The following is a 68,234-nucleotide window of genomic DNA, read 5'->3' as shown; positions in this document are numbered from 1 at the left end:
CTCTCAAGATCTCCCCAACACTCATCTCCAGCTTCCGGTCTCATTGTCCTCACCCACGTCTCTTTTGGCCTTTCCTCTACCTCTCCCCTACCAGGTGCCACCCACTCCTGGTGTACCTCGTACTATTCCCTCGTCTCCTATACACATGTCCTAGCCACTTCATCCATCGTGAGAATCTAACATATTCATCTACGATCTGGCTGCACTCCCTGTTATTTCTCTAATTCTACTATTTTGGTATCCCTTTCCCACCACTTAACTCCTAATATTCTTCTAAGTGCTTTATTTTCAAACACCAAGAATTTATTTTCCATAGTCACTGTGCTGTACCAAGACTCGTGTCCATAAATTAAGATAACTCCTAACCATTACCTTATAAAGTTTGATTTTTGTATGCACAGAAAAATTGTTATTATTCCAAATATTTTTAAGCATTCCCATTGCCTGATTAGCCTTCTTTAACCTTTCTTCGAATTCAAAAGTTCAAAGAACCATCCTCATGGCTAAATAAGTACCTAAATATTTAAACCTATCAACTTGCTTTACAACCATACCTCCAATTACACATTCCTGCGCATTTTCTTCCATATTCATATTGATTATTTCAGTTTTTCCACAATTAATAACCAAACCCACCTTGCGTACCTTCACCTCACCAAACAGTCCAACACTCTCTGCATCTCTTCTGGCCCATCACAAATCAAAACTATATCATCTGCATAATCTAAATCCAAAAGTTTCCTGTTCTCTCCCCAAAAGTATACCTGCACCGGTTTCTGTTCCAACACGTTTCATAAGTTATAATCAATGACCAATATAAATAGTAAAGGCGATAGGAAACACCACCTTGAATTACTCCGGACTTGACTTCAAACGAATCACTCAGACAACCATCAACCATCACTTTACAAAATGTGTCCTCATGCATGTTCATAATGACCCTCACAAACTCCTCTGGTATTCCATAATGTCTCATGATCTTCCCCATAGACTCTCTCAAGAAACACTATCAAAGCCTTTTCAAAATCAACAAAACAAAGACTTAACGGTACCTCTCATTTCATTAACTTGCTGCATCAAATGCCTAACTATAAAGATCTGATCATTGCAACCACGTCCCTTTCTAAAACCAGCCTGTTCCATCCCTCAGAATACCCTCAACCACCGGCTCCAACCCTATTTAACAACACTCTACTGAAAACTTTCAAAGCTATCGGTGACAAAGAGATTCCCCTCCAATTACCATATTCACTCAGGTCTCCCTTCTTCGGAACTTTAACAATCATACACCATTCTTCCAAACTGATGGTAGTAACCCCGTCACCCATATCTTATTGAATAGCTTGGTCAAGATCATTATTAATCTATCCCCCTCCACTTTAAACATTTCCGGAAATAAACCATCCTCCCCTGGTGCCTTATTATTCTTTAACTGTTTTACTGCTTTCTCCACTTCTGCAAGCCTCAACTCTCCTGTTTCTATATTTAAATCTTCCTGAGCAGACGGTATATCCTCTTCTGGTGGTATTGGTCTATTAAGAACTGTCTCAAAATGCTCTTTCCATCTATTTTTAATATCTCCATCTTTGGTCAATAAATTTCCTTCCCTGTCTCTAATTGGTATTTCCTTGCGTTTACCTGCATTACCACTCAGTTCTCTAATCGATTCATATGCTATTTTTTGACTCTGTCCATCATTTTTGTTTATTAGGATTTCAGTCTCTGCAACCTTTTCATCCACACATCTTCTTTTATCTCTCCTAGCTAACCTTCTTACTTCTGAATTCAAACTCCAGTACGCAGCTCTTGCTAATTCAATCTCTCGTTCATCAACGCATTGCATCTCACTCCTCATTTTAGCCTCACCTCTCTTTTTTATCATATCCCACGTTTCCTCTGATATCCATTTCTTTCTCCTGAATCTATGTCTCCTTCCAATCGTACATTCAGCAGTCTCATGCAAAACTTTGTTCACATCCTCCCACATCTCATCTACACTTCTCTCCCCCTCTTCCAACGTTTCCAACACCAAAAACCTATTTCTGCATTCTAATCTGAATTCCTCCTTTTCTTCTCCTTCTCTTCTAAGCTTAACAGTATCGTATCTACCAACACCAGATTTTTCCTTCTTCTGATTTTTAAGTTTAAACCTTATTTTTGCAATGCTGAGTTGATGGTCACTACCAATATCCGCTCCCCGTTTAACATGAACATCTAGCAGAGAACTTCTATGCCTCCTACTGATAGCGATGTGATCAATCTGATTTTTATATTTTCCACACGGCGACACCCAAGTTGTCTTGTGTATATTGCAATGCTGAAAGAGTGTGCCCCCGATGACTAAGTCATTTGCTAGACAGAAGCTTCCAAACCTCACTCCGTTTTCACTCATCCTACTACCAACTCCCATCTTACCCATACATGCCTCAAATCCCTCATTTGAACAGCCCATTACTGCATTAAAGTCTCCAACGCAGATCAAAACATCATGTCTAGGTACCCTTCCTACTCCTTCTTGCAACTTTTCATAAAATGTGTCTTTCCTTTCATCGATTGCATCATTAGTAGGTGCATAACACACAAACAGACTGATGTTGCCATGATTTGATTTAAACCGTGCGTATAGCAATCGCTCATCTATAGGATCCCACTCACATAAAGCCTTATTTGCTTTACAACCCAGCAACAATCCTACTCCCTGATAATGCATTCCGTCCTGTCGGCCAGATATCAATAAACGTATACCATCCTCCAAATCCAACTTATCGACTCCAGTTAATCTAGTTTCTGTCAGAGCACAAATATCAAGTCCGTAATTTTGAAAAACCTTCACTAACTCATCGATTTTACCGTCATGATTTAGCGTTCTCACATTCCAGTTACCAATTTTAATTGTATTTTTTGCATTGACAAAGGAATTAGATTGTAACTGAGGCAACCGTGAGATTCTTAGCACCCCTGCCCATTTAAGGGCTGCACGGGACTGGGGGCCATTATTGTTCTTTCAGAGTCCATCAAGGTTTCTTTGGCTAACTTCCTGAACACCTCGCCATTGTGTTGCAGTCGCAGTAGGCAGCTAACTTGCCTGATTGCCCACACCCGAAAGACCCAGCTATGCTGTAGCCAGTCACGTGCCGGCATGCTTCCCAGCCATTTCACTCTCAAGGAGTTCCTCTGCCTGAGAAAGCAACCACCCCCCTGCTCCCGAGGGCTTTTGATCTGTGTAGGTAGAGGGCGATCACTCCCTCACTAGCCATATACAGTGTATATACAGTGTATAGGCTACACTCACATATATATATATATATATATATATATATATATATATATATATATGTGTGTGTGTGTGTGTGTGTGTGTGTGTGTGTGTGTGTGTGTGAGTGTTTGTGTAATTATTATCATAACAAATGGCATGCTCTGAATTGGAAAGTAAAGATGAGGAGAATTAGCGAAAATTGTGGCAGAAGGGAATAGGCAAGTATGATGGTGAACGTTAATTGGCCCGCAGGGAAATAATGACAGTTCCACATGCTGACGTCTCGAGAGGATTTCCTGCAGTTGTTTCCACTAAATATGTTCCAGTGTTTTAATTTGTAATGCTTATATCACAGTAAAGGCATACTTTGCACTGACATTATTATTCACTCCTACAGATTATTGAGAGAGAGAGAGAGAGAGGGACAAGTGGTCACTCCTCACTTCTCTCTCTCTCTATCTATCTCTATCTCTCTCGTATGCAGATCCAAAATCAGGAGGAGATGCCTCTCATGGGCCAACCAGCCTACTGCAGTTGTTTTCTTTAAATATATTCCTAAGTTTTATTTTATAATACTTATATCACAATAATAAAGGCATACTTTGCACTGACATTACTATTCACTCCTACAGAATCTTGAAAAAGAGAGAGAGAGAGAGAGAGAGAGAGAGAGAGAGAGAGAGAGAGCAGCTGCGTATACGAAGAATTAAGATTAGCTTCTCGTGTGTGTGTGTGTGTGTGTGTGTGTGTGTTTGTGTTAGCAGAGTAGCCGTAGGGAAGAGGGAGGGATGGGTTGTGATCGGAAAAATGTAGGGAGTTGCTTATGTCAAGGATGCACACACACACATACACACACACACACACACACACACACACACACACACACACACACACACACACACACACACACACACACACATAAACACACACACACACACACACACACACACATACACACACACACACACACACACACACACACACACACACACACACACACACACACACACACACACACACACACACACACACACACACACACACACGGTTCAAGGTAGGCGGATTAGCGAACTGGCGTGTATGGGGGCAGGGAAGGGGGGATGGGGAGGGCAGCCTGGCAGGTGCTAATGAAGAGAGGGTAAACGGGATGGGGGGTGGGGGGATGGGGGAAAGGAGTCGTGAACGAGGAGTGACGGACAAGCCGGGGGAAAAGAGAAAATATGACATTTGCCTCGCCTCACCTGTCCAGGTTTCTCTGTCCATGATTGTACATGAAGGATGCTGTTTGGTAGAAAGTTTTGGCTGGCTGGGGTGTCTGTGTTTATGTATGTGTTTGGTATAGAAAGTTTTGGCTGGCCGGGGTGTCTGTGTGTTTATGTATGTGTTTAGTATAGAAAGTTTTGGCTGGCTGGGGTGTGTGTGTTTATGTATGTGTTTGGTATAGAAAGTTTTGGCTGGCTGGGGTGTCTGTGTGTTTATGTATGTGTTTGGTATAGAAAGTTTTGGCTGGCTGGGGTGTCTGTGTGTTTATGTATTTGTTTGGCAGAAAGTTTTGGCTGGCTGGGGTGTTTGTGAGTTTGTGAATGTGTCTGGGAAGTGTAGAGTCGGGTGGAGGAGGGGATATGTTGCAAAGATACTCTGTGTAGTGTTGGGCGGTTGTTCGATTTTGTTTCTTTGTGGAGATGATGATGCAACATAAGGTTACAAAGGTGGGACGGATCTTGAGCTGAAGTGATGAACTGTGTGCCTCTCATATTCACTTGGTCTCTGACTGAAATTAGTTATGTTTCTTGGTGTAGGCTGTCAGTACTTGTGGTCTTAGTGTCTTCTGCTATCAAGGTATTATTTTCTGTTCTTTAAAGCTCCTTCGTGTTTGTGTTGGGTAAGATTACGGCTCAGCTTGTGCGACAGTAAATCACGGTTGTTTTTATGTATTACTTATAAGTGGAGGATGGAGTTGGGATGTATATGAGAGAGGGTGTGAATTAAAGGGAGTGATGCATAATGACGGGGGACAGGGTGGCATAGAGGAGACTTGTTTGTGGCCACCTCTTACGGGATTAAGTCGTCTGGCTATAGATAGATGGATAGACAGATAGCTTATAGTTTCTATACGGTTTGTCGAGTAGTAGCGATAGTTATCACTAGAATTTGATGGTAGTCACGAATGAGTGCCGTGGAAAGGATGTTGGGCTGTAGTATTGGCTGTTTCTGCTACTGATCTGCGTGACATTCTCATATACTTTAAATGAAACTCTGTGTCAAGTTAAAGTGAAAGGCGTGTATGTTTGTGTAGGAGGAACGAGAGAGAAGGAGGTATTCTGTGGCCTGTTTTCTTTGTGCTTCCTACAAGACACAGTAATAGTTATGACAGGGCATTGATGGCAAGTTTGTGGGTCAGCACACACTTACGGCCTCTCATTATACAAGGTGATCCATATATTACGCCACCCAGTTCTTGTGTGTTGCGGGCACGGCTTAGTGAACATTACCAGTGTCTACCCTGCATCATTATCTACTTCCCACAACCCTCTTCAGGCTTAGCTTTATAATATAGGCTTTAATTTAGGTCCATTGATTTGCATGGTGGAGGAATTCCCATAACCTTTTTTATGCTTAGCTGTATATCATTGTATTGTATAATCTTTTATGTCCACTGATCACACGGCTGAGCAGTAATTTGGTGAAGCGATCAGAATGTCTTAGCTCATCACAAAAGCCGTCCCCACAACACACAAGACTGCAGAGCGCAATATACTTATCACCTATATTAAGTCAAAGCCACAGTTAAAAAGGTAATGAAACAAGACAGAAAATTTAAGTTTTCATTATTAATACTTCAGTACAAAATACATTAACAGAGACAGCAATATAAAATATGCATTCAAAAGTACCGTAGCTTTTGTCCACAGAACATCCTGGACTTGCAAGGCAGATCACACCATCACCACCAGGCTTCTCTCGGCAAGTCAGGGCATATCACCAGCAGTAGCAGCAAGTAATCTCACGGCTGGGGAAGACACGACACCCTGCCGCCGCCGCCGCCGCCACCATCACCACCACCACCACACCACCACCACCACACCACCACCACCACACCACCAGGCATCTCAGAGTAGGGGAAGACACCACACCACCGTCAGGCTTCTCACGGCAGGGCAGACCAAACTTCAGCAGGGTATGACCAGTATGGCAAGGAAGCAGCAACAAGGCAGCAGACTCCAGCACGACCTATGGACCAGATGTGTATTAGTTCAAATCAGTGTTAGCTTTAGTTATTTTCTTCTATCTATCTCTATCTATTTTCAGACGCCTCAATCCCGTTTGGGGTGGCCACAAACAAATCGCCTCCAAGTCGCCCTGTCCCCCGCCACTTCACTGCCCTGCTCCCAACTCACACCCCCCTCACTCAGATACCTCTCCACCCCATCCCTCCATCTCATCCTCGGCCTTCCCCTCCCTCTTCCCCCCTCCACCTCACTCACATACATTCTCTTCGTCAGTCTTTCACCCTCCATTCTCTCCACATGGCCAAACCACCTCAGTTTGTTCTCCTAACGCTTCCTATCACATCCACATCCACACCACAACGCTCCTTTATATCCTCATTCGTCAGCCTGTCTCTCCATGTGACTCCACAGGCTCCTTTTAAATAACTCATTTCCACTGCTCTCACTCTTGACTTGTGTCCTTCCAACAACGTCCAAGCTTCACTTGCATACGTTAGAGCTGGTATCACAATACTGTCATGTAGTAACTTTTTCACTTCCATGCTCACTTCCCTGTTTCTTATCACTGCTTTCAAAGAACCAGCAACCTTTCTTCCTTGCCGTACCCTTTCAAGCACTTCACCCTCCAAACCTCCATCCTTACTCATCACACTACCCAAGTACTTAAACGTACTCACATTTTCCAATTCCTCACCATCCAACCTCGCTGTCCATTCACTGACTTCACCTCTGAGTCTCAAAGACCGTCACTTTACTCTTCCCTACATTCACCTTTAGATTCCGTTTCTTACACACTCTCCCAAACTCATCCACCAAGCCTTGCAGCTCTCCTTCGTCTTCACTCAACAACACAGTGTCATTTGCAAACAACAGTACAGGGAGTTTCCAAACACTACCCTCTCTCACCACGGCCACTCCAACATCCACTACCCTACCTTGTACCTCTTTTATTAACCCATCCATATACAGATTGAACAACCATGGAGACATGACACATCCCTGTTTCAACCCAACCTTCAAAGCGTGGACTCATTAGACTGCTCAGATTCTGTTGGGAATGGCACACAGTTAGGGAATTATATCACTAATATTTTATCCAAGTTTCCCATACAGGGTGTTGCATGAAATGTTTGACAAACTTCAGAAAGTTGTTCTTGGGGCAATTTTGAGTTAAGAATTGCTGCATCAACCTGGGCTAATTTCTCGTCTCATTATGCTCCAGGTTCTGTAGGGAATGGCAGCAGATTAGAGACTGGTGTCGCAAAAATTTTATCCCCTGCCACCACCACCAGGCCGTTTATTTTTAAATCCCCTTGTAAAACTGTAGAGATATATCGGCAGGACAGTAAATAGTGATCCTACTCTGGTACTCTGTATGGAATTTCAGAGAGAGAGATGATGATGCCACTGATTCATGGGGTTATCTTTAATTTAACAAGAAACACTTTACTTACCTCTCTATTCAGTTTGCACGAAAATTAATATGTAAAAGACTGATAATATATTCACGAAATTTTCTTCTTAAAATTTAATAAGTCTATCTATTTATCTATTGCCAGACGCCTCAATCCCGTTTGGGGTGGCCACAAACAAATCGCCTCCAAGTCGCCCTGTCCCCCGCCATTTCACTGCCCTGCTCCCAACTCACACCCCCCTCTCTCATATACCTCTCCACCCCATCCCTCCATCTCATCCTCGGCCTCCCCCTCCCTCTTCCCCCCTCCACCTCACTCACATACACTCTCTTCGTCAGTCTTTCACCCTCCATTCTCTCCACATGGCCAAACCACCTCAGTGTGTTCCTCATAACGCTTCCTATCACATCCACATCCACACCACAACGCTCCTTTATATCCTCATTCGTCAGCCTGTCTCTCCATGTGACTCCACAGGCTCCTCTTAAATAACTCATTTTCACTGCTCTCACTCTTGACTTATGTCCTTCCAACAACGTCCAAGCTTCACTTCCGTACGTTAGAGTTGGTATCACAATACTGTCATGTAGTAACTTTTTCACTTCCATGCTCACTTCCCTGTTTCTTATCACTGCTTTCATGGAACCAACAACCTTTCTTCCCTGCTGTACCCTTTCAAGCACTTCACCCTCCAAACCTCCATCCTTACTCATCACACTACCCAAGTACTTAAACGTACTCACATTTTCCAATTCCTCACCATCCAACCTCGCTGTCCATTTACTGACTTCACCTCTCTCAAAGACCATCACTTTACTCTTCGCTACATTCACTTTTAGATTCCGTTTCTTACACACTCTCCCAAACTCATCCACCAAGCCTTGCAGCTCCCCTTCGTCTTCACTCAACAACACAGTATCATCTGCAAACAACAGTACAGGGAGTTTCCAAACACTATCCTCTCTCACCAGGGCCACTCCAACATCCACTACCCTACCTTGTACCTCTTTTATTACCCCATCCATGTACAGATTGAACAACCATGGAGACATGACACATCCCTGTTTCAACCCAACCTTCAAAGAGAAAAATTCACTTAGTTCACCATCCACACGCACTACAGCCTTTGCACCATCGTACATACTCTTCACAGCATTCAACAACCTCCCATCTACTCCATATATTCTTAACACTTTCCACAATCCTTGTCTATCCACCCTGTCATATGCTTTCTCCAAATCCATGAAAACCGCATACAACTTCTTTCCCTTCTCTAGAAACTTTTCCACTAAAGATCTAAGAATGAATATCTGATCTACACAACCTCTTCCCTTCCTAAAGCCTCCCTGTTCTTCTCCAACTAATTTCTCTGTTCTTTCTCTAACTCTGTCAATAAGTATCCTACCATACACTTTTCCTATTATACTAAGAAGACAGATGCCCCTATGATTACCACACTCTTCTTTTTCCCCTTTTCCTTTGTACAAGGGAATAATTATACCTGACTTCCAATCTTCTGGGACTCTACCTTCTTCCAAGGCCAATCTGCACATCTTCCACATCCATTCTACTACTATCTCTCCCCCCCATGCTTCAGCATTTCACCACACACTCCATCAATTCCTGGGGCTTTCCCCGATTTAACTTTCTTCATTGCTTCCACAACTTCTATCCTACTGATTTCTTCCTGTCTTCTCACCTCTCTCCTTCTCCCAGCCATTCCCCAGCCACTTATACTCGCATTACTTCCATCCTCTATGTTCTCTATGTTAATAAGTAAATGTTTAATTTGAAGTGTGACGTCACTGTTGCATTATGGGAGCAACGTTGAGAGATGCTGGAGATGAGTGAAGATTTTTATTCTTTACGGTGTTAGTCTACTTCTTATTATGGTAATTCTTATGCCCATGTGTTTATCAGTGTTTGCTGTCATTATCGAGAGGTGTAGTCGGCTGATGTAAGTTGTAATTATTAGCTATAAGGATGATATACGGCGGTGTGTATCTCCAGGTGACTAAGATGTCCCTTTAAACTCGAGTAAGCAGTGCTACTTAAATCCCCCGATATTCACACCATCTGTTTAGGTTTTAAGGTCGAATGTGATCCTGTACATGGGCAGGCAGAGTAGGTTAATTGGCTGGAAAAAATGAGGGGATGTGTGTAAAAACTAATGGGTAGTTTGTTTACATCGGGGATATAAACTCCGCGAGTCCCTTTAACTCTTGCAATCCCTGTGATGCCCTTTTCAGTTTATTCATAGTGCCAGAAGACAATTTTATTCAACTTATGCAAAGTCTCTACTATTGCAGGAGTTCAGTGAGGCTGTGCCTAACCCCTACACTTCCAGAAGTCTATACAAAGCTAAATATAATCATGAGATGGCATGGAAAAAAAAAAAATCCCTGCTCTGTGAGTTAAACTAGTGAAGATTGAAGGTATTAACATGTGTAGGAGAGACACTGGATAAAGCCTGATTGGAGATATAGTATATTGAACTGGAAGGACTGCATACCTTACATCCTTCATTAGCCATTGCTGCTACCTTTAAATAAGAATTATCATACTGAAGGTAATTACTAGCAGCCTTCATTAACATATTACTGTACTGTAATTAGGAGAGAGGTTTCATAAGTTGATTGGAAGTCAGGAGACAGCAGGAATATACCATTACTGTTGAGGGGATGAATCTGTGTGTAGGCTATGATATAGGAAGCATATATCAGAATATGGATGTACAAGGTTAATCATATCTTGTATAGTACTTACACTTTCAGATTTGATAGCTTTTCCTTTTGTAATCTTTACTGAATGATGCAATCAGTTCATGATTACACATTATATAATCTCAGACTTCATCTGTGTCATTGTAGTTGGCTCACCTTGACAAATTTTAGTCCTTCTGCTGCTTAGTTCCTATATCTAAGTGGCAGAATAAGACAGTATTATGGTTTTGCATCCTCCCCATAGATCTTCATTGTGATTTGCATGATAATCTAGTCTTTATCTCTAGAAACAGCTCAGCATTCAAGGTGGAGAGATGCCAGGTTTTTGTCAGTTTAGGGTGGACATGTAGTCTATATGGTTTGTCTTTATTGTTTTATGTATTCATTATTATTATTATTATTATTATTATTATTGTTATTATTTTTTACTGTGGATCAAATTTAGCGATTCATCTCTTCCGTTTATAAATCGGTACAACAGATAGGCTTTAATTCTCAGAGTATGACCACTGAGTACTGTACTGTCATCCTGTGCAGTGTATATTTTGTCATTTGTACTCTCATTATAAGTTTCATTAAAGAATTTGTATCATATGTTTAGTTTCTGTGTCACTCAGTGTGTTAAGTTTATGTAATATATGGTTAATCGTTTAAGTCCTGCCGTTGGATAGCAGTCTAAGTTGCAATTTTTACTTTCTCCCTTTATATAAGTAGCAACTGCTCTATATTCTTTCCATAGCACTTGTTCATGATTAGCATTAAACTGCAGGCTTAGGTATTCCAAGTAGCTCAGGAAATTTCGAGATATCTCCTCCTAAAGCGACATTAATAGGTACATGACAATTTAGTTTAGTCTGTGCATGTTGTTCAATTTCCCATTTTTTGTAACGTAAAGAAATAAAATACAGTAGAAGTTTTAGCCGGTGTACTCTCGGGGCCGCAGTGGCATGGTCAGCATGGTGCTGGCCTGCTAATCAGGAAGACCCGGGTTCAAATCCCGGTGTAATAGAGGTTTCTTTAAAATGTGGCTGAGGGAAGTTTGCGTAGCAGGCTTTCCTTAAAACCACAAGGCCCCATACTTACAGTACACTTCTTCAGCTCACACACACCAAGACACTTACACACACTACTACATACACACACACACTAATACACACATCAAGACGCACACACACACTACTACATACATACATACACACATCAAGACGCACACACGCACCACTACATACATACCCACATCAAGACGCACACACACGACACGTACATAGCCACAGCCACGTTCACACAGTAGACACACCACACACACAGAGAGGGTGGGACAGACACACCACAGGCAGACAGAGAGGGACATATACAAAACACAGGGAGTGAGAGAGGAGGGGGTTTTATTAAAAAGTCCAATTTTGGTATACCTCCTGTGGCAAAATTGATATAGCCCCCCCCTTTAATATTTTTGGAATATTTTCATATAGTGCCCCCCAGGCCCCAGACCCACTCGGCTGAACCAAATTGTCTGGCGTCAGCTGGAACATGATATACCAGAGTTATGCCGGTCATGCGGGGGTTAATGGTGACAGTGTAGTAACTGTCAGGCTCCTATGACTCACTCAGACGATTTTATTCGACTGAGTGAGCCATAGGAGCCTGACAGTGTCAATACCGTCACCATTAACCCCCTCACGACCGACATAACTCTAGCATCATGTTCCAGCTGACGCCAGACAATTTAACTCAACAAATTGTCTGGCGTCAGCTGGAACATGATATACCAGAGTTATGCCGGTCATGCGGGGGTTATTGGTGAGTGTAGTAACTGTCAGGCTCCTATGACTCACTCAGCCGAACAAAATCGTCTGTCAGCTGGAATGGAATACTAGAGTTGTGCTCGGGACAACTCTAGTACCCCATTTCAGCTGACTCAGACGATTTTATTCGACTGAGTGAGTCATAGGAGCCTGACAGTGTCAATACCGTCACCATTAACCCCCTCACGACCGACATAACCCCTAGCATCATGTTCCAGCTGACGCCAGACAATTTGGTTCAGCCGAGAGAGGATCCTAGGATCCTGAGAGACACTATAACATCATAAACAAAATACAAAATGCCTTCCCTCCATCTTGAACGTACTATAATTCATTTACATTAAGTAAGCTCGTATTTTCGTATTTTTGCAGCTTATTTCATGTATCTTAGTTAAAAGAAAAAAATACTACGAGCCGGTGAATAAAACCAGCACTTGTAGCAGGAAAGGATGTCCCTTCCTGCTACGACACAGGTAAGGTCAGATAGGAATTACACCTGACCTGTCCGGTAATGTCCCCCCCAAAATCCCCCTTGGGTTAACCCCCGCTTACAATCTACCCCACCCCACCTCACCTTTACCCCACCCTTTCACACACACACGCATAAAAAGGAACCCTTGTATAGGCAGTATGTCACTCCCTCTCACTATCTTGACCACTGAAGATGGTGGCAGTGTCCACCGAAACTGTTTGGTAATTATATTCTTCGTCTACAAGTGTGGGTTTTATTCACCGTCTTTGATTATCACGCAAGAGTGATTCATCCAGCCAATACTACGAGCTCTGTATCTTTTCATAGCCCTTCTTCGTGACTAGCATCGTATTCTAGTTATCTATAGTTACAACTGAGCATTCAAGTTGGAGGGATCACAACTTTAAGCAATTACAGTAAACAAACAAACAAAAAGCAAGTGTCGTCCTCTTGACCTCTCGTCTTCGCAGGAATGCAGCGGTGGCGCCATCTTGTGCGTGGAATGCGTGAAGTGCAGGCTCTTGAGTGGAAGGAGCACGGAGCCACGGGAGACTTAATAATATTCGCTAGTCAGCCAGTCTAGAAGCCTGGAACATTTGCCTGAAATAATAATAATAATAATAGAAATAACATCAAAACCAGTCATATACATAATTCAATATCTTAGTCACTCGATCTGTCCATTCCGCCCCTTCAGTACGAGGACGCATTTCTGTAAGCTTTTTTTTTCTAACATGGGAGGTTCGATACGTTTGATTGAGCATATCCATAAGACTCCTAAAGCTGAGTAAATGCCTCTGAAAGTTGCAAAATATAAAATATAAAACGTCTATATGATATAAAAACCTTTGTTCACCTTCGGGACTCGATCTGTGGCTCCTAGAACAAGTGCTGACGTCATGTTTACACTTTGCTACCTTTAGACGATTTCCTGGAGCTTAAAGAAACCCTCTCGGGATGATGGGACAGTCACAATAACCCCTTCAGACAGAGAATGGCTTAGTTACTTTGTTCTAGGTAACCGGACGATTTTATTCAGCTTAGGAGATCCCCTCGTAGTGAAGGGGTTGATGGTGACTGTATCTAACCCCTCCAGTACGAAATTTCTCTCCAGAGTTGAAGAAAATCGTCTGAAGGAAGAAAGATGAATATGGAAAATAGTGTTAAGTTAGATAAGACTGGTTTGGTTAAGGTAGGGTAGGGATGGGACGGTTGTGGCAGGGTGGGGTAGCATTGGGTCGGTTATGGCCGGGTGGGGTAAGGTTGGGTTAGTTTTGGCAGGGCGGCGTAGGATTGGGCCGGTTTTGGCAGGGTGTGGTAGGACTGGGTCGGTTATGGCAGTGTGTGGTAGGAATGGTTCGGTTTTGGCAGGGTGGGGTAGCGTTGGGTCGGTTTTGGTCGGGTGGGGTAGGATTGAGTGTTTTGGGGCAGGGTGGGGTAAGGTTGGGTCGGTTTTGGCATGGTGGGGTAGGGTTGGATCGGTTTTGGCATGGTGGGGTAGGGTTGGGTCGGTTTTGGTCGGGTGGAGTAGGATTGAGTTTTTTTGGGCAGGGTGGGGTAAGGTTGGGTCGGTTTTGGCAGGGTGGGGTAGGGTTGGATCGGTTTTGGCAGGGTGGGGTAGGATTGGGTCGGTTTTGGCAGGGTGGGGTAGGACTGGGTCAGTTTTGTCAGGGTGAGGTAGGATTGTGTCGGTTATGACAGAATATAGAATAGGTTTGGTTGGTTTTGGCAGCGTGGGTTAGGAATTGGTCGGTTTTGGCAGAGTGGGTTTTGATTGGGTCGGTTTTGGCAGGGTGGGGTAGGATTGGGTCGGTTTTTGCAGGGTGAGGTAGGATTGGGTCGGTTTGGACAGGGTGTTAGGCCTCCATATTATAAGTACAAATCATAATAGTTCCGTCATATCCAAAGCCTATTTCACTCAGTTATACTACAGTGTCTCATCAAATTTGGGGCGATCTTCTATACGATTTTTGTTCTTCCCCGCTTAGTTCAATCCTTTAGTTCATTCATGACCCTTGGCTTTCCTTTTTATTTTTATTTTTTTTTATGTGGTAGGGCGCAGGTGCACGAGGCTTGACCACCATTAGTCCAGAATATTTAAGGGTAGGCCACCAAGCTACGCCCTGGTAACGTCTACACGTCAAAACATCTGTCCACCTCTGGGACTTGAACTGCGGAGCGCTGGACGCAGAGCTCCCGGTCTGCGGATGTCACTTTTACACTTTGCTAGCTTCTGACGATATCCTACAGCTTCAGAAAACCCTCTTAGGATGACGGGACAGAATCATGTAACCCTTCAGACCAAGAACGATTTATTTACTTTGTCCTAGCTGACCGCACGATTTTATTCAACTTAGGAGATCCCCTGACAGAGAAGGGGTTGATGCTGGCTGTATCTAACCCCTCAAATTCAAAATTCCTCTCCAGAGCTGAAGAAAATCGTCTGGAGAAAGAATGAAGAAAACTGAAGAAAGTGTTAGAGTGAAAAATGAGTTAGATAAGATTGGTTTGGTTTGGGCTGGGTTGGGTTGGGTGGGTTATGCCTGGGTGGGGTTGGGTTGGGTCGGTTTTGGCAGGGTGAGGTAGGACTGGGATAGTTTTGGCAGGGTGGGGTAGGACTTGGATGGTTTTTGCAGGGTGGGGTAGGATTGGGTCGGTTATGGCAGGGTGGGGTAGGGATGGGTCGGTCTTGGCAGGGTGAGGAAGGGACGGGTCGGTCTTGGCAGAGTGGGGTAGGGACGGGTCGGTCTTGGCAGGTGGGATAGGAATGGGTCGGTCTTGGTAGGGTGGGGTAAGATCGGGTCGGTTTTGGCAGGATGGGGTAGGATTGGGTCGGATATGGCAGGGTGGGGTAAGATCGGGTCGGTTTTGACAGAGTGAGGTTAGAGTGGGCTGATTATGCCGAGGTAGGGTAGGGATGGGTCGGCTATGGCAGGGTTGAATACAGGTGGGTCGATTAGGGCAGGCGAGGGTAAGCATGGGTAGGTTATGGTTGCGTTGGGGAGGGTAGGATAAGTTATGGCAGGGTAGGATAGGGCTGGGTGGTGGTGGGCTGGGTAGGGTAGGGCTGGGTAGGGTAGGGTAGGCTGAATCAGGGTAGTGTAGGGTACAGAAGAGAGGTGGGTATAACTGCCGTTTAGTTCCGTCATATCCAACGCCTATTTCACTCAGTTATACTACACCGTCTCATCAAATTTGGGGCGGTCTTCTCTACGATTTTTGTTCTTCCCCGCTTAGTTCAGTCCTTTAGTTCATTCATGACCCTTAGCTTTCCTTTTTATTTCTATTTTTTTTTAATGTGGTGGAGCGCAGGTGCACGAGGCTTGACCACCATTAGTCCAGAATATTAAAGTGTAGGCCACCAAGCTACGCCCTGGTAACGTCTACACATCAAAACATCTGTCCACCTCTGGGACTTGAACTGCGGAGCGCTGGACGCAGAGCTCCCGGTCGCGGATGTCACTTTTACACTTTGCTAGCTTCTGACGATATCCTACAGCTTCAGAAAACCCTCTTAGGATGACGGGACAGAATCATTTAATCTTTCAAGCCGAGAACAACTTATTTACATTGTCCTAGCTGACCGCATGATTTTATTCAGCTTAGGATATCCCCTGATAGAGATGGGGTTGATGATGGCAGTATTTAACCCTTCCAGTTCGAAATTTCTCTCTACTGTAGAGGTGAAGAAAATCATCCGAAGGTAGAGAGAAGAAAACAGGAAAAGTAATGTAGTGGTGAAAGAGCTGTACAGGGGAGGGTAGGTTAAAGTAGGGTAGAGTTGGGTCGGCAATGGCAGGGTAGGGTAGGGTAGGCTGAGGTAGGCTAGTGTAGGGTTGAGAAGAGTAGGGTAGGGTAAATTGAACTGAATAAGTATATACAATAAAATCTGTCGATACAACAACCAGGGTCATATGCCGCCGGACGACAACGAGAATAAAAGCACTCGAAAAGATGAAATACACACACACACACACACACACACACACACACACACACACACACACACACACACACAAAATACAATTGATAATTAAAACAAGAAAAACACTAAAACACTAAGAACACTAAAACCACTGTATACTAAATTTTACACGGTAGTGCAGCTGCCTACACCAAGCAAAGGTTTCCCCCTCCACCACAACAAGCATCCTCTCCGAGTACCAACAGAAGACTACAATCCCTCTCCTGCCCGGTGCTCAGAAAGGTAACGATGGCGCAATTCCCCAACAGTGGACACCATCAGCAAAAGCCGAAGAGTCAGGGGGACGAAGCATTCCACACAGAAAGTAGGGGGAGAGTCCTCCATTAAAAATCAATGAGAGAACCAGGAATGGCCCATTCGGAGCCAGCATAAAGCCGTCTCCCACCTGCATTCAGACCTCGGCAAATGAAGGGGCCCGTTTACCCACAAATATCACACATTTTGTTGGCCCCCACCGCATCCCACCTACTCTGCCAGTGGGAGCAAACAGTGAGTGGTTAGATGAATATCACTGAGCGAGGCAGGGGAGAGGTGAGGATGGGCGAGAGGCAGCAGCCTTTGCCAGAGAGTCAGCATGCTCATTGCCCACAATGGTACAAAACCACAAAGCAGTCCCTAGCAAGCACAGCCATTCCAAAACACTGTAGACAACAAAAGAGGATTGGACGGGAAAACACAAAATGGAGATCGGCAGAGTCGCTAAAAACTGTATAACAAACAGGAGGGAAGCTAAATATCAATTTGACTGCGAGTAAAATAGCAGTAAGTTCTGCGATAAAAGTAGATACGATGGGGGGAAGACTCCTACCACGAATGAAATCGGGAAATATAACACCCAAGCCTGTCCCCTCACGGGATTTCAATCCATCAGTACATACGAGAATCGAGACACTGTGAGAGGAAGCATGTTCTAAAAAAATAGCAAAGAGCCGCCTGTGAGGAAAGAAAGGCCCCTCTCTCAGGAAAGTAAACACACGGTTGCACCCCTGAGAGGAGCCAGGAGCCATCCTTGGTACACGCACAGGACAAACAAGAAAGGTTGGAACATCCACATCCCCCATGGCAGCCTTCACCCTGTACCCAAACGGATGTCGATAGCGAGGATATCCTCCCTCCGGAACAGAGCCAACAAAATCTTCCTGAACTTTAGCAAAGACGGTGACACTAAGGACACTAGTTTGAGGCACTCCCTCCTCTTGAGGATATGAGGGAAACAAGGTGGCACCAATACGGAAAAATTCCATAATCAGTAAAGGCAACCTACCACGCAAACCAAGATGGTGACCTGCAATACCTGGCTTGTGAAACGGTAGGACAACAGCCCCCCGCCAAGAAGCAGGAGTGGACGAATCTCTCCAAATTCTATTTATGACTCAGGAGGAAGGACACTGCAGAAATCCAAACACACACGGGCAAAATCATCATTGCCACAGCATACCTCCCTCCTAGCCGACCATACCTCCCAACCCCGGATTTCATAAACCTATTCAGAAGGAACACTCCTGTATATCTTATAGGAGATCTCAACGCCAGACACCATCTCCTGGGTAATAGGAACTCGAACATCGTCGGGAGACAACTAGCCAGACTAATCTCTGACACCACAATAAGATTTATAGGACCCCATTTCCCCACATACTATTCCCACAACTCCACCACCACCCCACACATAGCATTAAGTAACATGAATGCACATCACAACATCTACTTCTCCCCTGGGCCTCTCACTACCAGCGACCACACCCCTATCATTGCTACAATCTCCTCTGCCCCAATACTTGTCCCCACTCCACCCAGACCCAATTTCTCCTTGGCCAACTGGGAAGATTTCAAACAAGAATTATGTACAGCTTTTACAAACTTCCCTAACCCTGAAGAAGGCACACTCGAAGACATAGATCAGTCCCTCGAGAGTTGGTACTCCTCAATCAAATCTGCAATCAATAACAACATCCCCACAACTTCTTACAGAACAATAACACATCCAAAACACAGCAGAGACACACAGATTCTCATCCAACAATACAATGTACTTAGATCACACTCCCAAACACACGGCTGGACAAGAGCACACTTCACACAATACAAAGCGCTCCAAGCTCAGCTGCACACATCCTTAATGACAGAACATAACACACACTGGGCCAGCATCATTACCAACACCGCCAACTCATACAACGACCCCACCATCTTCTGGCGAAAAATAAAAACTCTCTCAGGCTACTCTAACCCCGACCCACACTACATACTTGACCCCCACAGAGAAAGAAAACACTCCCCCTCAGAAAAAGAAAACACCCACAGATCACACTGGGAATCCATTTTTCAAGAACAGGACGAAGAACAAAACGACCAAACACACGAAAACAACGTAAGAGAATATCTAATCAACAACCACGACAGACTCACTCCATATCATTCAGCAGACCCAGCCAGACTAGATTCTGACACAATTTTTACCTCCCCCATCGCGGAAGGAGAAATTACTGCCATCATAAAAAACATGAGAAAAACCTGCCCAGGAGAAACCGGAGTCAACAAAACTATTCTATCCAACCTCCCCAGCAAAGCCAAAGAAACTCTAAGACACATATTTAATGCAACCATCTCAGCTGGATATTTCCCAGACAAGTTTAAAGAAGCAACAATAAAGTTAATCCCTAAAAAGAATAAAAATCCTCATCTAGTAGAAAACCACAGACCAATATCTCTATTAGAAGTCCCTGGAAAAATCCTAGAACGAATAATTAACAATAGACTAAGAATACACCTAGAAAGCAATGACTTATACAATACAAACCAATACGGGTTCCGATTCCACAGAGGGACCACACATGCAATCGCCGTCGCAACAGAGCATATTGCAATAAATAAAGCCAACAAGGGTCAGTGTCACGTGGTCCTCAGGGACATCACGAAAGCCTTCGACAAGGTGTGGCACCTCGGTCTTAAACACAAACTCCTCCACCTTAACCTCCCTACAATAACTGAGAAAATCCTATGGGATTTTTTAAGATGATAGGAAAGCCAATATTAAGATAAATAATTACACTGGTGCCAGCTTTGCCCTGGGTTGTGGTGTCCCCCAGGGAAGTGTCTTGTCCCCAACTCTTTTCACCATCTTCACAAGTAACACCCCTCAAGCTAACTTTTACACGGCATAAATATCAGTTATGCCGACGACATTACCCAGATCGTAAACTACCCAGGCCCAGCAAGGAACATTATGAATTCCAGAACCAAACAAGAAGCTGAGAAAATAAACGATTATGAAAATCAGTGGAAAATACGAACAAACATTAATAAATTTTCAGTAATTCAATTAGCAAACAAAAGAAAAGAGCCACTAATAATTAATGACGAATTAATTGAATTTAAAGAGGAAGGGAAAATACTAGGATTCAAGATCAACTCAACAGCCTACCTCGCTAGCACAAATGACAGGAGACAAAAAGCCACTGGAGCACTCAGTCGATTATACAGATTCAAAGACATGCCAATAAAAATTAAAACCCACCTAGTTAAAGCACTTGTTCTTCCCATCCTCGAATATCCACCCATCCCTACACACACCTTCAGCCACACTCAACTATGGAAACTGCAAACAATCCAAAATAAGGCTCTCCGATTTGCAACCAACCAACACTACCCCTACACCTTAACTACAAAACAAATACATACAATCACCAAAACCAAACCCTTGAATATTAAAGTACACAACCAAGCCAAAAAAATATGGGGAAAAATCGAAGAATTTGATAACGAAACGTACAACACCTTAAAAAACATCACTGAGGAAAGGAACCTCATCTTACACAAATGGTTCCCAAGCAGCCTAAAAACCATAGCAGAAAACCCAGACCCTGTCCCCATCTACTAAAACTCTCACCAGAACTACAGTCCCAGCCCGACCTAACTCCCGCTAGCGAGTCCCGCATCTCACAACGACCCACATCCCATACACTCCCTATGAAACTCTACGGGAACGAAATGAACTCAAACAAGTTACCCAAACAGTACCCGCATCTACCAACAAACACTGACAAGTGTCCACAAAAGACTGCAATACTGTTGCTAGTCGCCAACAAACCACCCGACATCAACCACAAAAAACAACGAAACATTTAGCTAGCTAGCTAGTTATACAAACAAATAAATAAAACAAAATTATAAATACAACAAATAAAAATACAAATAAAATTATTAAACAAATAAACAATTAAATAAATAAATAAATAAACAAACAAACCATTAAACAAACAAACCATAAAAAAAAAAAGCAAGGTGGCCAGCCCACCATCTTTCCACTCCTCCTTCCTTCCTCCTTTCCCACTTTCCCTTCCCCTCCACACAACCTTCCTTCCCCCCCCCTTCCTATTAAAAAAAAAAAAAAAAAAAAAAAACTGCTTCATCATCCAGGTACCTCAGCACTGCATGGGGAATATTATCGACTCCGGAGAAGTGTCATGACAGGGAAAGGGTAGACCAAAGTTTACAACAAGACAAAGGGATGTTGTAAGTCTCTCCGCCCCCAGAACGGATGTCCAACACCTTAATCTCCTCCACCTCCCTAAGCCTGGCAAAAACCGAAGAACGAGTATCCCTACAGGAGACCTCAGCGGTAGGATAGGGTAGGGAACGCTAGGGCAGGGTAGGCTGGGGTAGGGTAGTGCAGGGCAGAGAAAAGTAGGTTAGGATGGGTTGGTTTAGGCTAAAGTAGGACAGAATAGGAGAGGGGTAAAATGTGCCTAGTCCAGGAACGAAAAATATATCAGTTATCCATGTAACTAGCGTTTTCTATTTCGGTAGATTATTTTCTTGTCTGCCTAAAGTATCGTGATGTACGAACAATGAGATTAGATATCGAAACTGTAAGATGCGAATTAGTTACAAAGACGATATTTTGTTTTGGCTAACGTTACATCGATACGTTCAGCTAAGAGCAACTCGGCAGAACTGAACAGTATACGACGTGCTAGATGAACGCTGTGACCAGAAAATAAATATATATGTATATATACTTCAGCATACAGTAAGCGATTTTATGTTAACTGAAGAGAAGCCACCACAGCTAATGGGTTAAGTTTACACACACACACACACACACACACACACACACACACACACACACACACACACACACACACACATACACACACACGTTGCGAAAAGTTTCGCTGACGAAGTGGGTGGTTACTGTCCCCCTTGAGCAAGGGAATTGGTGTGTGCGTGTGTGGTCACAGCCTTGCCCTTAGATCGGACTAGATGAGCTCTCAGCTCCCTTCCGGGAGGGTAAAAGCTGACGATCACGACCATCAAGTGATCCTGACCGACCCGGTGAATTATACACACACACACACACACACACACACACACACACACACACACACACACACACACACACACCATTACATGCAACTGGCTGGCCTATCATACAGCCATATCCTATATTCATGAAGTACAACACATCTTACATTTATGTAGTATGTAAAAAAAAAAAAAAAAAAAAAAAAAAAAGATGGTTATATAATACAGAACTGGGAAATATGATGATGATGATGAGAGGGGAGTAAACAGGGTGAGATGAGGAGAATGAGAGAGATGGATGGACATAACAGTGAATGTATTATGTATATTAACCTGACAAATGCCGAAGCTGGTAAGGGTGAAGTAATATGGAGCCTGACCCTACCGTGACATCATATAATTATTGCTTTATCCACCGATAGATCTATCTATATATATATATAGCCCGACGCCCTAATCCCGCAAAGAGTGGCCGCAGACAAAACGCCTCCAAGTCGCTGTCACCCATCATTTGACTACCCTCCCTCCAACTCACCACCCCCCTCCCTCATATACCTCTCAACTCCATCCCTCCACCTCATCCTCGGTCTACCCCTCCCTCTCCCTCCCTCCACTTCACCTACATACACCCTCCTAGTCAGTCTATCATTCTCCAATACTCTCCACATGTCCAAACCACCTCAGTGTATTTCTCCTAATCTTCTCAACCACATCCACATCCACCCCACAACGTTCCTCCACTTCTCCATTCGTCAACCTGTCCCTCCATGTCACTCCACATGTTCCTCTCAAGTAACTCATTTCCACTGCTCTCACTCTTGACTTGTTCCCCTCTTGCAAGGTCCACGCCTCGCTTCCATACGTCAGGATAGGGATCACAATACTATCATGCAGTGACTTCTTACCTTCCATACTCACCTCCCTATTTCTCATCACTGCTTTCAGTGAACTAACAACCTTCCTTCCCTGCTGTACCCTTTCACGCACTTCATCCCCCAAAGTTCCATCCTTACTCATCACACTACCCAAGTACTTGAATGCACTCACACTCTCCATATCCTCACCATCCAACCTCACTGTACATTCTGTGACTTCATTCCTCTCAAACACCATAACTTTACTTTTGTTTACATTAACTTTCAGCTTCCTCCTCCTACACACTGTCCCGAATTCATTCACCAAACCTTGCAACTCCCATTCATCTTCACTCAACAATACTGTATCATCAGCAAACAGTAACACCGAAATCTTCCAAATCTCACCCTCATTCATTAGAGCCACCCCCACATCCACTGCCCTACCCTGCACCTCCTTTACAACCCCATCCATGTATATATTAAACAGCCATGGAGACATCACACAACCCTGTTTCAGTCCCACACTGAGATAAAAAAAATCACTCAGCTCACCATCCATTCGCACCGTAGCCCTAGCTCCTTCGTACATACTCTTCACAGCATTCAACAATTTCCTCTCCACCCCATATATTCTTAATACCTTCCACATACCTTGCCTATCTATTCTGTCATAAGCTATCTCCAAGTCCATGAAGGCAGCATACACTTTCTTTCCCTTCTCTAGATATTCTCCGCTAAACATCTTAGAACAATTATCTGACCTACACACCCTTTTCCCTTCCTAAATCCCCCTTGTTCTTCTCCAACTAGCTCCTCTGTCATATGCCTAACCCTATCAATGAGTATTCTACCATATATTTGACCAGTCACACTAAGAAGGCAAATACCCCTATGGTTACCACATACTTCTCTCTCCCCTTTTCCTTTGTATAAAGGAACAATTATACCTGATTTCCAGTCCTCTGGAACCCTTCCCTCTTCCCAAGCCAATCTACACAACTTGCATATCCATTCCACAACAATCTCACCCCCATACCTCAGCATTTCACCACACACTTCATCAATCCCTGGGGCCTTTCCCATCTTGATCTTCTTCAGTGCTTCCACTACTTCCGCCCTACTGATCTCTTCCTCCCTCCTCTCATCTCTCCTTCTCCCAGCCATTCCCCAACCACTTATACTCGCACTGTTGTCACCCTCTACATTCAACAAATCCTCAAAGTGCTCTTTCCATCTCCTCACTGTAGTGGAAGGGTTAATGTAATGTGTGTGTGTGTGTGTGTGTGTGTGTATATGTGTGGGGGAGAGAGAGAGAGAGAGAGAGAGAGAGAGAGATGTGGGGGAGTTGATGAAATGATGTGGAAAAATACTACGTGTCTTGTAATCACTCACCTGCATTGCCAAAATTCTATCTCTTGAGCATTCTTACTTGGTGTGCATCTCCCCCTGCCTTCGACCTCCATTTTTCTAACGCTGTGTCTCCAGGTACAGCATGGTCTTGACGTTGGCTTGCTTGTTTGACTATCTTGCGTTGGTGTTCAGCCTTTGGTTCCTTCTCTCTGAAAAATGAAATAGTATTAGTATATTGTATTGTTGGCACTTACTGTTAGGATTTTGGCGGAGAGGAACACGCAGAGAACATCAGGAAAAATGTAATGAAAATAAAAGAAAATAAGAAAACTGTATAAATAAATGAGGGAAACCTGTCATAGAGGTATCCAGGAAAAATGGCCTTGGGTTCATTCTTCCTTGCATAAAAAAAAAAATACACAGAAATAATACAGACTCCTTCAATACGTCGTCTTAATTTAGTCCTTAATCTTAAAACTATGAGACCAAAGGAGAATTAAAGACCTCAGTTTTTGACGGTCACTAATGTAAGACTAGCAGGGATCAGATTTATTAGCCTGCATGCCACATTTTGAGTTCCTAATTAAGATATCATACAGGTAAAATCAACACATCAGAACAGGTGCATAATATCAGTGATGGTTTTATGTGAAAATTCTTTACTTATTCAACATCATGACACCTTCTTCTTCTTCTTCTTCTTCTTCTTCTTATTATTATTATTATTATTATTATTATTATTTAACTGGTACAACCTGATGATTATAATTGGTTCAGGTGTGAACTATGCAGGTAACTGGGTTATCAACAGTCTCCTCTACTCCCGCCAGCGTCTAGAGATTTCTCCTAAGATGGATGAAGCTCTACTGAAGGGAAGAGGCTGTGTGTGTGTGTGTGTGTGTGTGTGTGTGTGTGTGTGTGTGTGTGTGTGTGTGTGTGTGTGTGTGTGTGTGTGTGTGTGTGTGTGTGTGTGTGTGTGTGTGTGTGTGTGTGTGTGTGTGTGTGTGTGTGTGTGTGTGTGTGTGTGTGTGTGTGTGTGTGTGTGTGTGTGTGTGTGTGTGTGTGTGTGTGTGTGTGTGTGTGTGTGTGTGTGTGTGTGTGTGTGTGTGTGTGTGTGTGTGTGTGTGTGTGTGTGTGTGTGTGTGTGTGTGTGTGTGTGTGTGTGAATGAAGGTGTGCCTGTGTATGGAGGTGTGGCTGTGTCTCTCTGTAGGATAATATTACACAAACCATCTCCATAACGTGGTGTCTAAATATGTATATCAACATTTCGTAAAGCCTCTTATTTCCTAAGTACAGAATCACCCACTGTCTATCAATAAAGATAATATATACTTACATATATTCACACCATATTACTTCTACCAATGACATACACACACTCTGACGCATAAACATAACCAATGCTTTACAATATTTCCACTTTCACAAACATCACACTCCCTACACACCCATCCCATTCCCAGATGTACTTTGCCAGCATGTGGTAGTTAATTCTGCCTTTCACTCTCCCTCATATTTCTCCACTTTCATATGCACCATCCCTCCTACGGACACCCATCTCCCACTGGCACCTCGTCAGCATGGGAGTTAATTCTGGCTATCACTCTCCCTCCGACTGTAAGGTCCGACCCTACACTGAACGTAACATAGATTAATAAAGATATATATTCAAGCAAAAACTTCAGGATTATGTTAAGCTGAGAGAAGACCTTACAGAGCAACAGAAAAGAAAAATCAATTGACTCACTACTATGGATGTATTTATATCTCGGTGCTCTTTCTTATATCTAAAACTAATCTCTGGAGGGGTGACCACAAACAAACCGCCTCCATGTTACCCTGTCATGCATCATCGGGCTGCCTCTCCTTCAACTCACACCAGCATCGTTCATATACCTCTCCACCGCATCCCTCCACCTCATTATTTTCGGTCTCCCACTACTCGTCTCTCCACCTAACTCACATACACTCTCTTATACTCCTTTCACTCTAACTTGTCCTAATATTACTGTCTGTCTTCAGTTCTGAGCTGTAGCAATACGAATACCAGAATATGACGCGTAAAATAAATAAATAAATAACAAGCATCATGGTAAGAACGTACGTAGAACCGTAGTGCTGTATTATATTTTCCTGCCACTGAGCTACATGAAATAAGCTACAAAGGGACGAAAACCTAGGCCAAGTTAAGGTGGAAGAACTATAGGTAATCTCTCAGTCTTCATTCCACATGGCCAAACCATCTCAAGGTACCTCTCCCAACACCCTCCAGCGCATCCACATCAACACCACAGCGCATCTTTACTTTTTCAGATTAATACAGACGATTTGGCGCAGCGGAGAGAACTCGTAGCTATCAAAGAACGAATGAACAGTATCCTCGCTTACCCTTCTGTACCTCAAGAAGACGGGGAAGCTGTTTAAACACTATAATCCTATCACCGAGTTAATATACACACAGCACCTGCGTCCTCCCCCTTTCTCGGTTAGAGGTTGACTGATGGGATTCGGAGCTTCAAGGGTTCACAGAGTTCCAGTTCGAGACAGAAGACTCATTTCAATCATGCTCGGTAACATTTGCTTTACTGTATATTTCATTTTAACTATACTCTTTTCACTTATGTGTTATATACTTAAACATTATCATTATCTTTACATTAACCACTTCACTTTGAGAACGTCTCTTTGCCTCTGTTCATATTACTGTCAGACGATTTTAATTATCTAGAGTAAAACCTGTCGAAAATTATCGCTTATAGCATCATCATCTATTAACCTCTACGTAAGATGCGCCTTTTTAATTATATCTGCCACCGAGTTTCAAGATATTAATATATATAAAATGCCCGCCGCCGGACCATCCACCCCGCCACCCCCCACCCCACCACCAGGCCACCACCACCCCACAACCCCAGGAAGGGACAACGGGGGTGCTAATGACCCAGGGCAAGAGGGTCACCCAACCACCACTGACCTGTGCCCATTCTCCCCGCAACTGCCCCGACACCAGGTGAGCCTGGATCGGAGACAACCTCACCGGCGGGCTAACCATCGACAGTTGCGCTGTCGGCGATTTATTCGTGAACGTGCTTCACTTATAAATTACTGCGGCGCAGCAGACGTCCCCTTCACCCTTTCCACCATCCTGGGTGATGGGGACATTGTTATGACTGATAAATTGATGGCTTTCTTGAGAGAGACCGGACTGATCAGAGTGATGTGACTTTTTTACTGTGTGGTTATGGTTTTTATCAACGGTAAATATGTATATGTTGTAATATTAATTAGGGTTGACAGTTGACATATTTTAAATAGTTCCTCCTCCCACCGATCTATTTCTAATATAGATGTCCCCTACATTAAGCCAAGTTCCTCGCCTGACAGTCACCAGCTGATGAGTGCAAGTGTGCAATATAGGAAGGTATTGGGCACTTGCAGTCGATGGTGGTCTGCTGGGCGAGGTTCTTCACTTTTTGTACAAATTATGTAAATACATTATACTATCTTGCTTAAGTTATTCCATTTACGGACGACAGCTGACGTATATGGAAATGTTCCTGATTCGTCTGGTTCCCTTTCATATATTACAGGTATTAGGGAGTTGGCATGTGTGGTAAGCAGATTTCTAGAGTCATTGAAGGTAGGAATGACGGAAAATAAGAGAGAGGGAGAGAGAGAGAGAGAGAGAGAGAGAGAGAGAGAGAGAGAGAGAGAGAGAGAGAGAGGAGTTTGGGGTGTGTTTGGGGGGTTGTGTGGGTTCTGTTTAGGGTGCGTTTCAGGGGTTGTGTGGGTTCAGTTTGGGGTGTGTTTGGGGGTTGTTTGGGTTCTGTTTTGGTTGTGTTTGTGGTGTGTTGAGGGGTTTGTGTGGGTTCAGTTTGGGGTGTGTTTGGGAGGTTATATGGGTTCTGTTTGGGGTGTGTTTGGGGGGGTTATATGGGTTCTGTTTGGGGTGTGTTTTTGATGTGTTTGGGGGGTTGTGTGGGTTCGTTTTGGGGTGTGTTTGGGGGGTTGTGTAGGTTCTATTTAGAGTGTGTTTGGCATGTGTTTGGGGGGTTGTGCGGGGTCTATTTAAGGTGTGTTTGTGGGGGTTGTGCAGCTTTTTTTGGGGGTGCGTTTGGAGGGGTTGTGTGGGTTCTGTTTGGGGTTTATTTTAGGGGGTCGTGTGGGTTCTATTTGAGGTTTATTTTCGGGGGTCGTGTGGGTTCGGTTTGGGGTGTGTTTCGGTGTGTTTGAGGGGGATTGTGTGGGTTCGGTTTGGGGTGTGTTTGGAGGGTTTTGTGGGTTCTGTTTGGGGTGTTTTTGCGTTGTTGTGTCAGTTGTTCTTGGGGGTGTGTTTGTTGTGTGTTTTGGGGGGTTCTGTGGTTTCTTTTTCGAGTGTGTTTGGGGGGTGGTTGTGTGGTTTCTGTATAGGGTGTGTTTGGGGGGTTGTGTGGGTTCTGTTTGGGGTGTCTTTTGACCGGCTTTGTGGGTTCTGTTTGGGGTGTGTTTGGGTTCTGTTTGGGGTGTGTTTGGGGTGTGTTTGGGTTCTGTTTGGGGTGTGTTTGGGGGTGTTATATGGTTTCTGTTTGGGGTGTGTTTGGGGGGGTTGTGTGGGTTCTGTGTGGGGTGTGTATGGGTTTTGTAAGGAGTGTGTTTGTGGTATATTTTGAGTGTTTCGGGGGTGTATTTTGGATGTGTTTGAGGTGTGTTTGGTATGTGTTTAGGGTGTGTGTGCTTTTTTATTTTGGGGGGATGGGGGATGTACTTTGGGTGTATACTATACATCCCAGATACACTCCATACACACCCCAAACACACACCCCAAACACATCCCAGATACACTTCATACACACCCCAAGCACACACCCCAAACACAACCCAGACACACTCCATACACACCCCAAACACACACCCCAAACACAACCCAGATACACTCCATACACACCCCAAGCACACACCCCAAACACAACCCAGATACACTTTATACACCCCCCAAAACAACCCAGATACACTCCATACACACCCCAAACAACCCAGATACACTCCATACACACCCCAAACACAACCCAGATCCACTCCATACACACCCCAAACACAATCCAGATACACTCCATACACACCCCAAACACAATCCAGATACACTCCATACACACCCCAAACATCCCAGATACACTCCATACACACCCCAAAAACACACCCCAAACACAACCCAGATACACTTCATACACACCCCAAAAACACACCCCAAACACAACCCAGATACACTCCATACATACACCTAATACACCCAAAAAAAAACATCCCCATACACTGTCCCCCCTCGACCCCGACAAACCCCAGACTAAAATTTCGGTAGTTAAACGTGGGTCGCTTTATCCGTAGACTTTTCCCTCGAACCGTGGCTGTAATGTCTGTTGACTTTTATCACAAACACTATAGACGCCTTCACGTGGTGGCACTGACGAGACAGACGGACAGACAGACTGAGAGACAGGAAGACAGACAGAATGAAACAGAGAGACAGAAAGACAGACAAACAGACAGACAGACAGACAGAAAAAGACAGACAGACAGAAAGACAGACAGAAAGAAAGAGACAGACTGAGAGACAGGCAGACAGACAGATAGACAGAAACAGACAGACAGACAGACAGACGGACAGAAAGAGACAGCGACAGACAGACAGACAAACAGAGTGGCTGGGGACGAGAGGCCAGAAGAGACGGGCTGGGGACGCGCCTGACGTCTCGTATTCTCTCGTGTGGCGCGTCCCCAGCCCATCTCCTTGACTCTCGTCCCCAGCCACTCCCTCCACTCCCTTCTCTCTCTCTCTCTCTCTCTCTCTCTCTGGATGGGTGACTTGAAACACACACACACACACACACACACACACACACACACACACACACACACAACTATTCTAAAGTAGGACTTGATGGTGGGGAGGGGAGTGTGTGTGTGTGTGTGTGTGTGTGTGTGTGTGTAACACACTTTAGCCAAGCCACACTCTAACCAAGGTAAGCTTATGAATATTGTCCACTATACTCTTTTTACTCTAACTTGGCCTAAAACTCCCCTATTTCCGTCCTGAATGCTGAGTTGTAGCAATAGATGAACACTGGAAAATGATGCTGGTCACGAAGATGTGCTGAGACAAGGTTGTAGAGCCATAGCATTGTACTTTCTGCCACTGAACTACGTGAAATCAGATGCAAAAGAACGAAAATTTGGGCCAAGTGAAAGTGAAAAGAATATATCTCCCGCAGTTTATATATAATGTTTTTGTACGAACATTTATATCAACAGTTACCTTTTTTTCCTTCATAATATTTATGAGAACCAAGTTTTTGAAATGATCAAGGAATGTAAGAGTTCTCTGTGGTAAGAAATTAAGGAGAAAAGTGTTGTGGGTGTTGGCGGAGCATTGCGGTGAGATGTGCAGGCACACGCATGACTGTACACACACACACACACACACACACACACACACACACACAATACTCTCTAATGGAACTTGCTGGTGGGAAAATGTGTGTATGTAACTGGTGGTGTGAGAGGTTGCCATGGTAACACACAGGCACCTCCCGCCAGACAACCAATTACTTCCTTAGCGATATATTTTTGGACAATTTTTTTTTCTGGCCTATCGACCATTGGGGCCGAAGCCCCTGGTTATTAAGGCCGGATATATATATATATATATATATATATATATATATATATATATATATATATATATATATATATATATATATATATATATATACACAAACACACACACACTTCCATGCATACATACAGACACACTTTCATGCAAACGTACATATATATATATATATATATATATATATATATATATATATATATATATATATATAATAATTTTAATTTTATTTATTTTTTGTTTTTTATTTTTTTAAATTTTTTCTTGGTTTTATATTTTTTATACCTTATATTATAAAGACAAACTAATCTAAAGACCCTAAAACTAATCACCTAACAGACAAATCGCTAACCTATACTAAATCCTACAGAGACAAATAGCTAGACCTACACTAATGGTAAAAATACCTCGACTAACAGAACACCATCGACTGCAGATATGTAATGCCTTTTTACATTACATACCTGCACTCATCACCTGGTAACTGTCAGTCGAGGCACAACCCTGTAAAACAATTAACTCTAAGCCCTTGACCACCCCGTTTGGGATACATGGCGTCTGGCAATGGATGGATGGACAATACAGTATCTAGGAGCAATAAACACAAAATATCGCTACGGAAGGAAGGAAGGAATAATCAAGAGTAAGCACCGAACCATAATATGGCTATATGGCAATGCAGAAGTAGAGGGAAAATATAGGCCGGGAGAAACAAGGAAATATCAAGAACAGAGGTAGGAAGAAGGAGAGGAAGAGTACAGTAAGGAGAGAAAAATGAGAGACAAAAAGGCCCCTTCTAGTCTCCTCTTACGACAAGCAGGGGTACTGGGATATTGCTATGAAGAAAGCTTAAGGAAAGCATACGGTACTTAAGCTGATGAGACCACAGGACTAAGAATTACCTCTAGATTCATTTTGCAGCAGCAAGCAACTCTTAGGGTGCGGCCAAACTTGCGCGAAACATGTGACCGAGAAGACGACACAAAGCACCGGGTTAGAACCGCTGCAATATCCGAGTCTGATAGTTGGAAGGGCCCCTGAGCTTCATTTCCTCTTGTCGGTCACATGTTTGGCTCAAGTGTGGCCCCACCGTATCCCAAAGCTTTCCATCTCAGGTGCTACCGATTGTCCTGTCCTTCCCTATTGGCCGAGCAGCGTGGACAGTCTCCTACAAACAAACATTGGCCCAGACATATGCGTCCTCTGCTATGCCGACGATCTTGCTCTAATAGTAAACCGAGGTCCCCTCTATGACAAAGCTCAATGAACCCTTTCCCAACTCCAACAAGGATGTATAGATCTCGGTATATCTATAAACACCCAAAACACCCAAGCACTTGCACTAGGCATGCAACCCCCCTCCTCACGTCCTCTACATCTCGGCTACAGCCCGATCGAATATGTAAACTCTCATCTTTATCTCGGAGTGTGGATCGACTCCAATCTATCCTTCAGAACCGAAATCAGTTTCCTAAAAGAGAGAACAAACCTTAGACTCAGCGCCCTCAGATCCCTTACAGACAAGAGCAAAAGGGCCTCATATAAAGTCCTCAGACTATTTGACATCCAATCTATTAGCTCCGTCATCGATGATTGTGCCCCTATACCCGTCTGCGCAAACCCCACCCTAATCCAAAAACTCGAAACCACCCAAAACGAGGCACTCCTTATCATGACCAACTCACCCAGATGGACACGCCTCTGCAATCTCCGCGTGGAGTGCAAGATCGAAGCCATTCAACACCGAATAAAAGCTAGAGCTGCAGCAATCATAGCGAAAATAATCCACAGTGCGACACCTCTCCCACCCCTAACACGAGTCCAAGCCAGCATCAACCTTCACCCTGATCTGCTGAAACAAAATTGGACCCATTGCATTGTGAAAGCCATCCGACTTTTCAACCTCGACACCGTCATACAACAAGAACCAGTTGCTCCCGACCCAGAATACCGGCAGCCACCCCCCTGGGCTCCACCCCCTTTCAGACTAATAACTCCACACTCCTCCGCCAAAGCCAACACCTCCACAGAAGAAATACGCCAACTCAGCCTAGAACTCATCGCTCACCTCACTCCCCCCAACTTCATCACATACTACACCGACGGATCTGTTAATCCACCCAAAGCTGGAGCCGCCTTCATCTGCGGGAACAAGACAACAGCCTGGCGAATCAGATGGAGCATCAACCCTCCTCATTGAACTAATAGCTATCACTTTAAGTATATCGTTTACTACACTTTCTGATGACAACTTAACTCTCATTGGTCTTACTTTCCCTTTCTTATACGGCCCAATCCTCCTTACTTCCTCAATTTCTTTTTCCCACTTGTTTCTTTCGGGAGCGATCTTGCCCAATATTTTTCTCACTTGATTCGTGTCTCTCGATTCTCACAGATCTAACCTTTTCTTCCTCCTCCCTATTTCCAAATATTACCACACATCTGCTCCTTTCTACAGTTTCTCTCACTACTTTCTCTTCCTCAATATTTTCACTACATTTTCTTCCATTTTTTTGTTGTTCATTTCCCTTTCTTCCTGAATGATTTCCCTTAAGCTAACCACTTTTTTCTGTTTCTCTTCCACATGTGCCCAGTTTGCCTTTTGCTCTTCTAACACACTACTCACCTTCTCCGTTTTGTTACTGCTCTCTTCTAGTTTTCTCTTTAATTCGATATTTTCTCGTTTCAAATTCTCGATCTCCTGGTTCGCCGTCTCATTGGCCAGTATCAGGCTCTGTGTAGTGTTTTCCGTATTTTCAGGCATGTTTCTTGATACCAGATCCTCCACTTTCTTTTCTAATTCACTAACCCTCATGATCAATGTTATAACCAAATCCATTACCCTTGTTTCCTTGTCAAAACCTGGAAATTCAGTTCTCTCGATGTTTACAGTGTCGGTCATGTTTAAGGTTGGTTACCGTACTTAACAGATGTTACCGAAATTTCTGTAAACATTCTTGTGTACTCACCGACAATAGCTCTTTACAGTTTTGGTGATCCATATTAATTTACAATATTTTACACTAGATAAGACTAAAGGAGACAGGACAAACATAATTCTTGAAAACTACTTACGGTTTGCAGCAGTGGTTGAGAGGCAGCTGAGACACGTACGATGTGTGTGTTTGTGTGTGTGTGTGAACAGTATAATTTAAGCACTTGATCTGATGTAGACCAAACATGATAGAAGGCTGTGACTCAGCAAAGTATGAAGTGATTTGATTGTGAGGACAATGAATCAAAGCTCAATCGCATAGGGAAAGATCAACTCAGTTTTTATCTAATTTGGACCAAATTTGGTGGAAGAGTTGAGGAGGGCCAGGCAAGGATGAAGCAGTTTGATTTTGAAAGCAATTGGTCAGAGGTCAAGATCACATGGCAAGGTCAAAGGCTTAGCCCGTAGACCGAGTATAGGGCATGGGTATTGCACCGAGTGCTCCTTGTTGGTCTTGATGCCCAGGCTCATTTGAACATGAGCCTGGTGGACCCTTTAGTTACCCTTTTCCTGCACTCCACCTTCTTTCTTTCAAGGGACAAGGAAGTAGTTAGATAATGACTGGCTACGTGACAGCCAAGAGTTAGATATGTCATCAGTTTTAACTCTTTCAGGGAATTTAGAATGTCGCAGCAGATAGTTTTATGGTCTAATTTTCAATTATTCAAATATTAAATCACAGTGATACATATTGTCCTAAAAGAATAAGTTTAAGTAATTCATATTTTATACTGGAACATAAGCAACACAAAGTAAAACAATTGGAAACTCAGATCACAACAGAAGCAAGAAGAGACAAGAGGGACGACAGGCTGCTGACCCAGTTTGTCATGCCTTGCCAGATTTGTAAATTTTCACATTATCTTGAAAACTGCTTGTTATATCAGAACTCTAAAACTGCCGTTGGAAAGCTCGTGAAATTCTGCTCCTAAATAGTAGAGACAGAAAGCAGAGTTTCAGCCTACCTGACAGAATATCCGATTTTTTTTTTTTTTTTTTTTAATAAAAAGTAGTCATAGTCTCATCTTCCAATAAGTTTTTCAGCTAAAAAAAAAAAAAAAAAAAAAAAAGAGTAGACATTAAGGAAACAAAGTGATGTATGATTTGCTTCATAGTTTTAGAGTAGAAAAACAACAGACATCAAGGAAGCCTGTGATGTATGATGTATGCCAATAAGAACTGATCTGAGGGGGTAAAATTGACTGTGCATGAGGATATTTACCAGGTGGTGTAAATGTGTGTGAATTCCCTTAGTATGAGAGGAAGTGAAAATGAATGGTTAAAAGTCACATGTCATTGGGTCAGAACCAACATAACTGTGCCTGAGAGTTTCAAGAAAGACCTGAAGAACCACAGAATTAAGACAGAGTAGACAGCCAGAACCAAGCCCGGGAAAACTCCCAACAAAAGGAACTCACATGTTTTATGAAGAGAGAGTACCTTGCTCTAAAGAAGACTCAATTCATAGTCAGTAAAGATAGTTCCCTAAACTTCTTCATTTCTCATTCTGGCAGCAGAACTGCCCTCTGCTCCACCTGCACTCAGCATGTCCCCCAAGTGACAAAATTCCTCCATACATCCAATTGGATGTGAACCTAATTAACACTTAACATTCTATTATCCACTGCCAGGATGATTTACCACATCGTCCAGACTACCCTTAACACATCTTGGTCTCGTATGGACCCATTTTTTACAAGCTGTAGCTACACAGGACAGAATTCCTGTCTACTTCCTTCTTACCAACAGCACAGGACCACTGCTTACTGATATTGCCTTCCTCATACATACTAACCAGGACCTGTTTTACCAGAATTAATTTTCAGTACCTTTGCTTCCATCCCAACTCTAGACTTCTCAATGGACTCCTCCATACTTTCAACGATTAAATTTAAATCATCAGGGCATAACAGCCTTGGTCTCGAGATCTGTTGAAATTGATCGACCTTGGCCTCAACCTCAATATATATATATATTTTTTGGTACGTGGTGACGACCATCAAACACTCATTTGATGTAGTGCTGCCTACTTCTTCCTTCACCTTGATCATTTTTTTCTGTTTGCCCTCCTCTCTTCCTATTTCTCAACATCATCCACTTTTTTGATGTAGTGCAGCCTACGTCTTCCTTCACCTTTATCATTCTTTTTCTGTGTCTGCCCTTCTTTCTTCCTATTTCCCTCATCTTTCCTGTCACTTTATTTTCTTTGTTATTATTATTATTATTTTTCTAATGTGTCCAACTCTGGGCATAGGCTTCGCTGCCTGCTCCTGAGACCTAGTAGTCCTCCTATATACTATTCACCTTTACATGTCTCCACTTTGGCGCTAACAGCCACCGTCCACATTGAGTACATGCTAGGATTGTCTCGTACAGAACTGGTGTATTGGTATTAGCGGGGGTATTTTAACGACAAGTCGGCAGGTCTTCTGGTAGATCAGTACAGTCTGTTTTTATGATATTCAAATCCTTAAACTGTTCCCTGCCCCAGCGGGGATCTAAACCTGGGTCCGGTAGGACTGCAGGCCACCTCTCTACCGACTGAGCTACCGCCTCCCCTCTTCTCAGGTGGCTTTGCATTAAGTAAGAAGCCTAATGGTTACCTGTAGGCCAGGAATCCATTTACAACACTGGATGGTAACCATATGACCTACCCATACGTGTTCCCTACATGTCAGCAAGTGAGTTGACAGAGAGTTAGTGCCCCTCCCTGTAAAACAACTAACTCAAAGACAAACGCCACCCCTTACAGGATTGTGGCGTCAGGCTATAGATTTTTTTTTTTTTTTTTTTTTTTTTTTTTTTTAAGCCTCAGCTTCGACCTTCAGGCCTGAGGCATGGTCTCAGCCCCATGCCTGGTACATTAAATGATTAATACATACACTAATCTTAAGACAATATCCTGCATGAGGAATTGCACATTGAAGCTATTACAGCTACAACACTGATGCTATTACAGCTACACATAATATTTTCAAGGAATAATGTACATTAATACACAAAACTGAGCAGGTTAAAACAATGTTACATATTTTATTTATATTTTTATTAATATGTTTTGTCTTAAAATGAGTCTTATGGCATGATGCATTAGAGATGATAAAGGCATATTTTACAGATTTGTTACATAACCCATACAAAAAAATAAAAAAGACCAGTCTGCATGACCATGTTGGCAAATACTTGTACAGTATTGAGTTGTACTGCCAATCCAGCATCATTACTACATGTGATCCAAATCTGCATACAGTATTAACAATTATAGAGAAAGTGCAACATATAAAATTTCAAGTAAAAATGCTTGAAGCTGAGCATGGAATGCATCTTCCTCTGGTCCATCACAGTAATCCTCAGCAGTGGTGTTGCCTCCCTCCCTCCCTCCCGTCCTCGCTTCAGATGAACTACACAATGTTGCCATCAACACTCAAACTGATAAAAAAACAGAACACCAGTAAACTCACCAACAGCAAAAATGTGTGATACATACCTGTCATTACCCTCTACTTTAATGTACAAATGCTACTTTATTCTGGCATGGTGCCCCAGTGAATGTGTAGCAGAGGAAGGCTAGAAAATACCTAAACCTTTCATACTATACAGCCATGTTGCTTAACAACGTTAACCATATACAGTCACTAATCGTTTTACGTTTTCGGTTTACGATAATTCGCTACAACGATAACAGAAACGTTCCACCCCAAAATCCGATTTTCGATGAATTTCCTGCTATAACGATATTGCCCTCGGAAAATTTCGTACGAAGCGCCATGCACACACAAGGCGACAGTCGCTTGTCTCAGGCAAGATGGCGGCCCCAGCATGCAGAGCATTGTTTTAGTTCAGTAGAGGTCCCGTCATCCCCTCAAAGCCCTATCTTTTCCACTCATTCATGTGTGCCCCCCCCCTGCTATCGTCACCTCTCAGCCAAGCATTGTACTACAGTAGTCCTATACATTGTGTAGCACCAGGCCAACATTATGCATGTGTGACTGTTGTGTTGTTGCAACAATTTACTGTACGTGAGTAATGCCTACTTCTTCCTTAGCCTTTATCATTCTTTTTCTGTGCCTGTTCTCCTCTCTTCCTATTTCTCCCATCTTTCTTGTCACTTCTTATTGCTTTTCTTTCCTTTACAGATGGCTTTACATTGAGTGAGAAGCCTAATGGTTTCCTGTAAGCCAAGAAACCATTTACAACACTGGTTGGTAACCATATAACCAAACCATAGGTGCTCCCTACGTGTCAACAAGTGGGTTGGTGGAGGGTTAGTGCCCCTCCCTGTAAAACAACTAACTCAAAGTCAAATGGCAACCCCTTACGGGATTATGGCGTCTGGCAGTAGATAGATAGATAGGTAGAGTAACACCACCTGTATTGGCGTGATATTATTTGTTTTGGTCTTGCAGATGACTTGGACCGACACAGGAAATGATTAAGGTGGGTTGTCATTTTTATTTCAGTCTTGGGTAGGTGACTTTGGGAAGCTGAGATGACATAACCCCCCCTTTTATAATGTGTTTCAATCTCCTAATTTACGATAAAATCAGTATATGATAAGGTATGACCTGATGTAACCCCATCATAAAACAAGTAGTGACTGTATATTCTAAAAATCATAACATGATCAGCATGTAGACTGACATTAAAGAAAAAAAAAAGTACAGGCACATACTAAATATTAAGTAACCAAAATCAATTATTTGTATATCTAACTCCAATCTTACATCAAGAGATTTGAAAATATTATCTCAACCTAAATTCATAAAACAATAACAGTTGGCCCATCAACAATGCAGTGTGGAGCAATATGAGTCTGAAGAGGACACTAGGATCCTTTTACACCATCTTTCTAGCACCACATCTCGGTTGGTTGTTGTTGTTGGTGTTGCTCAGCCCTAATTTGGTTGGCCAGGTAGACCCATTAACCATAAGAAAGTAACCACCCCTGTGGGGCTGTCCTATGCAGTGAACCAATGTTTCCTTGTGGTTGAGAGCATTTCGCCATAGCGAGGCACCGGAGAACAAGACACACATAATACTCTTAAGATTTTTTACTCACAACTTACAAAGAGGATTTTAATTAACTGTACTGTTCCTTTATTATCTGTTTTGCATTCAAGCTCATGTTAAATTAAGATGAATGTTCACAATGAGTGAGAAAAATACAAATAGTGTGTCCAGCCAACAAATATCTGTCAGGAAGTCGTGTGGAGTGGCAATGATGAGAAAAGTCATACACCTTTCATGTTAAGATGAGTGATCAGGAATGTGGTACATATAATGAACTCTGATGGTTGAAAGTAGATGCAGGTAATGTAATCCATCTATCCATCACCCAATCCTATGTTGCCCCATGAGAAGCATAGGAGGCTGGGGCTAGGAAAGTTGGTCCTGACATTTAAGATGAGAGTGACCAACCTCACTCATCCCTGAGTGGCATTACATGAGCAATAAACCCTAACTATCCCTTGGATATAAACCTACATAGGCTTAATCCAACTGGAGCACGTTAATTACCCACTAAACCACCAGGTACCATAATTTGATTATATGGTTACCAGCCAGCATAGTAAATGGTTTCCTGGTGTACCAGAAACCATTTGGCTTGTCACTCAGTGTACAGTCACCCATAGGCAGAAGGGAGAGGAAAGAATGAAGGAATGAAAGACAGAAGAGGGAGCGTAAAGTCACCCGTAGGCAGAAGGAAGAGAAAGAATGAAGGAAAAAAAGACAGAAGAAGATGGAAGGAAACAAGGATGGAGGAGAGGACGGGGCAGACACCCGAGAGCAGCACTACATTGAATGAGTAATATATATATATATATATATATATATTTTCATCAGCCAACAGTTTTACCTTTACATTATGTAAATAATGGCATACATCCATAATTTGTTTATGTAAGTAAATAACGGATACCTGAGAAAGAAATAATCATTTCTGAATGACTGTGGTATGCAAGAACAAGCTGAGAGAAGTGAGGTGGACCATGAGAGGTGCACTCAGGGAGAGGGACTGAAAGTTGTGAAGCTGAGGATTAAAGAAATGGCAGACGAATACAGGGCAAAAGTGGAGGAGGAGTTGGAATCAGTGAATTGGAATGAAATGGATCTGGACAACTTGTGGAATGCTTAATTAGGGATTGCACAGTTAGGAATGCTAAAGCGGTGCGTGGTGTGGTAAGAGTAACAGCCAAGAAAAAGGGTACAGAATGGTGGGATGAAGAGGTTAAGAGGGCAGTGGAGGAAAAGAGGAAGAAGTGGCTAGAGTGGATGCAGGACAGGGGTTTAATTGAAATAAGAACTGAAAGCATGGAGAGCATGAAGCATGTAAAGAGACTAGTAAAGAAGAAAAAGGAGGTAAATGATGATCTAGGAAGAAAAATGAATGAAAACTACTCTGAAAATATGAAGTTATTCTGGAAAGAGGTGCAGAAATGTAGAAGTGAAAGAAGAAAGAAATGTGAAGGTGTGATGGATGTAAGTGGTAGATTATTAACCCATGATATGAAGTAAGGACCAGATGGAAAGAATATTTTGAAAACCTGATGAATGGAAATAGAGAGATCAGAGCCACTGTGAACATGATTGGTTTTGGGGGTGTGCAGAGAAGGAATGCAGTGCCAGGAAATGTGACACACAGGTGAAGAGCGCTGTGAAGTGGCTGAAGAATAGGAAAGCAGCTGGGGTTAATGAGGTGTATGCAGAGATGATTTAGTGAAGTGGAGAGAGCAGAATGAAGTGCGTGTTGGAGATATATAAGAAGGCATGGATGAGTGAAACTGTGCCAGCAGAGTGGAAAAAGGCTGAGATTGTACCCCTGTACAAAAATAAAGGTGGGTAAAGTGAGTGCAAGAATTATTGTGGCATAAGTTTAATGAGTGTGGTAGGGAAGGTATATGGAAGAATTATTTTAGAGAAAGAGGAAGAAGAACAATAGAAATCTAGTGCCAAAATCCAGCATAAAGCCGGATCGTCAGCTACAAGTTGTGTACACTGGGAGGGCAGGGAGTACAGACATGGCATTGTGAAAGAAATGGGTCAATGGAAGAAGTGTATCATACCACAGATGGGGCTACTGAGATAAGGAACAGAATTAGATGTTGGAAAAAAGACCAAGAGAGGTAAGGAAGGACATGATATTATGGAAGGAAAAATACAATGATTCTCGGAGAAAGTCTGCAAGAAGGGGGGGACATTGGAGGCGAGACAAAAAAAGAAACGCAGCACGTTGCTGCATAGTGTAGAGGACAATTGAGGAAAATATGCCGTACGGAGAGAATGGTATTGCAACCAGTACAAAGGGGAGGGCTACCACCAGACATCAAATAAGAGTGGCTAAGTCTAGTATGACCGATTCTAAGACGAGCTAAAGCAGTCTCCCACCTCCTATTACGGTGGCAGGGGGTTAACCAAGGAGAAATAAACGGTTTAACAACACATTGTTTATTATTAGTGACAGAGTCCCAACAAGACTGCCACCTGTGTTGAAGGAAGGAGGATAGGGCAGGAAGAAAGTCAGAGACTGGAATGAGGAAGGAAGAAGAGACATCCCTGGTAACAGCCATGCAAGCCAACTGATCAGCACATTCACTGCTTGTGATGCCCACATGTCCTGGGACTCAAAAGAACTGGACTGTTTTACGACAAGAGGAGATATGGAACAACCATTCCAAGATACGAAGGACTAAAGGGTAAGAATTAGAAGGTGACTGAAGAAGGGACAGAGCACTATATGAATCAGAGAATATCACAAATGAAGGAGAGGAGGCACGACAAATATATCACAAAGCAAATGAGAGGGCATATAACTCCGCTGTTAGAACACTTGCATAAGTAGGAAGGCTAAAATTATAAAAGATGTTATGAAAGAGCATCGCGAATCCAATACCTGTAGGGGTTTTTGAACCATCAGTGTATATAGGTACTGCAGAGGAATGGTGGGAGAGATGGTCAGAAAACTAGGAACAGAGAACAAAGGAAGAAGAATTGGACTTGGATTAAGAGAAAATGGAAGGGCAAACATGGGGTTGCGGAAGTAGCCACGGAGGAAAAAGACATGTGCAGAAAGAAAAAACATTACTAACAGTAAGGGAGGAGTGCAAGAGGAGAGTACGAGCTCGAACTCCAAAAGGTGGCTTAGTCCTAGGAGTGGACAACATGTCTAAGTCATGACTGGGAAGGAGTAGAGAAGGGGTATGAGGAAAACAGTGCAACTTAGCATCGGGACGATAAGAAAGAAGAGCACAATGAATGATGGAACTCTTGAATCGGCATACAGACTCTCAACTGGGGAGGACTTAAAGGCGCCAAGAGCCAAACGTAAGCCGTGATGATGCACAGAATCAAGTTGTCGAAGGATGGAGTCTGAAGCGGAAGAATAAACTTGGCAAGCATAGTCAAGTTTAGAGTGAAAGAGAACAACGTGGAGACAAAGGAGAGTAGTCCGATCAGCACCCCACGACACATGAGACAAAGTCTGTAAGAGACGGAGGCATTGCAAGGCTGAGTTTTTCAAGGAGGCAATATGATCCTTCCAAGTAAGACGGGAATCGAAAAGAAGGCCAACAAAGGAAACTGAGGTTTTGTATGGGAGAGGAGAGCCATAGAGAAAAAGAGGTGGTTGAGAAACAAGATGAGAATGAGTAAAAGTAATAGCATGAGACTTAAGAGGAGAGAACCAAAAGCCATGAGAAGTAGCCCATTCTGTGGCAGCAGAAACCGAACGTTGAATAAGATCACCAAGGGCAGAGATGTCAGAATTTGAAGCATATATTGCAAAATCATCCACATACAGTATAAAGAAGAGCAAACACCAAGTGGGGGATAAAAAACAATCCCATTAATTACCAACAAAAAAAGAGTAGTGCTAAGAATGCTGCCTTGAGGAACACCTTCGTATTGAGGGAATGGATCTGAATAAGTATGCTGAACACAGGCTCTAAAGAAATGAGCTGACAAAAAATTCTTTACGAAAACACCAAGGTCACCATCAATACCGCAAGAAAGAACTGTGCGTAAAATATGGTAGTGCCAGGTTGTGTCATAAGCCTTCTCAAGGTCAAAGAACACTGAGACAACAGACTGTAGAGTGGTGAAGGCTGAACAGATATGAGTCTCTACATTTACGATGGGAGTTAAGGCGCTGTGAGCTTTTCGAAAACCAAACTGTGAAGAGACAAAAACTGCTTGGATTCTAGGAGCCCCATAAGACGATGATTTGTCATATGCTCAAACAAGTTGCAAAGGCAGCTAGTAAGAGCAATGAGGCGATAATCTTGAGGGGCATGGCCTTGCTTTTCCCGTTTAAGAAATGGGAGAATGACAGCATTACGAAAAGAGGGAGGAAAAACACCCTCTGTCCAGATACAATTATAAACAGCTAATAATTAGGCCAGGGCCCGGGGGAAAAGGTGACAGAGCATATTATAATGTATGCCATCAGGATCCTCACAAGTGTTCTTACAAAGCAGAAGGGCAGAGGAAAATTCATGGAGCATGAATGGTGCATTATATGACTGACTAGACAACAGCTTGAAGACAACAGGCATACATTCAGTAGTAGCTTTAAGGGTATGGAATTCAGTTCAGCAATGAGAGCCACTACTAACATTACTAAAATAAAGATCTAAGCCATATTTTAGAGAAAGTAAGAGAGATATCAGAAGGCCTAGTGAGTGAAGAACAGGGTGACTTTAGGAGTGGCTGAGGATGTATGGATCAAGTATTTGCAGTGAGACTGATAGTGGAGAAGGCTTGTGTGAAGGACTATAAGGTGTTCATGGTATTCATGGATCTGGAAAAAGCATATGACAAAGTAGACAGAGAAGGATTGTGGGGGTTTTTGCACCTGTACGGTGTAGATGGTAAACTGCTAGGTGCCGTCAACAGGTTTTATGATGGTAGTGAAGCATGTGTAAGAGTTAATGGGCATCTAGGTGAATGGTTCACGATCGGTGTGGAAATGTGACAAGGTTGTGTGATGTCCCCATGGTTGTTCAACATATATACTGTCTATGGATGGGGTGATGAGAGAAGTAAAAACATGAGGAATGGAGAGGGGGATGGCAATGGTAATGAATGGTGATAGATGAAATATCTCAAATCTGTTATATGCTGATGATGCAGTACCACAGTACTGTACTTGTAAATACCGGACAAGAATTTTTTTTTTTTTTTTTTTTTTTTTTTTTTTAACGCAAGAAAGAAGGAATCAAAAGCCAGGAGCCCGCAAACCGTTCCTTCCAAGAAAAAAGAAAAACAATGCAAAAGAGAGCCAAATTCAAGATCCGTTCATTTCGAGATGCTTGGAAACACCATGTTTGAAAGACTGGAGATCATAGGAAGTAGGAAATACAGACAGAGGAAGGCAGTTCCAGAGAAGACCTGTTGCATAAATAAAAAAACTGGGAGTAACGGTTAACTTATGCATTAGAGAGCTTTCATTTGATGTAACTCTGTTGCATACTAAGTTGTGACTGTATTAAACACCTCATATACAGTACCAGTTAGTGTTACAACCATGATTAAACGGAGCAATTACAAACAATGAAGTTTAACAACAACCAATTACCTGTACTGCTGGTGGGCCTACTGTACTTACTTTTCATGAACAAGATTAAAACAGTTATTACAATACAGAAATGCTTCCTAGTATTGCATGATAATTACAAAAACTGGAGAAGGAAGTATTTATAAAAATTAAATCTTAAACAGTCGTCAGATATGGGTTTTGATTTCTACATATACTTCTCAAAATGGGTAGGGAGCAGAAAATTAAATGTGTACATACTTAAGCATTGTGATACAGAGGACCTAGTTCGCTAACAGTCTGAGGACAAGCTTGATTATACTACATTCATGTAAAAATATTATCTCCTTTTATAGGCTACATATTTAACAGAGTCAACACACTCCATGGGAAATATAAAAGCATGCTGGAAAATCTGCTGTATAAGACTGAAGAAAAAAAGCCACACAAAAAAATAAAATAAAAAAAATAAAAAACTTGCAATTTCCTAGTTTTAATGCTAGTTATCAAGTGTGCTACTATGTTAGCAATTCTTAACTAATATTAAAGTTAAATGAGCTTTCTGTGATAAATAAAATGGGTAAGTAAGGACATACTGAGTAGGTGGGTCCAAAATTAATACAATCAGTATTTATAACTAAAATGATAAAACAAAGTACAATGAAAACACCAGGTCTTGTCAGTTACCAGCATGTTGAGTTTGAAGTTAACAGTACACTGTGGTTTCAGTTTGTTTCCTCAAAACAGTTCAGTACAGCACATGGTGTGTTCTACCCCGTGATACAGCACAGATGTTAGGAACGCTGGTATCAATAAACTTTACCAGTGCTAAATTATGCCAAAATGTGAAAATTTACATATTACACACCCAGATTCTTCATTATACTGTACTAAATTCAGCAGGTGGTTTATTTGATGCTCTGGCATACAACTTTAACAAATATTGTATTGTCACCACTTAGCTAATGATGTGTGGATTGCTATACATTTTACTTTGGTAAGGTTACCCTATTGGTGAATTTATGAGATCACTTTTAACACTTACATTAAGCTATATTAAACTCACTCTATTGAGAATAAAACTAGTGAAACTTCAATTAATAAACATACATGTAGTTCAGTATATTACTATGCAGTGGTATAATAATTTAACAGTTCTTCACATCTGACAGAATACTTTGAAAAAATCAGTTTTTTTATTTTAACTAACCTTGATTCTAATCACTTTTTTTTTTTTTTTTTTTTGGGGTGGGGTGGGGGGGTTGATTTACAGGCATGACGATGATATACAGTCAACCCTCAATATAATGAACTAATTGGAGAAATACTGGTTCATTAAATCCGAAAGTCTGTTAAATCTGATGGTAAAAGACATCTTGACTTACAAACACAGGCTTGTTATGTACCAACCCTAGTCTGTTAGATACATTGCAATATCCTACACATTCACACACTGTAATGTAATGTGTTTTAATTTTCTGTGGACTTGATACAGTACTGCACAACTCAGGCCAAGCCATCATGTAGTCTGTAAGGTGGCCATGTCCACTACATACCTAAACTTTTTCCAGTATACAATATCATATAGAGTTGGCTAGAGTTAATCAGACCTAAGATTCTGTAAATCAAGGTTCATTATAAAGAGGGCTTACCCCTATGATGAAAAACATAATAAACTTTTATAATAATGCCCAAAATTTTGGCTCTATAACGTTCATTACAATATAGTATACTGTGTTCCTCTAGCTATTACTGTATCTGACTTTATTTTAGAGTCTTTTAATCTAATCAAATCAGGATGAAGATTTGAAAGCTCTTAACAAAAATGAAATTATGATCAATCAATTCCCCTCATATCCACATATAATACATTACTGCATATAAGCCTTTTCCAAAATTACATAAATCCAAGATTGCCACCACCAGAATACTGTACAAAAATAACTGTGATAGTAAACTACTACCCCTAGTTATTAATACACAGTGGTACATTTACTGTTCCAAATAAATGTTACTACACCAGTATGTCAGCATAAACACTTACAGGGAAAACATTTACATCCTTCCAACTGTTACTGATAATGAAGATGTTGAAAATACATGGGGTGAATGGGAAACTGCTGCATGAGGGAACAAAGGCAGCATGAACTACATGAGCTCTTTGATCTGAATGTTGGAGTGAAGCTGGGATGTGTCTTGCCTCCATGATTGTTATTGCTCATAATCATAATGCTTCTTAATGTAAGTGGTCCATAATCCTGGTTTCTGTATATCCTATATGTGTGTGTGTGTGTGTGTGTGTGTGTGTGTGTGTGTGTGTGTGTGTGTGTGTGTGTGTGTGTGTGTGTGTGTGTGTGTGTGTGTGTGTGTGTGTGTGTGTGTGTGTGTGTGTGTGTGTGTGTGTGTGTGTGTGTGTGTGTGTGTGTGTGTGTGTGTGTGTGTGTGTGTGTGTGTGTGTGTGTGTGTGTGTGTGTGTGTGTGTGTGTGTGTGTGTGTGTGTGTGTGTGTGTGCGCTCTATGCTTTTCTACATTTGTGGCCCAGCTCAGGCTCACATAACTCACTGCTGTCTGTATGAACTTTAATGGCTGGTTTCAGTGACTCCTTCTGTTGCCCAAACATTGTGCCAGTGAGAGTTTTCAAGGCATCAAGTTTATGAGATGCCTTTGCAGTGAGGTTGATCCCATGCTCTAAAATGGTAATGTATGCATCCAGTGTAAATCCAGGAATTTTGGGTTCTCCCTCCAATGAGACAGGCTAAAGAAGGAGACTTGAAGGTGTTTGAAAACGTCTGTCTGCAGTGATAGTTGATTTGGCTGGTGAAACAGCCATTCTGTTTCGTCTAAGCAAGTGTTCTAGTGAGCATAGGTACTGAAAGAGCTAGTTTGTTGCTTGCTGAGTTTCTGAGTGTTGTGATGCTATTGCAAGGACATCAACATGGGGCACTATCAATAACAAAGGAAGGGGATTGGTAGGTCATGGAGGAAAAGGTTAAAAAGGTGCTAGTTTTAGTTGTATTCTCCCATCAACCCATCTGATTCCCCATGTGGCAATCAGTTTTGGAAAGTGCTCACCTGCAATAGCGTCTTCTGATATTAATGGACCTTGCGAATTATTTCCAGTCTCTCTAAGTCTGTGTGTTACACTATGTGGAAATCAGTTGCAAATAATTTATTCATGATAAAATTCAATGTCATAAAATAAATAAATACACACACACACACACACACACAAATATATTGAAAACTTTTGTGTGTAGGGAAACTCTGACAGTTCAGTGGGAAAGGAAATGCTGTACTGTGCTGCCAGTTTTTGTTAATGGTAATGGCAGCATGAAAGATCTACAGTCTTCTGTTTTGGCCCCAATGCTCTATTTCTGACTTGGGAGGGGAAAAAAAATAAAAAAGTTATGGAAAAAAAAAAAAAAAAAAAAAAAAAAAAAGTCACGCTTAATGGTGAGAAATCTATGAACTGTGAATGACTGCAACCCATGAAACAGAAGCATCACTCAACAAACCTGTTAAAATGTATATCTGGACTGACTACTTGTAACTGCTTACAATCTGTATTACACTAGGATCTAAGCATTCTTTTCCATATATAAGTGAGTTCTAATTCATAACAAGTGTTCTGCGGACAGGTAAAAAAAGAAGAAAAAAAAAAGTGCTTATAATTAAAATTTGCTTATTTTTAGAGCTACCTTACCACACAAACTAGGCTATCCTTGACATGTGTTCCGGCAAATAATGACCCACTGAATAACTTCTATGGAATTCAGATGTATAGCAATGAAGAGATAACAAGATTTACTGATCAATGTTTCTTTTTAAACTATTAACACTATTTACAGAAGCTACAATATCCACACTGTTTTCTTTCATAACGCACTGCACATTGAACATACAACAAACAATCTTAGTATTCTTTTCTTTCATGAGTTCCAACCAGTATGAATAATGGCTATGATGATGAGGCTGGCAGTACATTTCTTAGCAAAATGAGTGAATACACTTCTTGTCAATTGACACAAAATTACTCCCTAGCTGAACTGCAAGTAATTTCCTGTAATGTGGATTACTCGCTAAATTACCGTATTCTGCTTTTAGAGTACTAAGCTGCATTCCCATTCATCATTATTATCAAGGAATGTATTGGAGGTTAATTTATAATTCTGAAATTATTATGCTAGAAAAATATTCATGCATCAAGTAAAAAGAAGCAGCTTCCTCAATGCGTGTTGTGAAGGGAATCTATAATGTTAAGTATATATCACAAGTTCAGCCAAATGCAACAGCACTTTCTCCACCTGCATCATTCTATCATTTTAAATTACAAATGAAACACAGCTCTGGATTGTACCAATATAGTGTCTTCATTTCTGTTGTAAAAGATTTACATTATTAAACAAGATAGTGCTTAAATCACAAATAAAAAATTAAAAAATAAATAATATATGTACTGTAGAGCCAAACACCCCAGCACAAGGACATCAGATACAGTACTTCAAATTGGTGGGACTGGAATAAAATCCTCCTGTTGAGATAAACTTCTAAGACAGGCTTGTATCAAACTTATTTGTGGATATCTAAGCATAAATAGCTGGCACTTCTTTTTTTGTTCCCCAAATTATAAGCTGACAGAAAATAAAACTGGCATTTGAAAAATTAATTGTCAAAATGTCTTGCTTCATGGGTGGGTGGATAATATTTTTCAGTACCAGGCTATTCAATATATAATCAAGGGAAAATCCAGCTACCTTATTTGCCTGTAATAAAGCAAACATCTGCTAATGTCATCCCACAATATTAATGACCATTTAGTAAAGAATTCAAATCTCTCCCGTGACTTGCAGCTTCCACCTCTTGAGCAGAAAGATGGATGAAAGTTGAGGACTCTTCCAGGATCTTCCCAAATCAGTACCTAACTAACTCTGAGTAACATCCTTTTTGGTTTATTCTTGCTGTTATCAGACAATTTTATTAACCTTAAAAAGGGCCTCTCATACTGAAAGTCCAACAAGCTTAGATATCTACTGGCCCTTCCAATTCAAAAAGCATATCCTAAGCTGAATAAAATATGCAGTTGGGATGAATAAACTGCAAATAGGATGTCCTTGAGCTGAATGGGTTAATCCTGTACATGTAATACCACCTCTCTTGATCTCGCTGCATTTTCTTGCACCAAAACAAATGAGGAGAGGAAAAGGAAACAACCTGCAATTTCTCTAAATATTTGCCTCCCATTTCTATGTTCTTGTTGGAGGAAGAGAAAAGAAGGGACTAGCATAATGTAAAGTAGGCATACTTCATTATATCCCAGGTTCCTGAGATAAAAGAAGCAGAGGGAAAGCAGCCACTTGATCTAAATTACTTCCCACAGGTCAGCTCAGTCCTCTATGATGATGATCTTCCTCCCTATGGGCTGGAAGAATGGAAGGAATGCAGCCATACACCCTAAATTCCTTCTTGGTGTCCTGCTCACTTCTCTGGTTCTCTTCTTCCTACCTGAAGGATGGAGGGGTGATGGACAGAAGGGTCTGGCTGTATGGTCTAGGAGAAGAGCTGTTCTATGGCACGATCTACATCCCAGTTGCATGATGAGAGTGCAACCAAGGCCTGGTGTTCCCCCACACCCATATCCTGCAGACAGCGCACTTTCTTGGCAAACTCGCTGTTACCTTTAGGGACTGATCAAAACATGTTAGATTAACAATGACTATGGATAAACATCAGAAAAATAAATAAGTAAATAAATAGAAACTGATGCTGTATGTCCTCTTAAAGAATCCTCATACTGAGGTTGGTCATGGCAAAACTGGTGTTTTCTATAACCTGGTAGCTAAACCAACTGCCCAAACCAGCTAATTACTTCTGAAGAGCTACTGGAAACTCCTGGGAGAAAAGAAATCTATGATGCATATTAAGATCTGCAGCAATGCGCAAGGCATGGATTGGACTCTGGCTCTATTCTCTTGTGGTTGAGATTCCTGCCTCAGACTGATGACTGTGTGGCTAAATACCAAGCCTGTAGCCACACTTCATTTCTTATGGCAATACTTCCCACAACTAATGACAGTCAACCATCTACTACCTACTTACCATGTTCTGTGCATGGAAATAATACTGATTTTTTTATGGGTACTACTAGAATTTTTTTTCCCACCCAAGAATAGAGATTACAAACAATGTATCAATACAGGTACAACACCAACCTTCTGGTGCTGGATGGTCCAGCACCACTTTTAATCTGGGCAATATTACAAGCAGGCAATTGAAATTCCTGCTGCTGCCAGGCCAGTTTACCGGGCAGCCACAGAGAGTGTTGCATGTAGTACATGATCATCTGAATTGCTTCCACTGCATGTCTTGGTGATCCCTCTACTTTGTCTGATTTTTAACTCATTTTATTTACATTTAACCCTAGCTGTGGCTTCTAAGAAAAATGCAAGCATCAGTGGTGGTGTCATGCATAAACACCAGTCTCTTTCAACAGTCAAACCTCCTTGATCATGGTTAATTGGTCCACCAAGCTACCGCAATGATGAAACTTCTCAATAACCACAAACAGTAAGTAATAAATGGAACAAATGTTAATTGGTTTAAGGCTCACAAGTTTGCACTCGCTTTTTTGCCTAATACCAGAACTATAATCCCTGAGAAGACTGGAAGGACTGGATCAGCAATGTTTACACCAATTCTGTTACCCTCAATCGTGAGCCAGACAACTTTTTTCTATCACATTTCTTCTTATCAACTTTGTGAGCCAGCACTGTTATCAATGTATTTTGTCTGTGAATATGAAATTCTTACAAGTAACCATTCCTAACCATCAATTTTTGTTTTTGGAATATGACACTTTTCATAAAATTTCTTGTTCTTGTAACTAAGTTTACCCTTAAATATTAAATCACACTTCACTTTATTCTTAATTACTACCACAATCAATATAATAGGTTATGTCCATCACTGGTATCTACTGAGACACTTTACAAGTGGGTGTGGAGTGTATATATCATTACAGTGCTCCCTTAACATCCACAGGGGTTAGGTAACAAATACACCCACATATGTTAAAAGTACACGGATATCTGCTGCCCCCCTTAAAAACACCCCTGGACCCCTCTTAACCCTCTGGCTGCAGCGGTTGTGATGACAATGTACTGATCGTGCTCATTGCAGAGAAACAGGAAAAAAATTGTGTTTTCAACTCTCGTTTTAACCCACTTATCATTAATCTTGAGAGCTAAAATTTTTGTCAGACAAACATCAATCTTTCTACTATCATTTGCAACAAATTGCATGTCCGTAGGCACTCCAAGCACGGAGAACGATTTGAGAGAATACATGGTGTGTTTTGACTGTCTGATGCAGGAAATAGCCCAGGGAGGCAGAAATTTCCACCAAACCACAAGATTTTTTCCATACAAAATAGGGTTACATCCCCATTACCTCATCACAGTAATTGCTATCAGTCTATCTATTGCCAGACGCCATAATCCCGCAAGGGGTGGCCATTTGACTCTGAGTTATTTGTTTTACAGGAAGGGGCACTAACCCTCCACCAACCCACTTGTTGACACGTAGGGAGCACATATGGTTTGGTTATATGGTTACCACCTAGCATTGTAAATGGTTTCTTGGCTTACAGGAAACCATTTGGCTTGTCACTCAATGTAAAGCCACCTGTAACAGAAAGAAAAGTAATAAGAAGTAACAGGAAAGATGGGAGAAATAGGAAGAAAGGAGGGCAGGCACAGAAAAAGAATGATAAAGGCTAGGGAAGAAGTAGACAGCACTACATCATGTGAGTGGATGATGGTCGCCACCACCTACCACTACAGTAATTGCTATAATAATAAAAAATAAAACACTTCTAGCCAGTCTCCTATGATTTTGTTACGATATTCCGGTGTTTATGTTAGACTTTAGCGAAACAGTAACGATGTGAGGAAAATCATTACAAACTTTATCAAACTTCATGAATGACTTTTACTACCACGTACTTTTATAAAGCTTATTGATATAATGTCATGAGTCATTTCACAGCATAGCTGCAGTTTGCATCCGCAAAAATGATCGCTAGCTAATGCACTTAGCATCATGACTTCTCTGATTATCGCAAAAATATCACTAAATCACTTGTATTTTATCACAGTAATTCACAAAATAATATAACACTTTCAGCCACTCTCGTATGATTTCTGTGCGATTTGGGTGCGTATTGCTTCGCGTTATTTACGAGAGAGAGAGAGAGAGAGAGAGAGGGGAAGGAGGGCAGCAAACCGGTTTAGACCAGCTCATCTCTGATTAAAACAAAACTCATAAAGAACCTGCTCTGATCTCAGTGTAATACTGCCCCTCAAACATTAATACACTTCCTCAACCTTTGGTACCTTATTCTTACAACACAGCCTACCCATACACATAACCTTTTCAAGATATGATAGAAAGCAGCTTGATCTTTGCTGTATAACAGGCTAGCATCTAAATAAGCCTGGAGCCACAACAACGCAATAAATACATTTCCCCTATCTTTACTCACTTTTAATATTGTCTTATGACCTCCTTCTGATGTTCACCCCCCCAAGATACCCTTGGACAGAGGTTACTAAGAGCACCTAGCCAGGCTTAGAACATGATGTCACCCAGCCCTCCTCAGCTGCCATCTTGGATTCGAGCTGAGTAAAATCACAGATGACATGTCCCCCTCGTTGTGGAAAGGGACCACAAAACATAACACACATAACTGAATACCACACAGCACATACTATATTAAGATGCAGACACAGCATCAACGGTGTATGAAAACTATGGGATGACTCTGTTGGGGAAGTTACCCGCAGCTGACAGGTCGGCTCAAACAGGGAGACTGGGGTTAAGTTGCTACATTAGCATGTCTTCCTTGAGCCAATCTACCTTCCACTTCATACATACATACATACATACATCATCTAATCCTGTGGAGCCCCATGAGGAGCGTAGGAGCTCGGGGCTAGGCAACTTGGTCCTGGCATTTAAAATGAGTGACCAGCCTCACACATCTCTGAGTGGCATTACATGAGCAATAAACTCCAACCACCCCTTTGATATAAACCTACACAGGCTCAATCCAGTTGGAGCACCTCAATTACCCATTAAACCACCATTTGGCTTGTCTGTAGAGTCACCCAAAGAGAGACGGATGAGAAAAGAAAGAAGGAAAGAACCACAAAGGAGGAAAGAAGGAAGGAAGAGAGGAGAGGGCAGTCACCCGAAAGCAGCACTATATCGAGTGAGTGGATGGTGGGCATCCCCACCTACCATTCAGTATACACATTAATCTCTCTTCAAAGACACAACACAATACAGTACATGAAATTCTGTATGAAACGTCAAGTTTCTTTCTCCATTACATATATCTATCTATCTATCTATAGCCAGATGCCTAAATCCCTGAGAGGGTGGGCACAACCAAACTGCCTCCTTGACATCCTGTCCTCTGACATCAAGCTACCCTCCCTCAAACTCACACCACACTCATATACTTCTTCCCCATCCCTCCAACTCATCCTCAGTCTCCCCCACCATTGCACCTCATCCTGTCTCCCTCTTCCCTTCCACCTAACTCATGATAAACTCTCCAAATCACTTGTTCATTCTCCATACTCTCAACATGGCCAAACCATCTGAGGGTACTTAAAGAGTTTTCAGTAGATCCACATCAACACCACAACACTCATTAACTTCCTTATTTGTTGGTCTGTCTCTCCACCTAACTTTACATGGTTCACTCAAGTAACTCGTTTCCACACCTCTCATTTGTTATTTAAGTACTTGCAACTGACTCCAAGCTTTACTTTCATATACTGGAGTGGGGATATGGGGATCACAATGCTGTCATGCAACATCTGTACTTACATGCTCAACTTCCTATTTCCTACGTTGCCCTCAACGTTCCTACCATGTTTCTTCCCTGCTGTCACCTTACTTGCACTTCCTCCTCTAAACTCCAACCCTGCCACAGTTACATATAAGAGACATGAAACTTAATGGGAAACAGTGAAAATCTGTATTCTCAAGTGAATAATAATGGTGCCTAACTAAAATACAAGCTGTCAATAACAAAGATATTAAACTAATGGAAGCAAACTGAAGATGCAACCTACAACATCAAAGCTATTAAAACCAATAAAATCTGAAGATATACTACATAATGCAACTCAACCAATGCACTTACGTTAATTCCCCACCACACCTGTGCTACAACAACATTGTTTTCCTAACTACTATTGTATACTCACTGCCTCTGCTCTGGTTATTGTACTCTATCGTAAGATAACTCACCTCCGGCATGGACATGTGACCAGTACTGTGCTGTTTGGAGGAAAAGTGCATGGTGCTCCTTGAACTGTTTAGCTACTACTGCATCTTGGGGGTCATCTGGTTCAGCAGCAGCCAACAATGCTTGCAGTGACAGCAGCACTGTTCGCAGCGTCATGGCTGCCGCCCTACAAACAAAGTACTGATCAGTTTTTGATGCACTTTTTGTGTATGGTACCATACACTAAATGTGCATTAAAAGCTTACTTGCTAACTAATGGCAGAAATTCACTGTCATCATAAAATTTATAAAAGCTCCAACATGCTTGCTTGCGTCAGCCTTGGTCAAGTAATGGCGGCTCTCCATGCTGCTCAATCTCTGGCTGCATCCTTATTCAGTCCCTTACCCCTGATGTCACATAATATGACCTCGTCTCAGGTCTTCTTTGCTCTGCCCCTTGCAATCCTATCCTCGACGTTCACACAACTCACCCTCTGGACCCAACTGTTGTCTTCTGTCCTCTCAACATGCCTAACCATCTCAATCCATCCCTCTTCATAACAACACCAACACATTCCAGTCCCATCCTTTCTCTCAACTCTTCAATCACAAGCCTGGTCAAATAAATACTTTACTTAGGTCTCTCTGACATGTCTCAATAATCTTTTTCATCATCAACCCATTTCTTTTTCCCACCTGCAGGTGGGATGAAGTGGGCCCAGAAAGGAAGGAAAAGTAAAGGATATGATTATGGGAAAACTAATCAATAAAATACCTAAAGAAATGGGCCATAAACTCATTCATTCAGCATATATGCCCCAGGAATCATGGCTCCAACTCAAAGGTATACCTTTCACATGTAGCTCCATTATTATCTGTTTGACAGAGTCAATCTGATGACTTTTAGGTAAAAAAAAATAATAAAAAACTGTTTCATGTACTCCTCTATACAAACTTACTTAACCAATTTGATCCCCTGTCTGCCTACATATTTTCCTCACACACTCATTTACCATATCTATTAGCTTTTTTCCTACCACACCTCCCACCTTCAAACTTTGTTTTGGTCATTTTCATACTTGAAGGCTCCAACATACTTGCATGTGTCGGCCTTAGTCACCTGATGGTGGCTCTCCATGCTGCACGATCCATTGCAGCCTCCCTGTTCAGTCCCTTAACCCTGAGGTCACACTTAATGACCTCATCCCATGTTTTTCTCAGTCTACCCCTCATAACCCCACCCCCAATATTAACACTTCTCACCTTCCTCACCCAATTATCATCCCCTATCCTCTCCACATCCCCAAACCACCTCAATCTACCTCTCCTCATCACAACACCAATACACTCCAGTCCCATCCTACCTCTCAACTCTTCCATTGTAAACCCAGCCCCTCCAGGCCTTGGACGCAGGGACGCACTGCACATCCACCTAATCATTGTCATTTCTGTACGCCTGAGCTGGCGAATATCTTCCTCCTTCTCACTGCCATACAGCATTACACTCCTAACACATGCTGCATACAAAGACCCCTTAGCACGTAGAGAGAGCCCTCTCAATGTCAGGAGAGGCAAGAGCTCCCTGAACTTCTTCCAACCACTTCTCACCCTAGCCACAGAGCTAGCTCCAGCCCCACCTCCAGCACACAACATGTCTCCCAAATAACAAAACTCTTCCACACACTCAAGAGATTCACCAGCAAGTTCAGTCCTATCACATCTGACAGTCTCCACCTGCTCACCCCGGCACGCCGTACACATAAAATCAGCATTATCTCGCAGTCTACCTCTAATACCACTACATCTATTATGCACCCATTTATCACACACACCGCACAAAATGGAATTACTTCCCACGCCCTTGTGGCAAACTGCACATGGCCACTCTCCCTCGTCTTTGACAGTACCGCCACCAACCCTAGATATCATCACTTTTGTTTTATCTGCATTTACCCTTAAACCCTTTTGCCCCATACCATCTCTCCACTTCCTAAACCTTTCCTCCGCCTCCCTTTCATTCTCTGCAATCAACACCAAATCATCAGCATACAACAACTCCCACAGGAGTCCATTTCTAAAGTCACGTGAAAGGGCTTCAAGTACCATGATAAACAACATGGGACTCAAGACTGACCCCTGATGCACACCAACATTCACGGAAAACTCATCACTCAAATCTCCATTCACTCTCACTTGGGTGTGAGCACCCACATACATGGCCATAACCACCCTAACCAGCCACTCCTCCAAGCCAAGCTTTCTCATTGCCCACTTCACCACCTCTCTAAGGACTCTGTCAAAGGCCTTTTCCAAATCAACAAAAACAAAATAAAGATCCCTTCTCCTACCAATATATTTTTCCTGAAGCTGTCGAACAATGAATATGGCATCAGTGGTCCCCCTACCTGGCATGAACCCGAACTGCATCTCATCAATATCAGCCCGCCTAAAGCCGACAGGATGCAAGCTTACTAGTATGCAACACTGGTTCAACCACAGCACCCTTTATGTTCACCAAAGTAGTAAGTGGCTTGGTGAACGCTTCCAGAAAGTTTTTACTCTGACAGGAGGTGAACCCGCGTCCACCAGCGTGCGAGGCGCACATTCTACCACTGTACCACAGAGGCTCCATATATATATATACATATATATATATATATATATATATATATATATATATATACATACAGTAAAAGTCCTATTATTCGGCAGCTGATTATTCGGTAGATCCGACATTTCGGCAGTTTTAAGAAATAGTCCCATTTACGAAAATCTTTGACTGTTCGGCAGATGTCCAGAATCATCTCGGGAGTCCAGGAAGTGTTATCAGTGACCTGTAGGCCTATGTTTCATTACACTTCTGTATGTTCACTAATTTCTATATTTTTTTAAGATTCAGGTATAGTACTGTATTGATTACAATATTGCACAGTATCATACAGTACAGTAACCACCCCCACCAAATTAGCGAGGGTTACATTGCAAGCCCCCTCGCGAATTCTTGAAATTCTTTCATTCTTGACACCTTCCTGAAAATGACATTTACCGGTAATTGCATAGCCCATGAACCACTGATACTGTAATGCATTACCCATTAATAAATGTTGCTTGTGAAATCAGTTTCAACGTCGTTTTTAGCTGTAAGGCTGTGACAGCTCTAGTATTTTTATTCCTCAGCATAATGGTGGAAAGGGCTGTCCTGTTTGACTAAACCTAACCTAACCAAGTTTAACTGTACCTAATAATTTAACCAAACCTATCCTAACCTAGAGTCAGAAAAATACTTAAAAATAAACTGGAGGAATATGAATTGCTAAGGTCTCTGATGAAAGTTAAACGTACATTTAGCACTCATTCCTTTGTTCGATTTTGTGTTTAATGTGAAAGAGAGAGTATTGATGCAAACAGTAATATATCCCATTAGCCTCTTAATAACCTCCGGGACTGAACAACCCTTTACAGTACCGATGTCAGTGATGTCAAGTTAGTGTCAGCTATAAAGAAAACTGAACAATTATGGGGAGGGAACGAAGGTCACAGGTATGTTTACATGACTCTACGCTACGATTCCAAGCAGTCAGGAGGTCGGTTAATCTCATGTTTTCGTCCATTTGGTAATATTCTGCATCATTTCGGTCATCCAGGAAGTGTTATCAGACTTGTAGGCCTACTGTGTCATTACACTTGTATATGTTCACTAATTTATATATATATTTTAGATTCAGGTATAGTACTGTATTGATTGCAGTATTGTACAGTATACAGTACTCTCTCCAAACACAGTTGTAATACAATAAGTGGTGATGACAGTGTTCACCAATATATTTAAGGTACTGAGTGGGTAGGTTTTTGATTATTCGGCAAATCCAATTTCTTGGCATCATCCCGGTCCCATAGATGCCGAATAATGAGACTTTTACTGTATATATATATATATATATATATATATATATATTCATCATCATCATCTAACCCAGTGATGCCCCATGAGGAGTGTAGGAGCCTGGGGCTTAGCAAGTTGGTCCTGACATTTAAGATGAGAGTGACCAGCCTCACTCATCCCCGAGTGGCATTACATGGGCAATGAACCCCAACCACCCCTTGGATATGAACCTGCACAGGCTCAATCCGGCTGGAGCACCTTAATTACCAACTAAACCACCAGGCGCCATAATCTGATTATATGGTTACCACCCAGCATAATGTGGTTTCCTGGTGTACAGGAAACCACTTAGCTTGTCACTCAGTGTAGGGTCACCCATAGACAGAAGGAAGAGGAAAGAACGAAAGAAAAAAAGAAAGAATAGGAAGGACGGAAATGAGGCAACACTGGGCTAGATGATGATGATGATGATGATGATGATGATGATGATGAATATATCATCATCTGTACCAGCTTTCCCACCCCAGGGCAAGGTGAGGAGTAACAACGTCCAGACAGTCCAAATCTGCCCAGTTCAAAGGGCCACATGTCTTCATTCATCATTCAAGCCCCTGGAATCCTGGCTCTATCTGATACACCATAAACTTTCACCACATTCTGTAGCTTCACATAAATATATCCAATACAGTCAATATACTGTGTATATATATATATATATATATATATATATATCTCCTGCGATTATATCGGCATATGCTCCACAGGCAGGATTGGATGAAGCAAAGAAAGATAGATTTTGGGATGATTTAATACATGTAGTGGGCGGTATGCAGGATGATGAGATAGTGGTTCTGGGAGGGGACTTAAATGGTCATGTAGGTGAAGCAGCACAAGGTTATGAAGGAGTGCATGGGGGATGTGCATATGGTCTAAGGAATGCAGAAGGGGAAAGGATACTCGAGTTTGGGGAGGCAACGGACATGACTGTGTGCAACACATATTTTAGGAAAAAGAGATAGTAGGTTAATTACGTATGAGTCTGGGGGAAATAGCAGTCAGATAGATTATTTTCTGGTTAGGAGGGCCGATAGGAGGTTAGTGAGAGATGTTAAAGTTATAGGAAGTGAGGAGTGTGTGCAGCAGCACAAACTATTGATTTGTGACATGATGCTTAAAGAACAAGTGATGAAAAAGAGGACTTATGTACCTAGGAGGAAAATATGGAAGCTGAAAAACTAAGTAGTAAGGGATGCCTTCTATAGCGAGTTGAGGAGAGTGGTGGCTGAACAGGGAGCTGTAGACAGAGGCGTTAATGAACAGCACAGAGCCCTCAAGAACAATCTCTTGAGAGTTACTGATGTAACATGCAGTTGGACAAGAGGACCACCAAGACATAAAGTAACTTGGTGGTGGGATGAGGGTGTAGAAGCTGCAGTTAAGCAGAAAAGAAGGCTTTTCCGGGAATGGAAGAAGGGTGGTAGCAAAGAGGAATATTTGGCTGCCAAGCGTAGGGCTAGAAGAGAGGTATACAGGGCAAAGTCTGAGTCACAGAGACAATTACTTGATAACCTAAATCATGGAGAAAGGAAAAACATATTTAGGGTGGCAGGTCAGGTGAAGAGGGATAATCGGGATATTATAGGTGAGCAGTGTGTGAAGAATGACGAAGGAAGGGTAGTGGTGAACAGTGAGGATATTAAAGATGCATGGAGAGAGCATTATAACTGGTTGTTGAATGAGGAGTTTGACTGGGACAGGGAAGGTTTGGAGCCAGCAGATCCAGTGTCTGGCCCTTGGCCTTTGATTGATGCTGCTACTGTGAGTGAGGCAATAGGCAGGATGAGGGTGGGGAAGGCAGCAGGTGTGTCTGGGTTGACTGCCGAAATGTTGAAGGCCTCAGGTGATATAGGGGTGAGTTTAGTCACTGACCTGATAAATAGGAATATTTATGGGTGTTTTGTCCCAGATGATTGGCTGAAGAGTGTAATTGTAAATGTGTATAAAGGGAAAGGTGATGCCCTGGAAAGAGGAAATTATAGAGGTATAAAGCTTTTAGATCAGATAATGAAGGTAATGGAGAAAGTTTTAGAAGGTATGATTAGAGAAAGAATGAATATTGATGAGATGCAGTTTGGGTTTATGCCAGGTAGGGGGACCACTGATGCCATATTCATTGTTCGACAGCTTCAGGAAAAATATATTGGTAGGAGAAGGGATCTGTATTTTGTTTTTGTTGATTTGGAAAAGGCCTTTGACAGAGTCCCTAGAGAGGCAATGAGAAAGCTTGGCTTGGAGGAGTGGCTGGCTAGGGTGGTTATGGCCATGTATGTGGGTGTTCACACCCAGGTGAGAGTGAATGGAGATTTGAGTGATGAGTTTTCCGTGAACGTTGGTGTGCATCAGGGGTCAGTCTTGAGTCCCATGTTGTTTATCATGGTACTTGAAGCCCTTTCACGTGACTTTAGAAACGGACTCCCGTGGGAGTTGTTGTATGCTGATGATTTGGTGTTGATTGCAGAGAAGAAAAGGGAGGTGGAGGAAAGGTTTAGGAAGTGGAGAGATGGTATGGAGCAAAAGGGTTTAAGGGTAAATGCAGATAAAACAAAAGTGATGATATCTTGGGTTGGTGGTGGTACTGTCAAAGACGAGGGAGAGTGGCCATGTGCAGTTTGCCACAAGGGTGTGGGAAGTAATTCCATCTTGTGCGGTGTGTGTGATAAATGGGTGCATAAGAGATGTAGTGGTATCAGAGGTAGACTGCGAGATAATGCTGATTTTATGTGTACGGCGTGCCGGGGTGAGCAGGTGGAGATTGTCAGACGTGAAAGGATTGAACTTGCTGGTGAATCTCTTGAGTGTGTGGAAGAGTTTTGTTATTTGGGAGACATGTTGTGTGCTGGAAGTGGGGCTGGAGCTAGCTCTATGGCTAGGGTGAGAAGTGGTTGGAAGAAGTTCAGGGAGCTCTTGCCTCTCCTGACATTGAGAGGCCTCTCCCTACGTGCTAAGGGGTCTTTGTATGCAGCATGTGTTAGGAGTGTAATGCTGTATGGTAGTGAGACCTGGGCAGTGAAGGAGGAAGATATTCGCCGGCTCAGACGTATAGAAATGACAATGATTAGGTGGATGTGCAGTGCTTCCCTGCGTCCAAGGCCTGGAGGGGCTGGGTTTACGATGGAAGAGTTGAGAGGTAGGATGGGACTGGAGTGTATTGGTGTTGTGATGAGGAGAGGTAGATTGAGGTGGTTTGGGCATGTGGAGAGGATGGGGGATGATAATTGGGTGAGGAAGGTGAGAAGTGTTAATATTGGGGGTGGGGTTGTGAGGGGTAGACCGAGAAAGACATGGGACGAGGTCATTAAGTGTGACCTTAGGGTTAAGGGACTGAACAGGGAGGCTGCAATGGATCGTGCAGCGTGGAGAGCCGCCATTAGGTAACCAAGGCCGACACATGCAAGCATGTTGGGGCCTTTAAAAACGAAACGAAACGAAACGATATATATATATATATATATATATATATATATATATATATAAACCACAATTGATTACCATTACAATACTCACCACTGATCTTTCAGGATATCCAAGCAGATGGCACCCGTAACAGACGATATGTTAGGATGCCAAATTTTTGTGACAAATTTTACCTGAAATATATAGAAACAAATACACAGTGGTAAATATTTTTACTCTTTTTAAAATCCTTGTAAGATAATAACTACTGTTATTATATTTCCCAGTCAAATTGGGTAGCGAGATCTAAAGCCATGTTCTTTACTCTAGTTCAGGACACGGATCAGAAGACATAGGAATTCCATTTCCTCATCTTTTTATCCAGGTGAAAACTTCCAGCACACGAGATAGATGACAAGATTATCAAATCTCAACATCAATAACTTAGGAGGAGGGAATTATTCCAATCTCATTTAGCTACTGCTTAAAGTAGTTGGAAATAAGAGGGTAATATTGAACTTTCTCCTAGCCTAGCCCTGGGCTCCTACGCTCCTCATGGGGCAACACATTAGATGATGATGATGATGTTACTATCTGCAAGACACTTAAAAATTATAAATACCTGGTACTATATAAAGCATTATAAGTACAACAGTACTGTACTTTATATTTCTACAACCATTCAGTCCACAGATAACATACAGCATACCTTTTGAGGTGTGCTTTCTGATGGACAACTTTCCTGTTTCAGTTTATGTTTTACCTGTTCTGATGGGAGGATTTTCAGTACAGCAATTAATAGCTGTGTGGCTCAACAACACTAAAAAAAAAGGTATTCAGGCATCACTTCAAAACTGTTTTATGAAACAAAGCTTCCAAGTTACCTTTTTAAAAAACTATACAGTACAGTATATTACATTAGCTGAACAAAATACCGGTATCTCATTTACATCCTTAACTCTCACCTTTGGTGGGTTGAATGGATATGTCTCAGGGACTTTTATTTCTAACTGAAAGGTGGCACCTTCATAAGGAGTGTCTGGAGGTCCTGCAATCTCTCCTCGAAGTTCCCGGTAATCATCCCCAACCAGCTCCACATTAATGGCACACTTCTGAGCCTGTATAAAAAAAAAAAAAAAAAAAAAAATACAAATAAAATTTCAATCAGCAAATATGATGTACTGGTAGCTACCTTCAGTTTGCCAAGGCTGACTTCAAACATCGGCATAAATGAATTTGTTGTGTATAAGACATAAACTTTAACTCAAACGTTGAGTAAAAAAGTGAATGCACTCACCCTACAACATTTTTCCCTTACAATAAAGTTATTCTCTGCAGATATTTTTCTGGGAAATTCAACATTACTGCCTCATTCACAACCTCATAACCACTCCTTCTCCTTCTTGATCAACAGTTCTCCCCATGGTTGTCAGATATCACTCCAAGCTGAGCTGGGATTACCAAATCTAGCTGCTCTGTTCCCAACTTTTAACTTTAAGGTATACTGAAATAAATGCAAAGTGTGAATATTTGTAACGGAACCTTCACAGGCAGTCACTGACAAAAGAAAAAAAATGAATGAAAATTTATCTTATAAAATACTGAAAAATTTATCCTTCTAAGATACTTTGACAACAATGACAATGTTGTTTCCCTCATGACCACTCAATTAATAAGCAAGGTTTTCTTCATTACCTTATTTGCAACTCTGCATCACTAACAACGGTTTTTATAAAACACTGACAGAAAGTGCAATAACAAGACTGAAGTAACAACAGCTAAGCAAGATATCAAAATCAAACAGAGCAAGAATGCTGTATGGCAACAGCAGTACTGACAGAGACTGTCATATTGTCATATCACATGCACTTGCTTCTCAGGCTTGGAGAAAAACACTTTCACGAGGTGGCTCTGATATAATTGGGCAACTCCAGTGCCCAGCTACATAAATGTTACTCAACTTCCTCCCTATCCCCCTGAGGAGGAGGCCAGAATACAGGAGAAGGGTAATTTAAGCTTTTACTCCACTAGGTTTACACTCAGATAGTCCCGGTGTCACAACAACTTAACACAGCTTAAGTAGCCTATGCTATGTTCCTCCATTTTTTTTAATCCCTCGTTCTTTTTACCAGTGCTCACTGTCATCCACTCAAACCTTTATTTCTGAGCCCACTAGCCTGAAACTATGCATACACATGGGACAGGTATCTCCAGACCCTTGTCCCTGCTTTATTACCGTAGGTCTTTACAAGTGAGTGAGAGCTTTGGAAATGAGTTACTGGTATTTGAGAGGAGCATGTGGAGTCACATGTAGAGACAGACTGACAAATAAGGAAGTGAAGGTGTACTACGGTGTGGATGTGGATGTGATAGGAAGTGTTAGGAGAAACATACTGAAACAGTTTGGCCATGTGGAGAGGATGGAGAGTGAGAGACAGACGAGGAAAGTGTATGTGAGTGAGGTGGAGGGGGGGAGAAGGAGGGGGAGGCCAAGGATGAGATGGGGGAATGGAGTGGAGAGGTACTGGTATATGACAGAGGGAAATGTGAGTTAGGAGCAGGGCAGTGAAATGGCGGGGGACATGGCGACATGGAGGAAATTTGTTCGCGGCCATCTCTTACAGGATTAAGACGTCTGGCAAAAGTTAGATAGACAAGTGATAAAAATGTTGCACTGAGACATTCTGAATTTTACGATCTTATATGTTGTCATGTATTACTGTAAATCGTATCAGTCACAATATTCTAAATTCCATTTTTTTTCTCCATTTGTGTTCGTTTGGATTTTTAATCGGTTCACTGTGCCGTCATATTAATTAGCTATGAGCACTGGGGTATTTTTTCTTTTGTGTGTGTGTGTGTGTGTGTGTGTGTGTGTGTATTTCTTTTTCAACTCCAATCTGTTTTTATGGTATTACAGTACAGGCATACCCTGGTTTAACGACGTAACTGGTTAGATAAAACCCCATCGTTACGCGGGGTATCGTATATCGGGGTACTTTTAACATGTAAAGTAATGTGGAGCGTTTACCAGCCTTGGGTTTCCCCCCAAACCAAGCCCAAAACCCACCCAATTGAGCTCCAAAACAAGTCTAAAGCCAATCTAAATGGCCTAAAATCTGTCAAGGAAACTAACCTAAGCCTAACACCTGTAAATAACTCACTAAAACCAACAAATAAAATATGAAAAAAGTCAAATATAAGCCTAGAAGAAATCAGGCAAAGTAAACTGTACCTCAAAATGACAATGTTCTCCCCACCCATGTCTAAAACACATTAATCTAAGTTTAAAATCTATCTATCTATCTATCTATAGCCCGACGCCCTAATCCCGCAAAGGGTGGCCGCAGACAAAACGCCTCCAAGTCGCTCTGTCACCCACCATTTGACTACCCTCCCTCCAACTCACCCACCCCTCCCTCATATACCTCTCTACTCCATCCCTCCACCTCATCCTCAGTCTACCCCTCCCTCTCCCTCCCTCCACCTCACCTACATACACCCTCTTAGTCAGTATTTCATTCTCCAGTCTCTTCACGTGTCCAAACCACCTCAGTGTATTTCTCCTGATCTTCTCAACCACATCCACATCCACCCCACGATGTTCCTTCACTTCTTCATGTCTAAAAGCTGTTTATATATTAACCTAAGCACAATTTTAGTTTAAAATATCATCAAAATCGGTAAAAAAAATAAAAACCCATCGTTAAACCAGGGCTTAGCCATTGTTAGGCAGGGTATGGTGGTATTTCTTCCCCCATTGTTAAGCCAGGCTATTGCATCTAGCGGTTTTGCACACTGAGGTATTACTGTACTATATTAAAGTTTCAGCCAAATACAGAATTAAGAGATTTTGATCAATATTTTCAGTATTTTAGACAATTCTAAGACTTTTCTTTTAAGGCACTTTCATCGCATATTACTGTATTTTTTTTTTTACTCCTGAAGGTAAGGTTATCTTTCGGAGTAAAATACCATAAAAATAATTTGTGACAAAGAGGTCATAGAAGCGTCTCAGAATTGTCTAAAATACCAATCAAGTGGATCAAAATCTCAATATCCTGTTTTATGCTGAAACTATAATTTTATTATATTATTATTTTTTTTTTATAAAATCATTACAAACATAATTGGAATTTATTAGGGTATGATTTCTCTGTTAGCTAAGGTCCTGTTTGGCACAGTTACCACATTAAGTAGCTATGGTTAGCAGTATAGTTACTCTTCATGGGGCTAAGACTGATGTGGATATATAATTATGCTATAATTACTTCTTTCAAACTTTAAGTCCATTCCTAAGAGAACTGGACAATATTACATACAGAGAAACAGGAATGTAAAGAAGCTTTCCTTGACTGTCTTCAAAAATGTTATACGAATGAGCTTATAGCTGGGTCAAGCTCTTCTATTTTCTCTGTACAGCCATATCCCCTAAACTGGCACAAGCCTTATGAAATGCCCAAAATTAAGGCATAAAAACCCATTAAACTTTACTGGTTCATGTTTATGTTTACCCCCATTATACTTTAGAAAAAAAAATCAAGTAGTTATAGTCGACTACCTGTGGCATGTCAGCCTCCAGTGCCTCTATAAGTAAACCTGTAACTGCCCTTGTTAAACCTGTAACTACCCCTGACTTCAATCACAATTTAAAATAACCATTCAGACACTCCTGAAATTTATTCTTCTTCTCAGCAACTTATAAATGCAATTCTGGCAATAACACTGATTCAGCAATACCATTACAATACTCTAAATTAACTGAAACAAAGAAAATTTGCCAACAGTTAACTTCGTATCTCGTCACTGACCCAGCCCAGCCTCCCACCAATTTTCATGCTTCCGTTTGCTTAGTCTTCACATCACGCAACTACTTTGAAAAACTATTTGAAAACTTACTTCATCGCTCTTGATAACCTCTTTAAATTCTCTCTTAATTCTCTGGATGGCGATATTTGCCATATTCGAGAATGAGTAAGCTGTCTGCCACTGTGCTATGTTTTGGTCGGATTCTGAACGTTTCGGAATCACACTTTTACGGTTGTCGTTACCGTACACATAAATGATTCGGCGAAAGTTTCTCAAAAATTGAACTTATTTAAATTTTTTATCGTCATAAAAGTATACAGAGTACATAAACAACAAAAGAACGTGGTGGATCTTGTCATACACCACCTTCAGCAAATGTAATTATCTACGGTCAGCGGTAAAGTGCATACAGCGTGCAACAAAAGGACGTGGTTAACCTTGCCAAACACTGCATATAAAAAACGGAAAAAAAATAAAAAAAAGGAGGAGGCCTTCCTCGTTAGATGGAGTCAGGATTTCGAATGGTTTGGATGATGCATTTGATAAGCGTAGACCATTTCACTGTATTCTGCTTGATAGTTCTTTGTATTTTTTTGTGCTTTCTCCTGTGTTTCAGACCTGAAATGCCTGCCGTGGCAAACCACCGCCAAGACGTCGCGACCCCCACCCCAGGAGGAGACAACAGAGGGGTTTGTAAGGAGCGCGTAACGTCTCGGCCAGATGGACATACGTCCCCTACTGTTCCGCGCCCGTATTTCCCGCAACAGACCCAGCGGAAAGATTTCAGTCTGAGGGCACTACCTCCCAACCGGACTAGTCCTCGACAGATTCGGGGTGGGACTGTCCCGGGCAGGGCCCCCGTGACGATCTGCAGCCTCACACAAGGAGGCGGCCTCAGCCGCTCACAAACGAGACGGCCTCAGCTGCTCACAAAAAGGAGACGGCCGCATCCACTCACAAAGAGGAGATGGCCTCAGCCACTTACAAAATGGAGACAGCCTCAGCCGCTCCCAAAAAGAGATGGCATCTAGCCTCTCGGATGTTGCCCCATTCCACTCCCCTCCTGCAGGAAGCAGTGACGGCCTACAGCTGTGTCTGGGAAGAGACAGGTATGTCCCTTCTCCTTCTGCAGCTGCTGACGGGAGTATGACACCGGTGACGGCCTCCAGCCACACCAGCAGGCAGGTAATGGCCTCTGCCCACACCTCGAATGCATGTCAC

General features: G+C 42.1%; 1 protein-coding gene across 3 annotated transcripts; it reads right to left on the bottom strand.

The window, feature by feature from the left end:
- Positions 1–37,101: 37,101 nt before the first annotated feature.
- On the bottom strand, positions 37,102–67,203 carry Ubc4 (ubiquitin conjugating enzyme 4). Of its 3 annotated transcripts, none has more exons than XR_013896191.1 (6): positions 67,104–67,203; positions 63,170–63,322; positions 62,316–62,398; positions 54,892–55,055; positions 49,874–50,255; positions 37,102–37,469 (listed from the first exon to the last, which is right to left on the bottom strand). XR_013896191.1 is itself a non-coding variant. In XM_080267560.1 (6 exons), the coding sequence occupies exons 1-5, from the start codon at positions 67,164–67,166 to the stop codon at positions 50,119–50,121; spliced, it is 600 nt and encodes a 199-aa protein (XP_080123686.1). In that variant the 5' UTR covers positions 67,167–67,203; the 3' UTR covers positions 37,102–37,469; positions 50,074–50,118. The 3 variants fall into 3 exon arrangements, 2 of the variants coding, with proteins under 2 accessions (XP_080123686.1, XP_080123688.1); XM_080267560.1 differs by having other exon boundaries at positions 50,074–50,255; XM_080267562.1 differs by lacking the exon at positions 37,102–37,469 and adding an exon at positions 48,117–49,102 and having other exon boundaries at positions 50,074–50,255.
- Positions 67,204–68,234: the final 1,031 nt, after the last annotated feature.

This window comes from Coenobita brevimanus, chromosome 24 (assembly GCF_032717465.1).
Source record: "Coenobita brevimanus isolate Jiangsu-jjx chromosome 24, ASM3271746v2, whole genome shotgun sequence".
Taxonomy (NCBI): domain Eukaryota; kingdom Metazoa; phylum Arthropoda; class Malacostraca; order Decapoda; family Coenobitidae; genus Coenobita; species Coenobita brevimanus.
The sequence above is the reverse complement of the archived record's forward strand: the minus strand, read 5'-3'. Positions and strand labels throughout refer to the sequence as shown.

What these genes read in the sequence shown, in the direction of transcription:
- Ubc4 (XM_080267560.1), bottom strand. Translation starts at nt 67,166, where the DNA reads ATGGCAAATATCGCCATCCAGAGAATTAAGAGAGAATTTAAAGAGGTT. An exon ending in GATATCCTGAAAGATCAGTG is followed by an intron (nt 55,056 to 62,315) that starts GTGAGTATTGTA and finishes CTTTGTTTGTAG; the next exon opens with GGCGGCAGCCATGACGCTGC. An exon ending in GTCACATGTCCATGCCGGAG is followed by an intron (nt 50,256 to 54,891) that starts GTGAGTTATCTT and finishes TGTTTTGATCAG; the next exon opens with TCCCTAAAGGTAACAGCGAG.